The following is a 72,089-nucleotide window of genomic DNA, read 5'->3' on the forward strand; positions in this document are numbered from 1 at the left end:
CAAGGCAGGCTGTTCCTGTGCTTTAAACTGGGTGTAGACTTTAGCTTTCACTTACTTGGGATTTTCATATTTTTAAGAACAATAGTATGGAAATTCAGGACATGAAATCAGCCTTTGAGTTTGAAAAGGAAAAGCACGTCAAATTTTCCAGTGTGTTGTGGAAAAAAGTACTCAGAGTAACCTTTTGATATTAAGTCCACTGCTAGAAGTAATTAAGTAATAACATCTGATGACACAAGGACTGTCATCTGTTTAAACTCAAAAAACTGGAAAGCTCAAGGAGCCTAGATATCAGATAACAGGAGTGCCTGTTTTGTGGAGCTCCGTGGTGACTCCAGTCTTGGGGTGGATGAGAATTAACGATTGAAAATGCTAATTTTTAAAAAGGCATGCATTCAGGAAAAAAAAAAAAAAGACAAATGAATGGGAATGTTTCTCAGCAGCCTCAGAGCTTTTACTAGCATTGCTCCTCTCACGTCAGTGGACCATCTTTTTCTTTATATGTACATAAACTACAGGAGAGTCAGGCCCTGTGCATATTATCTGAACCCAGATGTATATACAGTCTTGGGACACACTAAAGAGATTGCAATTTATTTTCTAAAAGTAGTTAAATGACTATTAGCCTTTCCAGTGAGTTTGATAACATTATTTTGCATTTCATTAATACAACAGTCTCATGAGAGCAGCTGATACTTTCATTCTAATTAATTCATCTAATAGTTTAAAAACACATGCAGCAGCTGAAGGCCTCCTGCCCTTAGGATACAGTGAATGTTTGAGGTTGGTTTTTTTTCGTTTTACTACTTGATGTCAAAATACTTAGAATTATTTTCTCTTTATTGCTAATATTAATTTTTTCTCTTTTTAATACTATGCTCCTAATTGCAGAGAGTTATAAAGGAATGACAAAATATAGTGGAAAAAAAGATTCTGATCGGATTATAAAGGCTAACAACTAACCAGCAAAGTGGAACTTTTTTTTTAACACCATCCAATGATGTCACCAGTTTGAGGTTTCTCTGGGACTTTATTAAAATGTTTGTGACAGAGCCAATGTAAACCATCCTAAATCTAACACAGAGCTGAAAGGACTGATTTTAGGGAATGCAAAGATATGGATCATTGGGTCTGTCGAAGCGGCATCTTGAGCCAATTATTGGTGTCATCTTGAGCCAATTTAATCAATCCAAGGGGGACTCAAAGGGGGTGGGGGTGCAGGGTTGCAAGTGTTGGTCAAACATTCTGGCAAAAACGCATTTGTTGTAAGAGCAACCAGTCTCTAGTGTGTTGATTTACTTCCTATACATCTTGGTTTGTGCATACTGTAAATACCTGATCAATCATTTGAACTCGTTTTAGGTTTTTAATTGCTGGGGAAGTTTTTAGATAATGTGATTGTACGTACACATACGTGAGCTTTAATTTATTTAAGGCACTTCTAAAGTGGAGGTAATTTAGCGTAAAAGAACCTGAAATACCATACGGTGTTACTTTCAAAATAGTAAAAGTATACAAATATATTTCTGAAGAGTAACATCTACTGACATTATCTGAGCCTAATCTTGTACACAAGTAAGCTCAAGAGTTGTAAATCACATAATATAAACTACTCACACAGTGTAAAGGCTACTCAGTTGAATAAAGCTAACCTGCAACACAATTATTAGCAAAACAGAATTTAAGTGAAAAGAGTAGCTCTTAATGCTTAATAATGTAGTTTTGTTTTATCTTGGCAGATCCATAGCACCAATTTTCAGTCAGAAAATATGTGATTTACATTCTACTCAAAGCCTTTTTTAAAGAGTTTTGGGTTGCTTTTTTGCTTTAGGATAAAATAATATCTTGCTATGATTAGAAGACTTTTATATGAGTTAAAATCCTGCAAACTCCACCTCATTCAGTAACTTCCGAGAAAAAAAAAAAAAAGCTGGGAATCCTCTTCATCATTGGGATTTTTTAGCTGGATTAGCATTTGCAAGTCAGGGTACTACAAGTATGTTGTAACTACATATGCAGTTGTAATTTATAATGCATCAGTGCCTGGATATTACTGAAATTTTAGGTCATGAATGTTTCCTAATAGTTCTGCAATTTGCATCTTGCGTTATTTCAAAGGTAGAGATGAGGTTAAACTCTATACAGAGGTTATATACAGAACTGAGAGAATAAAATATAAATAAATATAGGTAACAATAAGGACAAACAGTAGAAACAGCATATAAATCCATGCATATTAGGTTTAAAAATACATTTCTTACATGTGATAAATGCAGTATGTGTATTTTAAGTGTGTCTCATAAAGATTATCTATGAATATTCAAACTAAATTAGTGAGAAGAGGATATTTGTTTTGGATAAGATGTCTTGGAAAAGCAATTTACATGTTTTGGAACTGTTAACACTGCAGCAAGTTATGTCACACTGCAGCACAGAAAAGACTGAATGCAATGAGATGGAATGTGAGATGATCCGATAAAATAAAAGCTAAAATTTAAAGAAGTACACACTCAACTTTACTATTGCCTCTTTGCTGTTAAAAAAATGGCTTTTTGCTGTAACGTATCGCAGCAGACAAGGAAAAGAACACTTAGGTAAGTGTCCAAAACCAACCTCTTCTACCTTACTGCATTCACTCAGTGGGCCTGTTCTATGCCTTCAAGTTGTCTGTCTGTCTTACTGCTAAATGCACGTTGTAAAAATAACAGTGAATACATTGAAGAATGATTGTAGTGTGTTTACTTAGCTCTACACCTATGCTATTTCTATGCATGCCCACTGTTGTCAGTGCATATTTGTCTCCAGAATAAAGAATGAAAATCTTCAGATGGGTAGACAAGCAACGGGTCAGTTATTCCTCTGGGTGTTGAGGGTATTTCAGACTAGATAAGCATATTTCTGCAGCAGGATCTGCTTCTCACAGTAGTGCAAGGAAAATGTGTGTCAGCAGAGCAATAACATTAAACAAAATAAGGTACTGCATAAATGCAGTACTTAAGTAGTTTGAAATTGGATCTTTCAAATAAACACCTTCTGCAGAAGTGTTGGTTTATTTGACAGTTGTATATTTCACCAGCAGAAAACTGTTGATTTTAAATTTAAGATGCAAGGTATGTCAGCTTACAAGAATCATATATAAATTCCTACTCTTCAATGCATTCACAGCTCAAAAAATATTAGTGTTTAATTTGTCAGTGAAATACAATTTTTGTTGTATTTATAAGTAGTAGTATACTTTTTATCACTCCTATCCAGTGTACCTTTTCATCTTAGATGTTGCAACATATTTATGATGGTTCAACTTCAGTTATAATCTGCTGACTCTAGGTCTGTAATTTATTATTTGCTCTAAAAGATCAGGTCCAGAGTTTAAACGTCCCTAGCTGAAAGTTTATACCAGTCAGGACAGAAAATTATTCTCTATGCCTAGGTTGAAGTACATTACTTCTTTATTGAATTAATTATGATAAGGATCATAACTTTAAACTAGGGGTGAGGTGCTGGCTTTCTACTAGGATTGCTTGAAGCAATTTTCATCTGAACATTTTTGTAGAGTTATTGAGTCTGGCAGGTCTGAACTTTATGAGAGAGTAACTTTCTCCACAACTTAAAAGAGGTTGGACATTGATCCAGGCAAAGGTTTACCATATCCCATGTCTGTAGCCAGAAAAATTTGCACTGCATACTGAACAAATAACTACAGAACCAAATTAAACACATCTTATGAGCTTTTAAAATAAAAGCAACGCTGGCCCTTTCCCTGAGGGATTGATCAGGGAGTTGAATTAATATGACAGCTTTATTTCTTTTTTGTTTGTTTGAAGTAGAAGTCTAAAATGATTTTTGGTCAAGAAGGAATTATTCTACTAAATATGTATACGCGAGTCTATTGAACCATATATATTTAGTGACAAATTTTATATCTCTATCGGATTGGAAAAAGTTGGATTTCAAAAGCAGGTAAAGATGTTAATCCTACTAAAACTGTTCCGTCCTGATTGGATTAAAAGGCCTATGAACAACGGAAGGAAATTACAGATCTTTGAAAAATTTTAAAAAACATTCAGTTTGAGAAAAGCAGGTTCCAATAGCTGTTCTGGTGTCTTGAGTAGAACACTCAGAGTTTGTGTGAGACCATAAACAAGAGGCCATCTGGGAAAACTATGGTTTAAGTGACATACCTAGAATTACATAAGAATTCTATGGCTCAGTTTGGATTAGGAATAATTTATTTGTGTGAGAGATGACTATTTTTTCATCCACTTTGTGTTGTATTACCTATTTTACACCTACTTTTTCCACAGTAAGAGAGGCAAGAGTCTCTTATCTAACAACCTCAGTCATACAACTTTGCAAAAAAGTAAATAGTAACTTGGTGTAACGTTTCAAAATTTCAGAGCTGTTTCTATTAAAAGAAGGCTGAAACTCAATTGAACTTTTTTTGTATGTTATTTTATAATATAAAAGATAAGTTTTTTAAATCTTCATAATTTTCAATTATTTGTTTCCCTCTCTTTTGCACCATTGAATCTAATAATAGGAATAATGTCCAAGATATTCCTTTCTTTCATTTTTCTTTTGCTGCTTTTCCTAATTTCTGTCCTGGAAAGTTTAGAGTAGCAAATGGAGAGACAGTAATCTGTAACAAAGCCCCTCTACCTTTTCAAAACTTTCTGGCCATGGAAAGGGGGTTTTCAGCCTTAATAGCATTACTTTCACATACATTTTTTCTTTCACTTCTGTAATTTGTTAGTTTGAAAAATTAAAAAAAACCAACACATTTTTCTATTACAACCAAACAACAAGAAAACGATGCTTAATTAGACATTATAAATTGTATAGGAATAATGTTGAGAGCTGGGGCACTGAAGCAGCAAATACAATTACCATTTTAACTTACGAACATCATTTAAAGCTTTGTCTAGCCATGAGAGCAGAGAGGAAGAAGGAGGATATGCTGATTTACTACAAAGAGATAGCAAACGCCTGTTATTACTCAATGGATTGGTATTTATGGGTGTATAAGACCATCTATAAAATGTTCTTGCCTCATTGAAATGCTGAAATTAGTAGCAAAACTCCCCTTGTCTTCCATGGGCTTACTGAGTCTTACATTGCATTATAGATGTAAGTCAATTTTATTTGATATGTTGATCTCTTACCTTGTCAAGTCAGTAATTATTTTAGTTCTGCCCCATTTCCCATTATTCATTTCCTGTTCGACATTGCGGCGATGCAAATGAAAAACCTGCATTCCACAGGGCAGTGTGGAATCCTATAAGCTACACTGGCCTTCGGCAGAGGATCTCCTCTCCCCTAACAAAGGAACTAAGAATATTAAATGCTTGCTGTGCACATTAGAGGAAAAAAGAAAGAGGAGAAGAACATTCATGCCATCCCCTTTTGGGGGGTCTTTCTGCCAATTCTTTAAATCCTTTAATCTAATGCAATACTTGGTGCTCAGTTGGAATAGAAAAAACTGCAATACCAAGCAAGGAATTGATGACAAAAAAGAGAAATTTTACCTTTGTGGTATAGTCCCTTCTTAAACTATGCATGCAGGTTTGGTCATCCCAACTCAAATATGTATTGTAGATCCAGAAAAGCTGTGGGATAGTGCAACAATGATAATCAAAGGCATAAAACATGTTCCCTCAAGGGAGGTAAACAAAGTAGGATTCTGTCTTGAAAGAGATAATTTGTGGGCAGACACAAAATATAACAGAGGTCCATATAAAATTTGTAATAATATTAAGTAAGTACTATGAAGGAGGGGAGTTAGAAATGTTTATTCACTGTTTTATTCACTGTTTTTCCCAAAATAAAACTTATAGGCTGTCCAGTGCATTTGTCAAACAATAGATTTAAAACAAAAAAAAACATGACTTTTTTCAAGAAGTTAGTAACTATACAATAAAATTTTTAGACATCAGATGTTTTGGGGGTAAAATAGGTTCCCAAAAAGAAACTACACATGTTTGAGGAAGGTAGTCATCAGTGACGTCTAAACAAAGTGCAAACTTTATCATCAACTGATTTCTAGATGATGGGAGGTTACACCAGAGAACAGACTGGTCTCAGTTTCTGGATTTCTTCAAGATCATACTATTGGCACCTGGAGGACTGTAGGCTGGGCAGCCTTGTCATGGATGTTCATAGTTGGTACCACTATTGGAGTGGCCATTGCCATTATCTTTCCTCTTATCCCAACTATACTTTTCATATGCTTTGTATGCTGAGAAGCATTTCCAAAGTGATGTAATCCACTGAATTTCTTCTTTTTACCTACTGCCAGGCGTTGCCTTAGTTTGAGATGGTTGCTACAATGTTGTTGACATGTTTGGGTTAGTTTTGGTGAACTCTGTCTGTATTCTGCCTTTTTTCTTACAGTATTTTGAATTCTGTTTAGGAGATACTGTATCAGAGCTGGCTGCTTTCATAAACTCCATTCTTGGACAGCGTGAATTTCTTTATTTGGCAAATGTTCACTTCTGGGGTTTCTTATATCTCTTTCCAAGAGTTTTGCCCTGAATTTCAATAATTATTAGATATTTTTTCAGGGATGCATCCCTTCCCCATAACTGGCTTCTTAGTTTGTAATTAGCAAAGTCTTTTATCACTACCTTTTGCTATTTTGCTTAACATGTTTTTATTTGTTTTTCTTTATATCCTTCAGCTCAGGTCTTCTCATGCTTTTTTAATGCAATTGGTTAATAGCTAGCTTGCTCCTCTTGATTAACACAAGCACCTTAAAGCACTTGCTATCAGAAATACAGATCAGTTCTGACTGTTCTCCCTATGGCTGTAGCCCAGGATTTGCAGATTCTGAGCACATCTCTGGAAACATTTGCAGGCTGATTGCACTGGCTGTGCTCCACGGTGGTCAGGAGCTGGGTCATTGTGGTAGCATGAAGCCAAACCTGAAGTAGCAAGTCCTGTTGAAACTGAACCATACTTTCAGTCCATGCTTCTGGGCCTTCCAAAACCAATCTTTTGTTTTAAGAGAGTGATTTTAAGAACAGTTGTGTCCCTTGTTCATTTGTCAAGATTTTCTTTTCTGTAAACTATTTAGACATGTAAGGCAACTTTTGAGAAACTGAGGAAGCAATGCATTTGATAAAAACATTGTGTTCAATAATAACAGTGATAATGATGGGTCCTGAAGCTATGGTAGCAAATATTTCCCATAAAAGAGGAGTCCGAATCTTCTATTCCTCCGTCTCAAACAGTGGTGCATCTAACAGACAGAGAAAGCTTAGTGCTCTGAACAGCCGCTGAAAAGTTCTGAACATCTGGCCTCCGTGCTTTGATGACAAAAATGGCTTTGAATTTTTTCAAAGATCTGGGCCTTAGTTGCCAATTCTGAGCATTACTGAAAACCAGGTCCTTTTGTTTCCACTTGCCTAAGACAGCCAAAGGTTTCCCCAACACCAACTTTTCCTCAAGTCATTTTGCTGAGGATTTCCCCTGACTTTATGCCAGAGCAGTTTGTCCAGGGCATGTGCATATGCTGAAGGGAGAGATTAAACCAAGGCACTGCCTCTTGCACTCCACTGATGCTTCTGCTTCTTCAGGCCTCTGAAAAAAAAGAGGAAAAAAATATCTCTCTCATGAATATTTCTTTAAGGTAATAAATGTAAGATGATAACTAGAGAAATGAAGAGGAGGAAGCTGGTCTCTGTTGTTTTTTCCCTCTATTTTAATTTCTATTGTTTTATCACTAATCCTTTCCATTGCACCAAAACAAAAGTTTTTTTCTATGGCAGTTGCAATGCTTTTCTCAGACAGATGAGAAGTTTAGTCCTGATGCACAAGGCACTTCAAAACCCCTGAATTTTGCAAATATTGTTATTGCATCCTATTTTCACATCAAATAGACAAAAAGCCATTTAAAAGGTCCCTTAGCACTTTATATGAAGAATTTCAGCAGAAGTGCTGCATATGCCTTTGGCTCTGACAACCAATCTGGTTTTATGCAAGCATTTAGCCTTTATTTTTTAATTTTTAAGGATTTTATCTTTTAATTCTGATGGTCCATATTTAACTTTGCCAATAGGGGTTTTTTCCTAGCACCACCATATGTTTTGTACAGAGTGCAGAAAGCCAAGTTCTTCTCTTAACACATTTGTTTAGGCTTCATAGTATACCAATAATACATTATTGATGTTTGTAAGACCGTCATGTTTGGATGCTATCACTGCATTTGATTTTAATTTTGCTCTGCTTTTTGCACTTTACTATAGATTAATGCAGTGTTTAAAAGGGACAGCAACCTACTTTAATGACATTCTTAAGTCTCAGGCCAGATTAATTATAGCATAGTAACATTTTTGCCTTAGTAACAGCTGAAGTGGGTTGTGTCAACAAGATGGAATTTGACTCACATAGGCTGTAGCACCCTTTTTAGGACTGCATGTAAATGATTACGGTTACAGAGAACATGTGGACAGTGAGTGTGTATTATTGTGAACTCTGCAGTGGATGAAAAACATCTGCCTTATTAAGCATCCTTTTAGAGACAACCATCCAAGATACGCCTTTTGAAATCAGCATTCTTGATTTTTTTTTGTATCAGCCAAGGTAAGCATGACCTTAATCTTCCCAAGAAACCCTTTCTAAGTGTGATGCTGACAGGGATTGTGAACCTTAAAGACTGGGTATTGTATTATCTGTTTATAGCACATGCATACAGTCGCTTCTCTAAATTAATGATTACCATGAAAACATGAGAGTGCTCTGGGCAGCCGTGTTTTTACATAACTGCTAGAAGCATGTGTTTTGGAACTAACTAGACCTTTGAGAAGGCACTCGGGCTATACGTGATGGTGTGCCCTGGGCCTGCTATGAGTAATGCATAGAATTTGTCCCTAACTGTATGCAAGCTGTGGGCTCAAAAGCACCTAAGACTGGCTAGAAAACCATCTGTAATGAAGCACCGCTCCATGAGAACTGAATGAGGAGAAAGCTAACCTGAATGGTTATGTTCAAAGATCTAATCTGAAGTCAGGGATTGCCACCTTTTCTCAAAGATGTACGTATTTTTTGGAGAGGTGTTTTCACATTTGTCATGTGTATTCTGTGACTCACGTTTGTTTTTTTAACGTGCTTCTTGCCTTGCTTGCCCACTTTTCAAATGCCAGTGCAGGTGAGCAAACAAGCTCTGTACTATGGGCTGAACATGAGCCCTGTAACTGCAGTTGTGTGGCATTTGGTTGCAACCAATAATTCCTGCCTCTCAGCAGGACTGAGGAACCTGAGGTTCAACAAACACCATCTGTGACAACCTGATTTCTACTTAGTGCAGAGCAGAGTCAGGAATGGCCTTGCATCTACGTGCAAAAGATGATGGGTACATATTCCACTTTTAACAGCAACATCTCAGTATCGTATCTTGGGTCTTCACTCCCAAGAAAGTAGTATTTGTTTAGCCAAATCACCAGTGATCAATCTTTAGCATATATATAAAGGGATTTTCACAAGTATTTGGAAGCTAATGGGAGAAACTGAAACACTTCCAAAAATTTCTTTGGGTATATGTCTGTACCTAGAAACCTGGAACTTGAAAGCATCTTCAAGCATTAAAGCAGTGTTACACTTGTTATCTTAATTGACTTTCTAAAACACGCCAGAATGTGAGAACTTCAATTCCTGGTGCTCCAGCATTGAACTGAAAGAAAGTCTCCCCTTCTTGGTTCTTTTCACCAGTTTTGGTATTAACAACTTTGTAGCTCTAAACTTAACACAGTCTAATCAATGCAAATGCCAATAGATCTGAGCCTTTGAATGCTTTTTTTTTAAGCTATTTTGTCATAGGTAAAACCAAGATTAAATGCCAATGCTGCTGAAATCCAATTTAGATCAGCTTTCATAATCAGTAATAGGTTTCACTGAAAATGACAAAGCCTGGTGAGAAAATTTTTGTGATTTACCAACAATGTAAATCCCTGGCACCCTATCATTGTTAACAAAAGATCCTGTTCGAGGACACTGCAAAACGATCCTACTTGTTTACATTTCTTCTTAAGAACAACTGATAGAATGAATTTGAAGTTTATCTTGCGTGTTAAGGACAAGCCTCAACAATGTCAGCATGTTCTCACATTTAAACTCTTGTGAAAAAATAGAAAAAATAATATGAACTTCTAATACAGAAAGTATTTTAGCTTACATATTCAGATCAAATCCTCTCTGATACAACTGTGAGACTGGAGTGCATACTTGGTGACAGTTATTCATACACAATTTACTTGATGTCAGTAAGGTTTGTGCACAGTGAAGAAGGCTTTAGTCCATCAGAACTCCTAGGAGCATGTTTAATTTAGCACTGAACTGACTGCTTAATGCTAAACGCAGGCTTAGTTGCTCTGCTGCAGTCAAGTACTGAGCAGAAACCTGCTTTGCTGTAGAACTCAGTAAATAATGGACTCCTGCTCCAGATTAATATACAGATTTTTCTCTTAAGGCCAAAGCCTATCCAGTGCTAGATAGACTGGATTTCCAGCTTTCAGACTTTGCTTTGCAAATAGATACTTCTACTGTGATGTTTCTAATGGCAAAGAATAACATTGGTGAGAATGCTAAAATATCTTTAGCTGCTTTCAAGGATAGATTTGTAATACTTTAATGGTGGATATTATCAAGAAACAGAAGCTGAAGTGGAAGGTCCAGGCTGAGGTTGTCCTATAAGAAAAGCTGATCTTATTTTTACTGATACGGTTCTGTGTCATGAGAACTGCACACACTTAAGTTTTAAGCTAATAAGGAAGTGATTATTCTTAAGATACGAGTGAAATCTATTCAGGGCTAGATATTTCTAGTAGTGTGAGGAGAAGCTTGTAGCACCAATTGCAGGGAATATGTCTGAGCCAGCTCTTTAAATCCATGTTTTCAGCAGAAGTTAATGGTGAATATTTCAAAGACTGGATAGGCTTTAATTGTGTCTGAAGAGTTTTTGTGCCACATGCTAAAGGCCAAACTCTGATGGTACAAACTGGCAAAGCTTTACTCAAGTCTCTCTAGCTCTAATTTAAAATTTGCTTCAGCAAGAGTGTTAGAACTGGCCTTTTTTTGCCTGAGTTAAGCCCAAGGAAAGAGCTCATGAATCAGAGAAAAATAACATTAATGTTTAAGGTGTCTGTTTCTTTTAAATAGAAAAAGCTCTTTGGGGAGATCCAGAAGTAAAGGCAGAATAAAAGACTCTCAGATTCAAAATCCAAAACCTTGCTCTCAGCCACAGAGAAGGAAAGCTGTCCCCATATTTTTATTTTCAGTATCAGTGTGTGAAATGTTTCAGTGGCTATTAGAGGCATAGCCAGAATAACATTGCTAGATACCTGAGAATAAAACAGGCCTGGCTTTTCTGCAGGAGTGCTACAAGTGAGTGACAGGAACACGTGGCTGTAACCCTAAACGATATTGTGAAGGCCTTTATCCAGAAGCCAAGTTTACAGATTTTGCAAAGACATTAAACAAACACTGTAACTTTTAACATAAACACAATTAACTAACATAAATATTTACGCAATTTTCTTTTCATTTCACTCAATGCATATACCGCACATGAATCAGAGTTTACCCTTAAACAGTTAGCTTTAGGATACTACTATCATTCTTATCAATAATTAAACATTTCTGAAGCAAATAACTTCCGTGCTTAGCACAAAGCCATCTCCTGAACTTAGTACCTGCTTCAAAGGATTTCAGGATTTGTTCAACTTCTTAGACTGATGAGCTGTTAGGTACAGACCTTTCAAGGTTCAAATAGACAAGAATATTTTTTTCCTTGCCATGCTGAATCTCTGAATATTCCAACAGGGCAATAGAAATTTTGCAATGTGAAAGTAAATAAGGACTGAGTAATGGATATAGAAATTTCTCTCTTGAACCAGCATACAGCATTACTACAATAACATTAATGTAGCATTACTGTAATCCCTGTTGTATTAGTAAGAGGTCTTGCTGTGAGAAACAGTTTAGCTGAACAGTCAGGTAGAGATACACAACCCTTGGAGAGTGTATAGTCTAAACACAACAGGTAACCAAAGTAACTACTACTGTCCCCACAACACGGAGTCCCACTGAATGAAGGCTTTCAAGTTGCATATCACTCCTACGTGTGACTTACCAAGGTTTCAGAGCTGGACCTCGGCCTGGATCTGAGTTTTATCTGAGGAAGATAAGCATCTCCTCCAGGAGATATTCCTTACTTGGTAAACCTTTTTGAATTTAGTCCAACAAAAACCAAAAATTTTTTACAGATGTAGAAACTAAGGCATAGACTTTATACAAGTTAATCAGTCCCATAAAAAACCACCAGTTAATAAGCACAGTGGCTTGTGTATATACCAGCATGATGAGGAGAAATCGAAAATTCAAGTATATCTGGAATTCCCCTCTTTATCCTACACCTATCAGAGGTGTCATTTCTTTGCTTTTCATGTTTTCCTTACCCTCCCATGCAAAGTGGATATTTCATTTAGTTGTATCATGAAGAGAGTTCTCTTCTTACATATTGCATGGTTATTGAGTGTCTCTGGATACTCTAGTGTATTATAGCTTTGACTTCATCAGAAAAAGCCTCGCTGCTGAAGAATGGCAGAGAAAGAATGGAAGTCACTGGCAAACCATAAAATACAAACAAGCATCCTAGCCAGTGTGCCTTTTCATGGATCCAATAGCCAATTTTTCTTAAATAGCACTATACATGGAGAGTTTCAAATGTTTTCCAGTCAATAGCTAAGTAGACCTGAAACTGATTCCATGGAGAATGTAGGATCTCTCCACAGCAGGTAAATATGACAATAGTCATTTCACAGGAGAGTTAAACCATATAACCTCAGGTTGTCTGGATTCAGATCGCTCCAGAATTGAGGGACAACGCTGACAAGGAGCTGACAGTCAGCTTTTGCAGCTGTTCACAAGCCCTCTCTCTTCAGTTGCGTTCTCCATCACCTGCTATCTAGGAACTGAAAATCCTTACTAAACTGAAAAAAGCAGAGTTACAAGAATGGGGTTTAGTCATTCTAGCATTCAAGAGTTAGGAAATGTCAGGATTAAGCTTCCCTCTATGGCTTTCAATCATCCCTCTCTATATATACATTCTTATACTCTTTTAAATTACCCGATTTCATACTATTTTTCCCACAGGACCTTTACATTGTTCAGGGGAAAGCCTGGAACTGTGTGGGATGACTCAGGCTGATGAATCATAAACAATGTTGTCTCTAGGTTCTCTCTGTTGCCTCAACTGGAGCATGTGTAGTGAATGATGCAGAGGTGAAAGAAATCAGATGACAGAAAATCTAGAACTGTTACGATATTTCATCATATTAACAGCCACAAGGGTCATCAACAGACAATAATATAAATTCAGCCAAGCCAAAAATTGCATTTTATGGAGATCAATATTTAAAGATAAAGTTTATCCCAGGTCATTTTTGTGATTGCATAAACAACAGTAAAACTGTTTTCAAACTATGGAAAACTAAAATATGTTCCAAACCCTGGAAACTTAAAACTGTTTGTATGACTCAACCTTATTCACACATGCACAAAAAAGAGCCTGGCCCCATATTAACCATATATCTTTTCAGGCTGATTAGTGGATTTGGGGGTGTTTCTTGGAAGATTTTGTGCTGGATATTAATTGATTCAGGCTAAGAAACTCTTTCATCTTAGGTATGTATATGGCGTACATTGTAAGGATAGCTGAGGCTTTGCTGTACACATCCTTGCAATCCTAAAGAAATTAGCATCACCCCAGTTAACAAAAAGCATCACAAGTCTAAATGACTCTTCCAAGTTCACCCTGGAAGTCAATGTCAGATCAGGATATGGAACCCAAGTCTTCCAGTTCATTGGCTAATGTCCCAGACAAGGAAATACTCATCTTCATTAATGACTAATGTCATTACAAAATTCCTAAGACATATTGTGGTTTCCTTACATAGATTACACTCTGAATGATTTAGTAATACCTTTTCCCCTATATCAACAATTAGTCAAGAATTATTAGAGGATCTCAGTAAAGGTGGCAGGATGTTAACCTGATACTGTCATTCTAACATTTGTATTCATATAATGAAGGTGACAACATTCAGACAACTTGACGCATCAGGTTGATGGAATTGCATGTCTTTTTAGAGTGTCTAGTAGGAGTAGCCTAGCTAAGGAAAAAAGTCTTCATTAGGTGCTGCTGCATAGTGTGGAGAAATAGAGTTCTGCTGTTGTCTAAGGGCTCAGAAAAAGCCGGGAATCGGAAACTCTTGAGCAGTTACACTGGCTCTATAATTACAAGTTGATGAAAACTTGCTGAATCCAAATTATGTTTTCTGTGCTGTTGTTTCTCCACTTTTCTAAGTTGGATGACTTGCTTATTAGCATAATATATTAAGTGATCTCTTCCCCAGTGTGCTGAAGAGAGGGAAAAGAGTAGATGTAGTGCTGAGAATCTACATAGGCTGTTTACTCAGAACATCATGGGGACCAAAGTTCCTGAAGAGGAAGAGTTTTCTACCTTCGTTCATGTCTAAACTGTTGGAGGTGTAGGTAAAAAGGAGTTATTTACCACAAAGAAGCAGGAAGGTAGCAATGCCACAAGACCCATTTTTCTAGGACTCTCATTATAGAAAACCTGTGAAAAGCGTCCCCACTCGCTTTGACTTTTACTAACAGCTTGTGCCGCCTCCTATGTGAGACGTAAGATCACCTGTATTGGGTGAGAGCAAAAGTCCAGTCAGGCCACTTTTCTGTCTTAAATACTAATAAATCCGTGGGAAAAGGATGAGAACACAGCAAGCATATATTTATCTTATATATCTTTATTTATGATTTGTGTCTTCTGCAAGATACTTTTTGGGCCAAAGGCATAGGATATCAAGGGGATTGCAGCTGATTCAACCTCTTCCCCCTGATCTGAGCAGATTTTGATTAAGCTGCCATATATGTCCTTGGTTCACCAATGGAATGAATCACTTGTGCATAAAATAGTGAGAGTTTATATTAATAATAAAAAAAGCCAAGCTCATTCCTTAACTTTGTTCCATTGGTAGTAGTATTGTACTGCATTTAACATTCATGTACATTATTTACAGTGATAATCTCCACAAGTTAAACTATGGTTCCATGAATCTGCTCGTGTGGTATCTCGTGTCTTATCAAAATTATCAAAATAAATTAAATACAGAAGCCTTATGATGCACTCAAATGAAGTCAAAAGTCTTATCTGGTCCCATAATTCTTAATACAGATGCAAGGACTGAGTAGGAAAAGGACTATCAATGTGGAAGTTGTTGTGGAAAAAAATAAGAAAATAAATGGAAACAACTTTTGTGGTTGTACTGATTCTCTTGTTTTCTGAGACACTGCCAAATCAAATTTGAAGATACTTAGAGCTTAAAAACAGTTTTTGGGAGCTTGAAGTCTACCATTTCTTTAGGTGACTAAGTATGGACATGAGTTCTTAAAAAGAGGATAAACATTCTCTTTTAATAAATATAATATTTATTCCTTCCAGTTAAGAGTGTGATGAAAGATATGAAGAAAACGTGTACTTCTTCTGTATTAATAATATCAAGCAGTGAGCTAGGAAAAAACAGCATACAAAGCCCATTTACGTAGTGGAAGTGTTTCTTTTGGTTTCAAATTATACTAGTTCAGGCATATATTGAAGTAATGAGGAATTATAATAGAAATAGAAATAAATCGGAATATGTATATTCTACATGATCTTGTTTACTCTCCATAAGGATGTTTAAAAAGAGTTCTAACATAGACACAATTAAATTAGCTTTATCTTTGCAATCTATTATGTTTGAACAGGTTATTTTTGTTGCAGAAGAATATTAGACTACTTTGTGCAGTGTGACTGGAAAAAAGATATTTAAGAAACATATTTGAAATGCTGGAAACATCAAAGATCTCTTAACCGTGGTTGGTTTCGAGTATCTTACTACAATTTTCAAGATAGCGTCTGACTGGATGCAAATCAAGAATTAAAACTTTGTGGCATCACTTTATGTTTGTGAGGCAAAACATAGACATGAATTTAATCTACCAATGTGACTGACTGTAAACTGCTATCTTCACACATCCTCCAGTTCATTAATCCATGGGTTATACTTAACCGGACTACACACCTGCTTTAAGAGCTGTATTTATAGTAATAATCCTTTGAAGCTATCTTCAACTCCTTGGGTAAATTCTGCCAAGCAATTTCAGGTTATTAAACTGCTGTACCCAGTTTATATAGATGAAAATAACATTTATATTTGTTTTCTGAACATCTTCAGATGTTGTGAAATACATATGTTTTAATTTACTTTTGCTGTATTTCCTTGTTCTTCCTGTATAGGCCAGAGTAAGCATATCCTATCTGTGAAGGCTGGATTTCTTATTATTACAGAAATATACCCGCAACATCACAAGGTTTTACAGTCGCCAGGCAGTATGTTTAGACTCAGAGAAATGACTGAGAAATAATATAGAGGATGATGACAAATATAAGGAATATCTATTTTTAGAAGCTAAAATATATTTGTATTTAATTACACTGTATTTCTATCTTGTGCAATACATATTCCCTCCAAACATGAGAAGAAACAAGCTGGAGTACATTTAAATGTGGTCATCTGGTGTGAATGTTTTAGGCAACTAACTTCTGCCATTATGATTACTTTCCATTGTCAGATGCCATTTAATATTGTAGGAAGCAAAATAGTTCTGTGTAGTTGTAGTCTGTCCAATATCAGTGTGTTACTGGGAAGTTAAAATCTCTTCTAAACCAGAAATGTAAATCTGTCAGACCTCCCAAGAATACTGAAAGCTTCTTTTTCTCTCTCTGTTCTTTAAAGGGTGGAAGAGATAACATCATTTCTTTTGTATTTGGGAAATCATTCTTTCTGCTTATTCCTAAAAAGTTGTCCCTCTCTCAGCTCCTTCTTCAAAGGAAGATTGCTTTTCTGAGCCCTCTTGGTTCCTTTTAATTTGTCCTTTCATAGCTAAATAAAAATTAAGGTGTGCAGACATAAGAAATTATGTAGGGTCCTGTCATTTTATCTGGAGCCTTTTAAACAACTGTTTTCAGCTAGTGACCTTTTAAATTCCATTTATTAGTGAGGAAATGAAAATGTCTGAAGGTTTGGGGCTTTGCATTATTTTTTTAGTAAATATCATACGTGCTTCACTTTATCCAGGTGATGTTATCCTCTTTGCCTTTATAGAGTTAAATTAGGAAAGGCTGGGAAGGAGAAAAAAAAAGCATGGCAACAAAAAGATCACATCATAAAGTATGCTTGGGGAACCGAGTCTAACCAAGCGAGCAAGGCTTGTGATGCTTAAACTGAAATCTATGAGCAAAGAAAATGCAAAAACATTAAAGATGCTGTCCTATGAAGGAAGAGAAATTAAGAACATCCCAAAGGAATGCCAGGAACATGCTACAGTAAAATAGTTTGCATCTTCACAGAAGCTTTAGCATAGGCACAGTATCTTAGCAAAGAATGCAAAGAAAGATTAAGGTCTAGTTTAGCACATTCTGCATGCATACTTGTGTTTTTTTAATCTTTTGCTATGTATCTTTGGGTGAATATACAAGGTGAATAAATAGGGAAGACTTTATTTCTCAGTCATTTTAATAGGCTTTCAATCACAGAGTCTGTGCCCAGCTTACAGCTGTGTGTGTCAGGTACATAGAGCCCCCACTGCAGAATAAATGAGCCTTTTGGTAAAGACTGCAGATGTTACCCTCCGAGGATGCACTTGACCAAGACTGGAGGAGATCTGAAGCTTACCATGGTGGCTGTGCTAATGTTATCTCTGCAAGGGCCAGCAAAAGATTTTTTTCTAAGAAAAATGATAAAAATTCCCAATGATATCTATTATTTCTTTGTAATTATTTAGAGAAAATTTAAAAGTTTGTATGGACAGCCACAGCATTCAGGTGCCTGAGTGAAGTCTTTGAAGAGAGCTCTTGAGATATTAGGAATAAAAAGACCAACTTGCTCCAAAGAACTTGTGGTCGAGTTTCTTAAGTATAATCTGATGTAAGGCATAAACTGGCTCTGAGCATGCAGTGATTCGTCACTGGTGTAATTTGGAAGAGCAGACTACACAGGCTGGGGGCTTGCCAGTGTAGTTGCTATGTTTAATGCTGTGGTTCTGTGAACCAGTGGGGCAAATTAGTGTCTTCTGTGATAATTCCATTAAAAGACTTATTATTTTGATAGATCACGAGAGGCAAAGGTCATAATCTCCTGGGAACTTTGATCTCAAGCTATTTTGCTCAGGATTTCTGTATTTAACTTTACTGCTGGGTTGCTACAGATGTTTGGATTGCATCTCTCTCAAGTTTTGTTCATCTGTTACCAATGATTCTCGAAAACATCTTGGTTACTTATTTTAAAATATTTAATCCAGAGAATTATCTTCTCTAATATGTTTTCACCTGATCAGTGTCTATTAGAGAGAAAATATGAACTAGAGTAAAAATTCTTTGAGCTCTTCTGGTATGTTTTACATACTAGGAATATTTAATATAAAGATACTACTGAGAAGTGAAGGGTTAGCTCAGTAAATGCCATTGGTGAAAACTTGGGGATCATGTCTAGTTAAATAAGTATCCGAGAAATCTATGTTGAAGGACTATCACCTAAAATTTGTCATTTGAGTAATTTATTCATTATGCACAAAACACAAGCAACTGATTTTCTTTTACAATGGTAATAGCTGATCCTCAGAATACAAGTACGAGTTATTTGCTGAGTTGAGGTAATTCTTGGGAGTTACTTCCACTTCTAGAAGTTGATCTTTTCCCAGGCAGCTGTTCCGCTATGACAGGACAAAGCCTGAGTGTGCCTGGAGGGCATGGGATTTAAGATGACATTTCCTTACACCTTGGTATATATTTGATGGTTAATCCGTTAGAAGAAAACATGCTTGATGGGAGAGTGCTAGGATTCTGTTATGAGGTGAACTTTCATTTGAGCGCGTAATCCTAGGAAAACATCCTACCACTGCTCAACAAAGCAGTGCTGACAAGAGGAGAAAAGCCAGTTTGTTGGTATAGGTTACTCTATTCACAGCATTTGAAAAGATTTATCAGCAAAATTTTCTATAATGGTGTAAGTTGCATCTCCCTTAAGGGTATGAACGTACTTTCATTGTGAGCTTCAGCTGTCCTATGTGTGCCGGCATCATGGAAGGCAAGGAGCTGGCTGGACCCTCTTCTTTTTCCTCTGACCTTGAGGGCAAGGACTCATGCATCTAAATCAGAGGAGGATGAGCATGGCCCCCTCTCAGGCAGCACAGCTCTTGCAGTGGGGCGACGGAAGCACAGCAGGAACACATTTGGCATTCTGGGATCTGCTTGTAGGAACAAAATGCCATTTTAACAGTTTAAAACTACATGAGACTGCATCCAACACAGCCCTGTCCCTGGGGACTGACCAGGACAGTTTTAGCCCTTTTAAGAACAAAGCAAGCAGAGACCTTGCTGCAAGAGCTCAGTGCCCTTTCACAGAGTTCCTAGCAAAGGAATGACTTTTTATTTATTTATTTTATGTCTTCAGCTAAGCTTTGATGAGAGGTTCCTTAACTCTTCTGTAAAGGCTAAGTTTCCTGTCTGAGATAATATTTAAGATGAAGACTGACTCCTTCTCCTGTTTCCTTCCTAGAGACCAAAAGGAGACCCTTTCAAAGTATACAGCCTTTAATGTGGAGGCAAATACACGTCCAGTTTGTAGCCCTCATCTCTTCCACAATGTGTGGCTGCTTGCAGGTAACAGTTTTTTATCTCATTTAATCCTTTATACTCCCTTCCTTCACTTGCACTTGCCACAGATGAATTAGACCCTTTTTATGCTGTGCTTCTGCTTGTGCATCATCATGCTGTTGCAGATAAGTAAATATACATTTAAGCCAATAAATTAGCATTACTTCGGCAATGCCTTTTTTTATTCAGCATGGCAGCAGTCTTGCAGCATGTTCAATTTTAAATGCAATTATGGTGTTTCATTACCAGTCTATAGATCAAATTTCGCACAAATATACTTTTATTTATTACTTTAATATTATATTATTTCTAATACTACTACTGATAATAATATTATTATAATTCATTCAATGTGAATTTCAAGGTGTAAGTCACTAGAGAATTCTTCCACTAAAAAGCCAATTTAATGGTTATTGCAAATAATGGAAAAAATACTTAAGATTTCAGAGGATGGTGGGCTAAGCCTTCATTGGTCATATTCTTTGTATTAACCAGCTGTGAAATGAGACGCATTCTCTAACAGCATCATATCCACGTGAGAGGCTTTATAGTCTGATGAATAATCATTATCATCCTGTTTATTGGCTAAATATTAGGTTGATAGCCTGTAATTAAATGAGGACAGAGAAAAAAACCCACTAATTTAATGTAGATGGATATCCCTTCCCCTCCTGCCAGCTGATTAACATGTTGTTCATTGGGCATTGATTAGAAGATACTTTTTTTCCCTCCCATGTGCCTTGTAATGTTTCTTTTCTGGTGATTTCTTTGTTTGTCTTGAAGTTGTGAAAACTGGAAGTTTATTTGTATGAGTTAGTATCAATGTGAATTATACATGTCAAATTATAACTTTGAAATTACTTGGTATATTATTTATACTTTTTAAAAATTGTGCTCCTTCACCTGGAAACTTAGTAAAATACACAGATGTTTTGGATAAGTGTATTTTACTGTCTCTTCTGCCCTCTTATGGAACTGCTCATACACATTAAGGACTGAATCCAACTCCCATTCAGTGGGACCTTTGCCACTGATTTCAGTAGCAGTTGGATCAGGCTCTCTGTTTGGAGGAAATGGATGATAAGTACCTTATAAAGAGGTGTTTTGAACAGGTGAGTAAGGTAGAAATAAATGAGTAGAATAGGAGTGGCCAGTTGTTCTTAACACCTGAATAAGAACAAGCAAGTACAATTTACATGTGCGTCATTACAGTTATATGCATTAGATGGCTGCAGGGCTGTGGTTATTTCTACGTATCCCTAATTATTGTTTTTGATGAGTTGTTGTAGGTTCCTCTGACTGTCTTCATTTATGGAAGCAGATGTTTCTCTGTGTCACTATTTTTGAGAGTTTGGTCATGGAGTTCAGGTCCTATGTAGCTGCCAGTTTCAGAAGTGCTAAAAGCAGCAGTATTGTTTCTCTTTGCTTGTTGTTCTACAAAATATGTTTCCCTTCCTCCTCAGTCCCAATTTACAGAGTGAAAATTGAGTAAATCTGTTGTTGTTTAAGCTGCTGCTTCTGTTCAGATTTACCTGCTTGTTGGTGATGGAAAATGGAGATTCCAAAGGTTCCATTACTTTCTAAAAATATGCAGGCTCCTGACGCTCACGCTCTCTCTTGCATGTTTTTCAGTTACTTTCCTCCCAGCTATTTTCTTCTACATTCTAGAGCTTACCTGTGGCAAATCTGTGGGGGGAAGTCTTTAGTCAGGCAGGGCGAAATTATCTGAGAAACTCCAGGGGAAAAATCATAGAATCATAGAATGGTGTGGGTTGGAAGGAACCTTAAAGATCATCTGGTTCCAACCTCCCTGCCATGGGCAGGGACACCTCCCACTAGACCAGGTTGCTCAAAGCCCCATCCAGCCTGGCCTTGAACACCTCCACGGATGGGGCCTCCACAGCCTCTCTGGGCAACCTGTTCCAGTGTCTCACCACCCTCACTGGAAAGAATTTCTTCCTGATATCTGGTCTAAATCTCCCCTCTTTCAGTTTAAAACCGTTATCCCCTCATCCTATCACTCCACTCCTTCATACAGAGTCCCTCCCCATCTCTCCTGTGGGCCCCCTTCAGATACTGGAAGGGGCTATAAGGTCGCCCTAGAGCCTTCTCTTCTCCAGGCTGAACAACCCCGACTCTCTCAGCCTGTCTTCATAGCAGAGGTGCTCCAGCCTCTGATCATCTTCATGGCCCTCTGCTGGAATCGCTTCAGCAGGTCCATGTCCTTCTTATCTTGGGAGCCCCAGAGCTAATGCAGTTTACCTAAGAAGCAACATTATCCATGGATGGAGAAAGCTTCTTCTTGGCATTTTCCTTCGTTAATCCTATTATATAAAAAATTGTTCCTGTGAAGTACATACATATTGTACAACTAAATCTTTATTTTGAAGGTTCCTTTTTTTGTTTCCTTGAAGGACTTGTCCAATTGGAGAGATTGATTTTTAAAAAGAAATCGTAATGAAATTTTGAGCAAAAATGTGTCTCTCCTTTTGTTTACCTATATTTGAAAGCTCGTTGAAACTTACAGCCTGGGTTGTATCACTGAAAAACAGTAATACATGTAAAATTGTGGCCTGTTGATAAGGAATAAAAAGAAAAATCTGGCAGAAATGTAGATCAGCATCCCTGCAAAATCCCAGAGAGGAGGGAGGACAGTCCAGTGTTAATCATGGGAAGAGAAAATGCTGTAGAATCTATAATAGATTAAACTAGGAAAATTGATAGATACCTACAGTTATGCCAAATATTTATAAAATATAATACAGTTGGTACTTTTCCAAAACATGTTTTCTTTTCAGTGTCTCTTAGAATACTGTTGCAGGGTTGGTATAAATTCTTAGTGCTACAGAATGCCTTAAAGTGGGTATTTTCGTGTTAAATTTCATAAGACTAACAGAAAACTGGTTGTTGGTACACAGTCATATTGTGTTGTCTAAAACAATGTAGAAGATCATCTTTTTTGGACAGAAATTATAGACTTAGAAATTTAGCTGCTCAACACTAGTCATGCAACTAGTTTGAGTTCAGCAGAACTGCTAATAATAAGTACTAAGTTAAGTACGTGCAAAAGTTTTTGCAAGATCAGCACCTAAGGTCTTTAAGACATCTGCATAGAGCCAGATAATCTTACACAGAGGTCAGTAAAATTAGTTCTGTGAATACAGCCATAAATCTGTGGTGGTGGTTTCCTATATATCATATCACAATAGCTTTGATTAACCACAAATCCCTGTAATAACATTTCTGTTCTCCCAAATCCTTGTTCCACCCAAACACATATGATCCATTTTACCAGAACAATTTCTGAACTGTATGTTTTTCTTTCGTGACAGATAGGGATACAGGGATGATAGATCCCTCTATCCATCTCCCTGGTTTGATGCACTAGGATATAGAGCCTATAGGAGTGACAGATGTGAAGATTTATTTAAAAGGAAGGTGTGTTCATTTCTTATACATTCAGAGAGGCAAGGATATTATTATTTCTTTAATAAAACTACATCAGAAAGACACCTGACTCCTATCACTGATTTCTCATGCTCATGGTAATGGCATCATGAGGCCTCCCATACCGGCTATTGATGCAAACCTGAGGGAAACTGGTGTAAATGGGCACAAGAAAAGTGAATTGTTTCTTCAATACAATGTACTGTTGGTCCTTCTAGAACATTTTCAGTTGTTTTCTCTGTGCATGTGATATAGAAAATGGAAGCATGAAATGAAAATACTCTGTTTGGAAAAGCTGAAGATTCTGTTTGATAAACAGGACTAAAGCATTTATAAGACTTTTTAACATTTCCTTTTTGGGTCAATGCCTTGTCATTTTCTTCCCATGGGCTAAAATCTCAACATATTCTCAGGCATTCAAACCATGGCCTGAACTCACATATGAAGAATGAGAGGATGAGTCTGATAGTGCAGTCATTCTGTTTCCTCTGTCTACTGGTCTTTTTACACAGGTGTGTCCTCCACTTGTGTATTGCTAATCCTTCCAGCAAAAGACCAACACACATCACGTGTTTTTCTCCCTTTCCGTCTTCTACAGCAGACTGAGGTTAGTTCCTCAAAAACCGTTGAGGTTCTGATGCCCACCCCAATTCCCATATTTGATAATGTTGCGGAAGCAAAAACAGTCAAACACAGATTGTCCCCATCCCACCCTCCATTCCACTACACTCCCTCTTCTTCATATTTGTTCAAACTTTTGGCAGTGGCCCTATCCAAATTTGGAGATCCAGAGAAGAAAGATGGAAAACTATGTCCGTTACTAAAGGCATTTTATCCCCTGCAGATCTTTGGCTGCAGAACAGAATGTGAAAAAGAGCCACAGCTTCAAATACAAAGAGTGGGTCAGAGAAAGGCAGTGTTGTGTCCCCTATCCTCTAGACTTCACGTGGCACAGTACTGTGGGCTCCTGCTCCCTTCTGTGATGAGGATAAACCCCACCACTCCTGCAAGAGCATGAGCTGAAGAAAGGCCCAGACATGTAGCAGCAATTTTGTTTCAGAACAGGATTTAATGTGGTAGCTGAAACTCATACCTATTATTCTATTCTTCTCATGAGATCCTAATTTACAATCACTTTTTCATAAAACCCACTATTCTGGGGCTGTTTTGAGGTACACATCATGGTCAACTGGCTGCCCAGACAGTCCAGTCTGAGACCTACCAAAGTCAGTGGGAACAATACTTTGGGCTCTTACTTCAGTTTCCACCATTTACCACCTATTAGTAGCTTCCACTGACAATGATCCTATTGTATTCTGGAGGCAATTAGTAAAATACCATCTTGTTTAGCATGACTAGAAAAGAGCTTCAATATTTGACCTCTAGGTAACTGGAAGGAAGCGGGGTGGAGAGAGAATGGGGAGAGAAGAACTACAAAGGACAGCTATTAATGGATTCAAAGTAACCATCTCTTTCTCTGAAGTCGTTCTATAGCATAAAAATAGCACTGAGACCCTCAGCTGGTGAGTATCGGCAGTAGGTGTTTAGAAGCTGAGGGAAGGTCTGTGCGCAGCGGGGCTGATTTGAATGATCTGAGTGCATAGCTGTGGTGTGATTCCAAGCTTTGCAATAAGCAGACTGCAGTAGGATGTCTTTATTACAGACATTTTATCTAGATGAAACTAAATTGCTACTTACTAAACATAAACAAACACATAATATGAACAGCACATAATTTATATAATTAAAGATTGGTACAGAATGCTACTTAGAAACCTGCCTTATTTTCATTGATGCTCCTACTGTAGTGAAATTGAACTGACCAGTCTCCCAAAATTTAGACACACACAAATTTGTTTTCGTTTATGGATATTAAATTATGCACATTATATTATAAACAAGTCATGCCTATGGGCTTCATTTTATTAGCTTCCCTTAGTTAGAAACCTTTTTACAGTCATATTATGCAGCAGATTAAGCCTTCATCCTTACTGCCTGCTTTCAAAGCAGTCTGTCAGTTGTGATCAGACATGCTGTAAGCTACAAAGCACAAAACTCGACCTGATGCCTTCTAACTGGGAAAGCAGTCAGCAGGAAGTTCCAGCTGAGGTTCACAGTTCCAAAGTCCGCAACCTTCTAATATTTTCAAGGTTTCATGTGTTTTACACAGGTCAACACATGGCCTACTTCTCCTAAAAGTTCACCAACAGTTTAGTTAACATCGTGAGCTCCAGGGTTAGGAGAGAGAGAAAGTACTTTTATGTAAAATACCTATTGTTATTGTAATTTTTATAGCCTAGACATTTCAGTAAACTCTCACAAGGGATCAGATTCTCAGCTGTGAGAAACAGACAGGGTTCCCTTCAAGTCAGTGAAACAGTTAATTTACGTCAGGTGAGGATCTGACCTAAATTTGTTTCAACTCTGATTTACCAGCGCATACGCTGCATTACTCTCACATATGGAATCCTATCGCTGCTGTATCAAAGATGTAATTAAAAACCTGCCATAACAAATGTGCACTATGCCCTACCAAGTTCTCGTGCTGACAAACTGCCAGAGGGGAAGAGTTTGATCTTTTACTCAATGTGGCTTGCCGCTGGTCCTAAAGGTTTTATCAAAGAACTTGAGAGAAGCAAGCCATGATGGAGTAGCAGGGAGAGGCAGCTTCAAGTAATCGGTTGCCAGGCTATCCAGCCTTCTTGAGTACAACTTGCACGCTGTTGTAGCACCAAGCAAAAGATAGGCAGAGCAAAACACTGAGCACAGTTTGTTTTATGGTGATAGCAGCTCCTTTCTACTAAGAACGCGAGTAGCAGAGTTCTGCACCAGCTGGTACTTCTGGGTGGTCTTCAAGGCTAACTTCAAATACAGGCCAGTGCAGTAAAAGAGCATGGAAGTGTCAAAGACATAAGTAACTCTGGTAGGGTCCTTATCAGCAGACAGGCCTCATTTTTTGACCAGCTACACCCTGAGAAGGAGCACAGCAAGCCACCATTCCTGCCTAAAAATCCGAAGGCAAGGATGCATGTAAAGAAATAGAGCATGCAGGGTGTTTCTTTGAATAAATGAGTTCTCAGACTGAGTCCCAAGAAGTAATGATCGAATGCTAATAAGTATCTTCATCTACTTCCCAAATTCATTAATTTGTCATGAAAACATAGCTGATAAAAACATGCTGGATTTGAGTGGTGGCAGGCTGGAGGATGGTCATAGAAACTGTTTACATACATGAAACATCCAATTCATTTCTTCAATTCTTTTTTGTTTGTATTCCTGTAAAAGTTTTCAGTATATCTCTTAATGCCTCCACTCAAAATAAATTCCTATATAACCATTATTCACATTATTTAATAAACAAAGCTGAAACCAAACCGAATCAGAGTAAGTATAAAAGAACCCTTGATGTTCACATGCAGGACATCATGATTCCCAAACGGCTACTTTAACAAAATCGTAAGAAACGATTTTGCCTAAGGACTATATCAAGAGTCCCCAGAAAAAAAAAAAAGGGAATATTTTTATGATTCCCTACGATTTACATCAGACCATAAATAAGCAGCATATTTTATAAACCATATCAGTTATTTACAGCAGGCAGAAACCCGTGCTCGCTTTGCATGGAACTAATATATTGTTTCAAAAGCACATGGAAGAAGATGGCTGCCTCTTTGTTTAAAAAAATTGTAAAGCTTTAAATCAGCGGTGAAGTTTTCTACTGATTTTTCTTGTGAGGAACTGGGCATATATAAGTAAAATCAGTAGAAAACTTCACCGCTGATTCAAATAGACACAAAATCAAATACTATATTAGGAATGGAGATCTGAAGTGATACTAAAGATAAAATGCTTCCATTTAAAGAAAGTATACAAAATCTGAAAATTTTATCATTTATTTTGCTGCCATTGCTTCATAATCATTCCATTTTAAAATAAATTCATTTTAAATAATATTGCATTAATTTTAATAACAATAATTTTTTTCATAATTGCAGAACCAGATTTCTTTCTGCACTAAAGGCTAACACCAAAAAAAAAAAAAAAAATCACCTGGGAACATTAAAATTCAAAGACCTAAATGTATCTATGACATATTCCAGCTGTATACAAAATGCACTTAATCCTATACTGAGAACTTGGCATTCAAACCAACAGCCCTAATAAACAGAACTACATGTTTGCATTTGCTATTAGTGCCCTTCACTTTTGTCTGCTGAGGGAGAGGTTAGTCTCGAGACAAAGCTTTTGTTGGGCAGAATAGCAGAGCACACTCTGTCAGTGTTATCAGTGTCTTTCAATGTGGAACATATTTAACTTGACACAGGAGTAAAAAGAAAAATAAAAATAGGACTTGTGAGCTGAAGTAAAAATATATTGAGCTATATTATATCTCTCGGGAGCAGAGAAGCAGAAGAGAGGCAGTGGCACCTTTAGCGTCCCACATCATGGAGGGAAAAATGCTTTTGTTAAAATACACTGGGAGAAAGCCTGGATTTTCAGAGGAGCCAGAGTTCATGTCCAGATCCTTTATGCAGCTGAAGACAGCAGAACCCAATAAAAATCTTTACCAGCACCAGAAATCCTACCAACTGGCAGGAGAGAGCAAGTCTCTAAACTCCAATTTTCTTCTGAAACCCACAGCATACTCTAATTCCTCAGTGGCGGTTGTACTTGTACAGTTGTACAGTGGCACCGCAGCAGTCTCCCAAATTTCTTTGATGTTTATAACACTTTTGGTGTTCAAACCTGTTCACCGAAGAAATAATGCCTTTTTTATTGTTTGCACACCAATAGCAAAAACAGCTTCTTCAGCTCAAAAATGAAGATTCCTGCAGTTTTCTGAAGATTATGAGGAAACAGCAAGAATGGGGCTACTCCATGAGGGGGGACAAGACAGGAGTCACAGACAGGAAACTGCAGGACAGGCAGTGTCCTCACTGACCACAGCGCAGGCCCACGGCATCCGAGCAGGGTGACAGCAGGCTGTCCATTGACAGCCCCAGGCAGGGGGACCTGTCAGGAGCAGCAGGGAATAGGGCCAGAAAAAACATGTGAAACCAGCTACAGTTTAGGTCTAAGGTCCTTCCAAAAGACAAGAGTAGAGACAAGGCTATGACACAGGTCCAAGGGCTGCACAGGAGTTCAGAGCAGAAACAAATCTGAACTTAGTACAACGGCAACACAGCTCAGAACGAGATCAAGCCTCCCAACCTGAGTTTAAAGGGAGTTTCTTGAGAAGTGGGTACCAGGTGAGGCTAGTAAGGGCAATTAAGGCCAATTAGAGTATTCACGGCCCTTAGCAAGGCTAATATATATGTGTGTGTCTCCTCTAAGGAGTAGTTTGAAGTTCTTAGTCTGGCTGGAAGCATAGAGGATCTCAGTTAATAGCCATTGTTTGGCTTGCAGTGGATTTGCTAAAGGTCTAGGATAAAATTTTATTTTTTGCAGTTAGTCATATTTCTGTTTCAGTATATTTATCCTTTGTTGAACTGAAGAAACTCTAACGTACAGCAATAGGATTTTTTTTCTCCTTCATAAGGCAGAAAAAGATGTTCAATATTTTGTTCCAGGTATGCAGTTATTTTATTATTGTGTCTATATTTCTGCCTTTAGTATGCTAGCAAAATTCTGTATGGTTGTAAAAGTTATTTTAAAAAATAAAAAACTTATTAGAACTCATGTTTTTGATTTAACTGATTATTTTTCAGGTAATATGAGAGATTTGCTTGTTTTGTTACACATATAGTGTAAGTTGAAGTCCTAGAGTTTGGAACAGCTGAGACAAAGCAGGTTGTCACATCATCGTACCTATCTAAAGCAGGCAATCGCTACCTAAGAGGATGTCAAAAAAACAAATTTCAGAAATGCCTAGTGCTAAACAAATGTGGAAATTAGTTTATAACAACTTACAAATGTTTATCATAGTATTTCTAGCAAAGAAGTCTATGCTTCAAATGGATACCAATGCTACTGTTCCTGCTACTACACAAAGTTGAAAGGTTAAGGAAACTTTTCAAACCAGTGATGAGAGTAAAATAGGATTAAATTCTAGCAGCGTAGCTTGTAATAGTTGCTCTTCCTTCTGATTCTTCCTTTATCATGTCATTGGAGCAGGAAGGGAACTGTTGATTGTAGGCCTAGTCAAGGGAGGAAAGGCAGAAAGAGCCGAAGAAATCTTTTTAAATGCTGAATTGAATGACTTTTATTCTAGTATGCCATAAAATTCATTACCTCAATTTGCAAGGTCTCAAAAGCCTGAGTACCTGTTTTTATAAATGCTTTTTACCCATTTTTAAGGCAGGAAGGTATTTGAATGAATCCCTGAGGCTGTTATATTATTGACACGGACTTCTATTTCTAGGAACCTTACGTGCTCACAAGACTAAACCACTTTCTCAAACAGTTCCTCCATGCAGTATTAATCTGTTGCTGCTTCTATAATGCTGAATTCCTGACACTGATGGTGCTGTATAGAGACAGACAGCAACACACAGACCAAAATGTGGTCTGAGAGTTGCTGAAACAACTTCACCAAACAGTATCTCAAGGTTCTGAGTGTTTGTCTCTAGTTTCTAAAGGAAGAAAAGTTGTCTAGGTTGGGTATCCCGCCAGCTAGGTCTGTGATTCTTTTCTTATAGCCCCTCGCTGTAACAGCTTAACAAGAGATTCTAATACAGCAGCATCAACTCCTGAATTTGTAGAAGTCTGTGATTATTTTTTTTTCTTTGAAGTGGAGCTTACTGGCACTATATTAACATAGAATTAGTAAGACAATCTTAGTAATAATAACTTCATAGCCTTCACAATGAAAAACAAAAGCTTCAAACAGTGGAAAATTGCATTTTCAGAAATAAGAAAAGCCAGTTCCTCATAAAGCTTTACTTTTTTTTTTTTACTTTAAGAAAATGCAGATTTTTGAGAGTGAAGGCTATTGAGGCTAGATTTGTTTCTTCAGTCCTGGGGATTAACAATGTTTGAGTCATATTTCAGAAGCTTGTTCTTCTGAAATCACATGGTACATTTTTATCTCTTTATGTAAGTCTGGCCTTATGAAATTCCTATTGAAAGCCCATGAATGATACTTAGATTGGTCTTTTGTTATTAAGAAAATGGGGGGGGTTTGTCTGAAATTATGTGCAGAATAAAGATTTCATGTCTGATTAGTGAACATCACACTTTTTAAGACTGCATTCTATTTCTGTTTTGATTACTAAAAGCACAAATATTATAACAATTAATGTATACATTCTGGAAACGCTTATTTCTATTTCTTATTTTGTATGACTGCTGTTTCCTATTTGGTCCTATACTAATATTTAGGGGGAAAGCTTACAAACTGTTACACATTAGGTTAATTTTAAATGCAAAATATTCTTCCTGAGGTCATGCTTGATTGAATTAATAAAAAATTAGGGACAGGGATGTGAGCCGGCTCAGAACCTATATTTCCTCAGCTTGATTAAAATACAGTATCCCCCACTGATATTTTAAAGCTTTTGGAGTAAAGAACAGTGTTTCATATTTCTGTGGGATAAGGCAGTCCCTCTCACAGGTGATAGAACTTGCAAATATTTTAAGCTTCTATAGTTTTGTTGCATTTAATGAATGAGGCTGTGTGTGAGGTTCAGGTTAATCAGGCATATCACGGTGCGAAGGGCTCTCCCTGGGATGCTGCTCCCCGGGATGGACTGCAGAGCTCGAGTCCCAGTCCCGGGGTCCCCTGCGAGTCAGTCTAGTTACATTCCTTTTACATGCTTTGAAAACTGCTTTGCAAGTCACCTTTTGACAAAACAAAATATTTGTTAACCTGTTGTGTTTGCAAGTAGCCCTTAAACATTTTTATCATGTAATCAAAAAGATGTAAGTAGTTTTTGGTAAAAAGGAAATCTTTGCAACTTGGGAGATCAGGAAATGAAAAGTGACAAAATTCAAATGAAATGTTTTAGTGTTTCTGAATCTGTTTCCTATCAGAGACTTAGCAATTATCATGGTTGAAAATGTAAAAACCAACCAAACAAACAAATCCCCCCCCAAAACTTGTTTTCACTTGATCATCAAATAAATGCTATTGTCATTTGAATGTTTTCAGAGGTGCTTGTGAGCAGCCTGGTTTGTGCATTGCTAAAATGCCGAGTGAGCAAACCATGTTATACTTCAGGTGCTGCTTTGCTGTGTGAAGGTGAAGTAATTTACAAACTGTGTTTTACTGTGCTGATGTCTGTAAGTGACATCAGTATAGAGTAACAATTAGCAGTGGCCAGGGAAGTGCTGACACCAATTCCTAGAGGAGACGATTTACTGCTGACCTGGCAGTAAACAATGATAAACTTCACTAAGAAACAACAAGTTTTTAGTGTGTAAGTGCTTTTGTTCGGGAATGCTGCTGAATTTTACTTTCCATCTGGTCCAGGTCCTGGGGGCTTTATGGTTATGCCTATTGATAAAGGCCAGGTGGTCAAGTTTTGGGAGCTGTCTGTCACTTCTTCAGGAATGGGATGTGGCTGTAGTGGAGGGAAAATAGAGAAACAAAAGGCAACGGCAGCTGGGGTGGGCAGGGGAACAGAATTCCTCTCATTCCCAGCCCCTTCTCCTGTTCAAGCTCAGCAACACCTGGATGTTCCTTCAGTAATGGCTGCTCTGGGGATTCAGCCCAGGCTGCTGTGAAAAGCAGTAGTCTTTTTTTATCAAGCAATATCTCGAGAGTGTTTGGTGAATACGTTGCGCTGTTTCCATCCCTCTGTGAGATTCTTGTGCTAATTGAGCTATTCTGCCTAGAAAGGGCTGTTCGCTGGTTTTTGTCTGAGAACCTTGCTCTAAAACAGTCTATTCTCCTTTTCAGGAAAGGATGTTCATATACTGTATGAACAGTTGCTATATACTATATACATATATAGAACTATATACAGTTGCTGCCTGTATGGTCTTGTTAGTCTGGTGTCCATAATAACTTCAAGACACATTTATTACAGCTTTCTAAAGGCATTAACTCGTTTGTGTACAATGTGGGTCCCTATCTTGTTGTTTCTACTTAATTGAGATGAATTGTGCAGTTCAGAAGGCGCCTTGTGCTCTTTGTCATACAACATGCACGTAAAACTTAAAAACCTCTAATGCTTCTTTACAAAGCGCAGACCTCTAGGCTTGTAGGAACTTTTGGCTGCCCTTCTTATAAGGCTTGACATTAGTGAAATGTATGTCCTCTTGGACAAAAAAAAAAAAAAAGCCCCCAAGCATTCTTAAATATAGTAGCAAGATGTACAAAGGCATTTACCAAAATGCAACCTTAGTGGTGATTAGGATATAAATTTTATTTGGGTCTTTGTGGTCAGTGAATCCATGTTGTAGCAAAGGGAGCTTTGCTGAAGCACATCAGGTCAAACTTATTTTACTGGTTTGAAGACAGTGTAAAGGTAAGTGAAGAAGGTTAGCTGGTGCTTAGCTTTCTCGGTGTCATTCCAATGAACAGGTGGCTGTTTACAACAGTGTTTGCTAAAGAGGTACTTAGGATAATATTTACTAAGAGAGCAGTGGCGAGAGAAAGCAACAAAATGTTTTGATTACTCTGGAATTCATCCCTTGTCAGCATGGGAGGGCAGTGGTCTCAGAGAGAGCAGTGAGGCTGCAGCTTGTTTTCTTTCCCTTACAAACTTTCCTTCATCAGCTCCTTCCAGAGAACAAGTGATATCTTTTACTCTGATTGTAATGAGTAATCCTTTGCTAATTAGCTGTAGTGGAAAGCAGATGATCATGTCTACTGGATAAAGTCTTACTGAGACTTCACTGGGGACTGAATTGAGCTTCATTGCACACTATTTACGTATTACAGTGATTCCTCAAAAGTGTATTGCTGCTAATTCTTCTTTTTATGTTGATTTCTATTAAAGAAAATAAATCCAATGTTGCAAAAGTATTGGAAGCAAAACTAGGATGTGTATACTTATCAATGCTGTGTGAAAAGCTTAGGGATCTGAATTTTCACAAGCAAGGGATTCTGATGTGATTTTTTTTTTTATGCTTATTAAGTGATCCAACAGAACTCATTTCTCTCTGCTTGTGAAAACAATTTTGAAACACTGGCTGAATTTTGGTCAGTGGGTGGAGAAGCGATTGATATATTGTATATCTTGCATAGTACCATATACTGACCGTTATCCTTAACTCTATCTAGTTTTGAAAGCACATCTGAACAGTTTCACTAGTTTGATGTTTCCATTATTTCCCTTCCTCAATAAATGGAAATCATAGATTTCTATTTAGTAATTTCTCATTTTCAATTTTGAGTGTTCTAAAAATTTATGTTCTTTTAATGTTGTAATAACTCTCTTACTCCACCCATTTCTAAAAACTTAAATGTTTCTGTACAGGGCTTGATAAATGCTGGTAAGTTTGCCTTTTCATCTTGAAAAGTTTTGGAGCTTGTTAGGCACCGTTCGACTCAGCAGACCTATTCCATTTCTTGCTTTAGGAATTGAATCAAGTCCATAGTCTGCGTTTTTACTTCCTCTGAACTTAAAGGACTTTCAAATCTTGATTACATACGGAGCTGAACTGAGAAAATCCTGATTGGGTGTCTAGTTAAAATCACAGACTGGAAATGCTTAATAGGTGTCAAGCTAGAAGAGCTGTGTATCAAGTGCTTGTGAAAAGCTTGATCTCAATCCTGACCTCTCTGAAATTCAGTCGTCTGAGTATTTGTTTCTTTCTTGCATTGAAATAGTTTGTAAACAAGCTTTGCTTTGCAGTAACTGTGGAATAGTCAAAGCATGAAGTCTTGGTAGTGATAATTGATAATATTTTTGAGTAATATATTCAGCTAGTCGGGGGGGGGGGACACAACACAGCAGTAACTGTTTTCATTGCTGCCTTTGTAAAATAGGAAGAGTAATTAAAAATGAGGAGCACTGCCCACCATTTGTAACTTTTCCTTTTTTTTTTTCCTGAACTCTTCTAGCTGTGGCTGTCCTATGCATTGTAGTTAAAACAAAAGTGTCATAGTTGCTTACATATGAGTTCGCTTATTTGAAAGTTTACAACTTATTTTAGGTTATTGTATTGTTTACAGTTGACTTTGTTCCCTTGATAAGAAATGTGAAAAATATAATAGGTATCTGCTGAATATACTTGTTAAAATTTTACATATAATTGGTTGTTCAACATGTAACTATGACCAATTAAAAGGGAAAATAATTTGATTAAAGCCTGTAGGTTAAGGTACTATACAGGCATGTACCCAGAATGGACCTCTGGAAACTATTGAAATGTTGGATAACACAAGAGCATCGTAGAAATGTTTTGCTCTCAATTAGTTCATGTAATTGGCTAGTGACAGAGGAATACTGTGAAACAGAATTGCAGCATGACACCTATGAAGGAATAGATCTACCTTCAGTCTTTGACACTAACTGAGGTCAAATAATATAACTGGAAAGCTTACTTTTGAGTTAAAGGCAGTGTAAAATAGATTTCCTAATGCGGATCCTACTTACCTTTTTATTGTAAAAAAAAAAAATATATATATATATATAATTTTACCTGTTACTGGCTAGATCCCAGTTTCCCTGGAAAAATAAAATGAGGAATAATTGCCTCTTTTTTTAAGACATTCACACATTGGTGAATATAAAAAGAAAAAAGTCTGATTTCCAAAACCTGTATGCAAACTGATAGTTACACAGTTATTCTTGGCATGAGCTTGATTTCAGTTTTGTATTTATAGAAAACAAAGGAATGAAAAGCACTGTGTGGTATGAAGATGTGCAGATTGAGGATGGCTGCATGTTGTCCAATGTACTTACGGAGAAATATGATTGTATTTTAAGATACTGCCTAAGTAATCAAGCATCGCACATAATGTGATCAGCGTTCTGCATCTAATTCAAATCTTTTCAGTACTCAGTAGAAAATGAGTGGGTTTATGCACATAGGAAGTTATAAAATAAACATGGAAAACTACCAATATACATAACCTTAGTAAAATCAAAAGTAAACGAAAAGACCGTTTATTTTACGTAGTCACCATGTCTTTAATTTCATATCTGTAATGGAATGGTGATAATATAAATGTCTGCAGCGCTTGCTGTAGGAACAGGATGCTTCCAAATAGTTCAAAAGCGGTGTTTCTTTCTGTTAAAATCTGGGCAAACCTACCATTGACATTAGGAGGGCAAAACTGATTTGGAAGCAAACTTCTCACAAGACTGGGATAAAAATGAGAGACTACTAGCAAATGTGAAACATGCTGTTAGATTTTGGATCTTTCAAAGAAGTGTATTTTGAGATAGATGTGCAATAAAGCCTGTGTTTAATCTAGGAAGAGGGGCAGTATTCTACTGGTAAAAGCAGAAGGAAAATAAATTGCATCATCTATAACCTTTGCAGTCATAGGCTCAGTGAACAGAACATCAAAACCAAATGTAAGGAAAACAAGCCTCTGTATTCAATTTACCTAGTGATATCCGGCCTTACAAGAAGCTTTAAGTATATTCATTCTTCTAGCTACAGTGTGAAAAAATCAGTACTGAGCTCAGTCTTCAATGGATTAATATATCCAGGGACAAAAATCTCTTAAAGCTAGATCCAAGGTCTGTCAAAGTGACTGGAAATAGTCCTACAGACTTCAAGGGGTGTAGATCAGGCTCTTAAACATGTAAATGAAAGTTTGATTGCTTTGGGTGAGCAATATTTCTGTTAATCATCCAGCAAAATATATCTGATTATTTGGAACAGCAAATAGCCATTTGGTTTCTGACAGAATACAATGCATGTTTAAGCATATCAAATGTGTTTGGAGTTAGTGAAGGAAGAATCTCAAGATGTTTGGGTTTGGTTTGGATACACATCCAAAACGTGCATGCTTAGCTAAAGCTCTTCAGTCTGCAGCAAGGGTTTGTTGAAAAATGGAAAAGCCTAGGAAAATTGCTCAGTGCCAGAGAGCCAAAAGCGCCAGAGCAGCCAAGCTGTTGGTAAGAGGAATGAGAAGTTGGTGGGCAGGGACAGAGGGTTTTTTGAACATGGAAGTGTCTTTAAAGAACAGTTCAGCTTTCCAAAGTGCTGGTGTAAAGACAAGTTTGATGCACATCTTCCTGCTTTCATGCTGGGGGGCTGTCTGGGGACATTGTCCACCTCTGAGATATTGTCCTCCGTTTCTCCTGCAGGCATAGCTCTCTTGTGCCCTGAGGTTCCTGTGGGTCTTAGGACTTTGATGGCAACACCGAAATTTCTGTTTTGGAGTAACCTATGAAAATCTTTACAAGTGTCTTTCTCCAGTTTCCTTTCAGATATGTGTGTGTGCCTGGGGGCATGGAAGGGGGATGGCAGGAAATGAAATATAGAATTTTCTTTACCTTTCAATCCTGTCCAGATTAGGGCTTCATAGCTCAGTTCGCTCTCCCTGCTGGGTGCTTGAGAAACTGAGAACTGCTAATGTCCTTCCCCTTTCTAAAGTTAGGAAGCTGCAGTTGTGCGTCCAGGAGAATCTGTCTATGGCTGGGCATGGTAAAAACCAGGAGGTATGAAAAACTGCTGGAGTGACAAAAACTTCCATGCTATGCCTGCTTTCTTTCTGTTGGATAAAATCATTTGTGTTACTGCTCCTTACTGCAGCGAGGAAGAATACTAAATAAGAAGAGTGATTCCTTCAATATATTGTGATCTCATAGTTCAAATTATGCTTTATACTGCTGCCAGTGTTATGCCACAAAGCTTAAGTATTGTGTGCATGCAAAATACTATTATTTTTCTGCTCAGGAGATAGCATAGCTCATGGGAGATGGTACCTCATGCAACTTATATTGACAAAACATCTGAATTCCTGTTTTTCACTGGGATAAATCTGACCAAATGCAGCCATTGACATACCTTAACTCATAGATTGTGGCTGAAATTGTGTTTGAGTCTGTGTGCTCTTACTAAATTGGTCACTTAGAGCTGAAATGATGAGTCTGACTATTCATGGAGTTCATATGTACCTGATTTAGAGAAATCTTGCTCTTCTAAGCATTCCTTTCTTAAACAGAAACCACCCAAATTAATTTTATTTGTTAGCTAATTAGAGTATAACTAGGTAAATACGTATCTAACTCATAGGGCCATGGATTAACCTGAGCAAATTAAATGAAGAATTAGTTTCTTGATCCCTTTTGAAAAGGACCATAAAAAGTATTGTTCTGAAGACAGATGTCATCTTTTATTGGCTTGGGGGTGTGTGTGTGTTTTTGTTTGTTTTTAAGGGGAGGAGTAGAAGTCATCTTGGCAAGGTTTCTGTGTCTAAGAATCTCTGATTATGAATGTTGTACTTCAGCTCTCCTCTGTGTCTGGTTCTGTGCCAGGTTCTATCAGGATGGAGGATGTTCTCAGTGGTGGTGCGCTTTTTGCCACTAGCAATGGTTTTTCCTAATAGGGCAAGTTTATAAGACTCATTACCAAGAAGGGAATAACGGGAAATGAAGTTTCAGTGCGTTTTTTTTTGTTTTCCTTTTTTAAAAAAGGGAGACAGAGACAAAGGATGGAGTTAATATAAAATCCTGCTCTCCAGTTAGCCTAAAAGATGACCTGCAGTTTTTGGAATTACGGTATGTTCAAAGATATGTCACTGAAATAATGTAATGCCACAGACATTAGGCCATAATGACCTAAAAAAGTATGTGTTTAGTAGTTTGCAGCTGGAGTCAAGGAAGGAGCAAAACCGCTTGAAGTGAGCCAGACCCACACATTCTGAAAACCATTATTACATTTAAAGCATTGGCGAGGAAAAATATTCATAGCTAACAGTTTGCCTTTGGTTTAGATTAAATGTCACGTGATTAGTGACTTGCAATGGTGCAAGAAGAGCTTTTACAGATGATTTCTGATTTTTTAGCTATCAACTGTGATCTGAACAATCACAACTGTGGTCCCAATCAACAGTGGTCTGGAATTTTAGGGGATAGGGATTTTGGTTGGGTTTTTGTTTTGTTTTTAGCAAAGAGAAGACTTATGAGAAATGGGAGTTGATATGGACCACCCAGAACATGTAAAGGATCTTCTGAGTTTCTTGAAACACTTTCTGATGATCAGAAGGTCCAAATAAGCAAGACGTCTAGGTATGGGCTCAATAGTTTACTAACTTATGGGACTTAGGGACTAACTTATGAATAGCTTAATTTTCAAGAGTCTAATAACGCCTTACTGTTTTATTGTTAATCTTGCCTGTGGACTTACCGGCCTAGAGTCTTCATGGTGCAAACAGCAACGTGATGAAGAGGTGAAGTCACTGTTGATACTGACATAATTTTCACACTGACTGATTAGTAGTGGGCAAAGGCATGGACTTCAGATGTCTTAATTGTTAGTCCTGTGCTCAACAGCCAGATAATTTTCCTGAGAGGGCACATACCTTTTTGGGTGTCTAATTCACCAGTGCTTGGCATGATATAGCCAGGATTTAACATCTGATCTTCCTTCTAGAGTTGTTTTTTTTTTTATCTCCATGTATTATCTTACTCTTCCTCAATAAGTTTGAATTGTGTACCTAACAGCTGAAAAACTCGTTTTTTTGAACTGCAGTAATCAATTTTTAGAATTACTGCCTAGTAAAAACAAGCTCTATCGACAAGAAAAAAAGATTGTAGACCTAATCAGAATCTGTATTAGCCACTACCAAATTTGTACATAACTGGTTTGGATTGGTTTTCCATATCCTAAATGACAAAAGATCATAGTTATTAATTTATCCTTATAAAGCATCCCATGGAACAGTATCAGAGGGTACTTGACAAAGCAAGCAATGATTTTATCAGCATGGCACAAGGAGTTAAATTCTACAACAGTTCTTTAAAAGGAATTTTAAAAGCCTATTCTAGCACATCAGACAGGCAAAATCTGTAGGTAGACTGTCTGGCTTCCCACATATGTGGTGTTACAAGTACAGCAAGTAAAATACCATAAATACTCAATGTAAAGATTCACTGAAGTGTAGAAACAAAACTGTACCAGCAGTGCCAACTCTTTCCCTATTTGTTTTTCTTAAACATTCAAATACAAATTTTGCTAACACACAAGCACATATTAGAAACTAATCTTATCAGTATGGACTCTTAGCCTGGACTATGCTGGATTTGTTATATAGTGGGTAAAATACTAGCTAATGTAAGTTGGAATGGTTGCCATCTCTCCTGGCAGAGTCCTGACCTAAGGTAATTAGACAGGCTTCGCTCTGATCTCATTTCACTATTGCAGTAAGGTCTACCACTTCACTCCCAAGAAAATGTTAAAATGTGCAAAGGATTTGGCTTTTCTGGTGGTGTTTTGTTTTCTGCTGTCAAGGTTTCTATTTTGATCCATGTCATCCTTGATTCAGAATTTAATGACTTTACCGTGCTTTTTGGTAAACTGTTCATACCAAATATTTCAGTGAAACTTGAGTTTTTATTAAAGCTTTAACTTCACAATCCTACCAAACTTGCTTTAGGAAACATTCTCAAAGTCCCGTAATGCAGTAAATGGATGAATTGCCTCTTGATTCATCTGATGGTGTCTTTCTGTACTTGTCTGTAAGCAAAACCAATAATCCAATGCTCTCGCCTTCCTCGGTGTGAGTTACTAATCACCTAATGACAAATTTGGGGTGTTTCGAAGCACCTACCATTGCTCTGCTCCACAAGCGAGTAAAAATTTTAGATTGAAGCTTTTCCTAAAGAGGAGTCTCTGTTTCACAGAACCTACCAATTTGTTCCAGGGCATTGGTTGAGGTAATAAGAGATCATCTATTCCTACGAATCTGGCCCTTTTTACTATATAAGATCAGACTCATTAGCAGTTACCTCAAAAGTGAAGGAGATATGAAGAACTAAGTAAAAAAAAAAAAAAAGTGGTTCTGATGTGGCTAAAAAATATCCATTTTGACCTTTTTTTTATTTATCTGGAATGTTGTTGCTGTGGTGCTTGGGTGTTCTTGAACAGAAAGTATTTTGTTTCTTCTACAGTTGTCTGGTCTCCGTATGTTAAGCAATTCCATGGATAGTCTGCTCCAGAACATCTTTGGTTAATAAGAAACTGAAAGATAAGCCTTGTGATAATTGATAAGTCATTAGCAGGACTCTAGTTCATCAGATAAGGCAATTAAGGGTTTCGCATTTCCTAAAAAGTGGCAGTGTTGGGCTGAGTCACTACAAGGTGTAGAATGAGGATTTCTTTCTCAACATCGTTTGAATGCAGTACGGATTATAACTGTGTGTGTTCTCTGCAGTACATACTTTAGCTTTTCCATAATACTTATTCATTTTGATTTCTCAACTGGAAGTAGATTGCTTGTGTTATGGAGAACTGATATTATATTCACTCAATTCTTGTATAGCAGGAGCTGTCATCGATTCTCCAATTTCTTTTACATGTGCTAATCAGTAGGCTTTACCATTGGAAAGTACTTTACTTTTTTATCTATAGGTGTTAGAAATGTTGACTATGATTTGAGCATCATGGAATCAAGCTATTCCATAACTGGATTACAAAGTAGGAAAAGTTCTTTCAGAATTCATTCCAAGTTTCTTGGGAATTTTTTTAAAATTTGAAATTGAAAATTTTTTGGCTGGTTGGAATCCCAATGGTCACTTCTTATCTGGTACGGTAGAAAAGATCACGAGATAGTAAAGACAGTGACATAGCATGACTTATACATTTAGAGCTTTTAATATTAGTACTGAGAACTTTCCTTAAGCACAGGCAGGCTGAAGTGTAGAATCTTTGGTGGTATTTGTTAAAAGAACTAGGTCTTTTTTATTTCAAAGCATGTATCCACTGAACTGAACAAATATGAAACGACAGTTTTGATGGAGAGTTTGTCTTGCAATATTATTTATAGGAAAGGTCACTATTAATGAAGTGATGAAATATGTCAGGGGTGATATCTTAAATAATGTGGTCAGTAGGTTTGTTGGTATTGACACTGCGTAGCTGAGATGCCACCACAGGCACTTAGGCTTTGCAGTACTGAGAAGGACGACAACAGTGCTGACTTCCACTAAGGGAAGCTGTGGTGGAACTGCAGCCTTAATTCTCCGCTTCTGAAGCGAGTGATGAGCAGCAAGTTTACTTTGGGAGTCTGCATTCTCGCTTTTCATGTTGCTTCAATTGCAGTTGGGATTTAAAAACACTAGCGGTGGCTGGAATTGAACCTGTCTCCCAAAGGACCATTCAGAGCCAGTGGTCTGCAACAGGTACTGTTACCTAAGGAGACGAATGCTCCTTGCTGTTCTCTCCATCCAGTCTTTCCATCTTCTCCGGAGAAATGTTCCTTAATGTTTTATACTAGTTTTGATTAATTAGCTTTTTATGTTGAAAAAAAAAAATCAATTGCAAAATTTCCTCCTGGTTCTTAGTCTAATTGATTTTGGAAAAGACTGCACAGCTGGTACACAAATTCCTTACTTAGAGTGAAGTGAAGATAAGAGAGGAGATAACATCCAGGCTAAACTAAGAGATGAATTCTGATGGTATTGCTGTTGAAAAGCAGGCATATTTTTAACCTCTTTCTCTTCATCCATAAGGGTAAGTTCTTGCTTGATCTAGCAGCCAGTCAGTAGCATTGAGATATGTGTCACTGAAGGTTTAATCTATACCTCAGTATCTCAATTAAAAACATTCATTTGGGAATTCTACAGACCAGCGTGCAAACAGTATTTTTAGTCAAATATTGAGTAAATTTTGCCTGAAAATTTTGTGGCTGCCTACCAATACTACGAGGAAATCCTCTGGGTATAAAATAATATACCATGCATTACTGTAGCCGCTTTAGATGCGTGTCTCAGGGTACAAAATTCCATCTGTTATGTTGTGTAGGTTGAGGACTAAGCACATGAAATGTGTCATTTGCAATGGGAGAGTCAATTCCAACTGCGCAAGCTGCTTCCCTGCCAGACTAAGGAAGCGTAACCTATGTCCAGATGGTAGATAAGGATTGTGCTCATATTAGGATACAATTTAAGGAGTTAATTGCAGTGCTTAAGTGAACTGATAGCATCTCAAACTACAGTCTTGAAAGTGGCAGAGGAAGAATAACATTAATATGACCGTATGATTTAAAGAGATGGTAACACATCCTCTACTGATGTAAACCGACATCACTGGTGTCGCTAGAGTTCAACTTGCTGTGCAAGGCCATCAGACGCTACTGGGAAGAGCTGTTTAAAGCCTATCATAGCGGAAGCCTACTAATATATATATGTCTAGACATGTGTTAAAGCTCCCTCATGGTTCGGTATTGAAGGTGCAGCTGTTACATAAATAATCACTTATTTCTATAAATGCTGTACTCCTGAGAGAATCCTTGCAAATTACTTGGAACGTCCTAGTGAAGTAGACAACTGAAAGGTGGCAGAAACTGTCCTGTACTTACTAACTTCGAAATGCTGTTCAAAAGGTAATATTCAATTTTGATATCACTTTATCTGTACAGTGTATTGTGCAGAATGTAATATAATACAGTTTCATTCACCTTAAATGATGCATATGAAGTCACTTGCACTATGTTGAGGGCACTAAGCTTCCTAGTACAGCGGATGGAAGAGAAGACAGAAGCACAGGGAGGAGCGAGATGTTGATGTTACTAAATATGTCTCAAGATCTGTCAGGTCCAGACAGGTCACTGGGAAATCTGGAGACAGTGCTTTTTTAACTGGTGATTAGGGCTAAATCAACTGACAGACAGAAGTATAAACACTGGTTCTTAACTCTTCGTGGAGTTGAAATGTATTTACTGTACTCACTGAGAACTTCATTGGAGAGAAAATAGTAAGAAAAAACAAAGTGCTACCATCCTATTTAAACTAATAATTTGTAGCAGCCATTCTCAGGCAATCCCAGTGTAAGGTCCTTGTGACAAAGCTTGGTGTTATCATTGTCCTGTTACATCAGTACAGAGTGACTTGTAGTAAATGGCTGCTTCATCTTACTTTCCCTGAAAAAAAGGCAGGCGGTACCCGAGTCGCAGCTCTTTCCCAAGGCTCCTTCTGGGGCTGCGCAGCTGTGAACCACCTCTTACACAAGGCTGAGCCAAAAACGCTCAGTCTCGCCCTACGGCAGAAGAGCTATAGCTTTGAACCTTTATAATCTTCATTAAGGTAACTCCTCCTGTTTTAATCAAGTGCCTTACAAGAGTTTTGTTTAGCCTGTGAATATGTAAAAATGGGAAAAGCTTTCTGAAGTACACACATTTCTAATTAACAATGGGATAACCTGAAAATTCATTTTTATTACTGAGTGCTTTAGGCAGTGTCTATTCACGGTAACTAGTGCTGTTTTCTTTCCATCTCCCAGATCATTTGATACGGATGGTTCATAGGAGCACTGTTGTCACTGTTTAATCCGCAGTATATACTTGTAGGAAGGTAGCAGAAAAGTACACAAGCCAACTTCAAAAGACTGTCACTTGAAGAAAAAAAGCAGCAGTCTTTATAGCAATTAGTGACAATAGAGGCACGCACCTGTGGTGAGGAACTTTGACTCAAAGAAGCTGTTCTAAAAAACATTTAAGCACTGTGGATTCCTAGTCTTAGATTTGAAGAACTGACAGAAATGACCTGTTCACCTCTGAACTGGTGACCTACAGGTGGGAAGAGGTATTGTTAGAGGCATGTAAGCAGAATGTAAGGCTGTGTTGTTTTGATGTTTAAGCTATCCATTTCATCTTGGTGCAAAGAATAACAAAGAAGCGATCTGGTTGATGAAAGGTAAAGCTGCAGTTGAGCTAATTCAGCTAGAAAGCTAACTTTTGCAAATATTTTTACAGTCTATGTGGTGGAGATGTGTTAATTCAATTGTACTTAAAACCAAAGTCAAGGATTTTAAGACTCTTACTGTCTCTAACTATACACACATTCTGTAGTTTTTAAGACTTTTTAAACTTACTAAGTAACACACTTTTGTTTTAAAAATTGATGCAGAGCTCTTTGCCATTGACTTCAATGACAGGAGTTTCAAGACCTAATTTTGTTCAAGAGCCTTGAATCTTGTGATTCCTCACTTCCTTCACCAGGGCAGAAGCAAATACTTTGTGGATTGTGTCATTAGGGGACAAAGCAAGGTGGTGCCAAGGAAACCACGTGGCAGGGAAGCACACTGCAAAAGAGTTGATTTAGGAGCTGTGCTGCTCATTAGGGAACTAATGACAGCCAAAAGCCAGTGAAGTCATAAGCCACCTTCTGATAGGAGCTGGGAGCGGTCAGCTGCTTCAATATCGTATGTTCATGCTGGATGTGACTATTATTAATATTCCAGGAGGCATAAAAGAAGTACTGGCTTGCCAAAGGCAAAGGTAAGCACCATCACTGGTTTCTTCAAGTGCTTGAGATTGGTGGAAATCTCCTAAGTGGTCCCGGTTGCAGGATTTTAAATTGGGTAGGAGGAAGGGGGAGAAGGAGATGTATTATTAAGGGGAATTTGGCTAGTGAAATGTTTTAGGATGGCATAAAAATTATAAAACACTCAGGTAAATAATATGAAGAGTCATTCTGTATAATCTATTTTACATGCAGTAGCTGCTATTCAAATGTTTGTTTATCCTAGAGAAATCAATGGGAATGTGCTCTCATGTTTTTAATATTAATCCTTCAAAAAGAAGGAGCAGAGGTATCCTTTTCCAATAATCTCCCCCTTCTCTACAGCCTGCTCCAAATAAAACATGCATTTCTATAAGATATCTTTTCTGATACAAGTAGAGAAGGTATGTACACTTAAATAAGTCTCAGTCAAAGCAAAATTCTCATTTAAAAAAAAAAATCAAACTAGCAAGTAAAATGTTTCAAGCATGACAGAAGACTATTTATCCAATAATAAAGAAAAGAAATCTTGTCTAGAATATACTTTCAGTGTCCAGTATCTTTTAGAGTTGTAAGCCCACAGCAGCTTGCACAAAATATTCAGTATTTTTCAGTGAGGAAGCCTGTATGTTGTCAAGTGACAACTCATTGGAAGGGATAAAAGGCCCACAAATGGTTATGTGTATTAGTGAGTAAAAATCAATCTTGTTTAAGCGTTAACTATCAGTTGCTGCTTGGAAATCAAGTCCCAAACTGAATTAAAATGGCAAAAGTGTACAGCACCTGTCTTCCCAAAGACTTACCAAGTTTTATAGGGTACACAAAAAAGTCACATGAAACTGGAGTAGCTCATTTCAAAATCATTTTAATAATGACTGATCCATTTGAATTTAAGCAGATGAAGGATAAGCTGAAGCAGGGATAAACTGAAAAGGCCATGTACTGAGTCCCTTCATTATCTACGTGACTAGAAACTACTGCACTTTATCATCTGCTGTCTCTTTTTGCTATCTCCCTCTTTAATTTTCCTAAATGGCTGGTGCACTGTGGTTGAGATAAGGTATTTAATAAGGGAAAGGATTTAGATGTTCCTACAAGACCAGTCTAGGCTCCTTTTTTTTTAAATGTCATCTTGATTTGTGCTTTTTCCTTCTCTCTAAGTAATAGGCATAGGGATTATGAAATGGATCTGGAAGCTAAATTCCACTAACAAAATCCTTGTATCCACTGGTAACATAAATAACAATTGGTTCATAGTGCAATAATCCCAGATAGTAACCACTATGAGAAGACACATAAACTGAAATTCATCTTAGGTGGATTAATTTTAAAATAAAAATTTCAGAAGCCATAGGGCTACATATATTTCAATGAAATAAAGTTGTGTGATTTAACTTATCACATTTTTTTTAAAAAAGCAAAGGAAAACAGTATTTAATAGAAAGAATTACCTGTAACAGATACCTGCTACTTCCATGTCTTAAAACTCATCCTGTAGCCATCCCGTTGACTTACTCTATCAAGTACTGATGTTCTGTTTCTAGCCCAGGAGTATATTTTAAGGAAGCAGTCCTAATAGTCAGCCATACTCTGGCATCTTTACAAATGTTGAGTAGGAACTTCTTCCAGATGTCTTCTGCACATGGCTAGGGAACACCCCTGCAGTGAGGTGGTCTGCAGTGCGCATAAGGATGTGTCCACACTCACATTTTAGCATAAATCAGAAATGCATTTCTGAAGTGAGTCTCCCGCTTGCCCCTGATTACTGTGCATTGATTCAGTTCACAGGCCAGTCCTGGAGCTCACAAACAAACATGGAAAATGTGCTTCAGAAGCACAGTTGAAATACTGCAGTCATGATTGGTTGCTCAGTCATGGGGACCAGGTTAGAGCCAGTGTGAAATAACACCCTCAGACTGAGTGTAGTGAGGACATTGTGCATCAGCTTCATCCTGCAGATCTGTTCCTATTGCACAGCAAAACCTGCAAATGTAGATATAGCTTAAGGGTGACAGTAAATACAAAGGCATTACAGCAAAGTGTTTCAATTCAAAATAGCTCCTATAAATTCAACTCTGGCCCCTATATTTGCGTGTCATGTTAGTCTTCAATGTCATGATCACATATTGAGATGGTCTGCAAGATTTCATGCCTCATCCGGTGCATTGCATTGACTTTTTCATGGAGAAGGAGACACTAATTCATTATTTCTTTATCCATTTCAGGAAATTTTTAAAATTCAGATAAGTTTGTTGCTGTAGAATATGATTTCCTATAACTTCTTGCTTTACTAATGGTGAGGAACATTCTGGCATTATCAGTCCAAGTCTGTGGGATGTGCCAAAGCACCCAGGCCAGCTCAAGAGCTATAGGAGACTGGGGTTGGCTATGGTCAGCTAATTTCTATGTGGATTCTCACATCTGCACTGTGTAGTGCTAAGGCTATGAATAAAGGAGCCCAGAGCAAGCTTCCGCTGAACTTCCCTGGGCTGCACTGTGCAGGATAAAAGGCTGCCTTTAGAGGGTGCTGAGCTGGAGCGTGGCATTTTCCAGTTGCCACCTGAGCTAAAGTGTCTCTGCTGCTCTGTTGGATCTGACTTAACTCTCTCTGTTGTGACCCACTGTGTACTTATAACCCTACAACTGGAGGACTGCACTGAAAGCTTGCTCAGATGACCAGAAGCACTGAGTGACTGGTCCCCTGTACATACATTAAGAATGTTTAACTAGTCACGCCTACACTTGAAACTCCAGAGGCTGAATCTTGTAATAGATACTTTTACCTTTCTTCTTTAAAGTATAAGCTGGAAGGGCCCCTAAGAGAAATACTTATTGCATTCATGTGGCAGATGGTACTGGACAGTGAAGGATTTTAATAAAGTCTGGAAGCCTGAGAGGAGAAGCCGGCTGTTGGTAGACAGAGAATTATTTTCCAAGGCACTAGAATGAGCTCAAATAACGTAATACAACAGCAGCACAGTGGCTATTTGATTTTCCAGAATACTAGGCCAATGGGTGGAGAGTTCACCCCCAAAAAAGGGGGGTTTTCATTCCTGATATCTTTGTCAACAGCTGTCTCAGAAATTTAAATTAAGATCTTATTCTACTGTTTTACTATAGAAGCAGCTCTTCTAGTGAGTGAAAGAAGCATAAGCTTGCAGTAGCCTGTTCTGGAAATTCTCTGGTACCTTTCTGTAGCTAGAGGGAGGAAATTAACGGATGCATCTGCTGATTCTTTAATATTATAATGGAAAGTTTATTTTTATTTAAACTCAGCTTTTATGGGCCTCCTGTTTGTGGATAATACTCGGTAGGAAAATTACCCAACTTGCTGAAGTGCGAACAGGGAGCTAATTTCAGACACTTCTACCTGGAGGGAGGAAACGGGGAAAGAAAAGTCCAGAACTGGAAACTTGGAGGTTGACTGTTACAAGCAGGACTACCAATAATGCTTTTATGCGGTTTCAGGAGAGTCATGTTGGAAAGCAAAATGTTTTTCTCACTATAGTATGTCAAGGATTTTTGTTGCAATGTCCTGAATCAAGGTCCTTTGCATCATGCGTGATCAATCCCTAAGACAGCCATACAGAGTGCAACCTCTGCTCCAGGGAGCACAGTTTCCGTCCTTCGTTTAAAATGATAGTTATTCCCTTTTCTATAAAATTACACTGCTCTTTTTTATCCTGTAGGCTAAGTCTCATCAATGTGAACATAATTATCGTCAAGGTGTTTTCTGTATTTAGTGTATGGAGACTCCAACTTGTTTCCACTGCAGAAGCTGATACGCAATGCAACCCATTATCAGGAATTGTATGTACCCCTCTAAAATGGTAGAATGGTGGGAGGAACGGAAATGTCATTTCCATCTTCTAAATGGAAAACTGACCATTTTGTGGTAAGGGACAAAATTCAGCATGTAGCTTTGTGTTTCATGAAGAGGACTGCCAGTACCCTACTTGGTTAAATGAAAGAAAAATGCAGAAATAAAAATCAATGAGCACGGATCTAAAGATTATTTTTTTTTCTGCCTGGGCTGAAACTCCTTTACTTCCTCTTGATGAGTGCATTGGTGTTGGAAGTCAGCTAGCTTAGCTTCTGTTGTGTTGAGAGTTGCAGTCAGCTTTTGTACATCTGACTCGCATCCTATATGCTGGTGAACTAAACACAACTTAATGCTGAAAACAGTTGGTCTACAGAGCGGTGTATTGAGGGTGGTTTAAAACTGGTCAGCAGATCTTTAAGAAAAGATCTAGTCTAAGGATGTGAGTTGTTCCTGCAGAAAAACTCAGTGCCAACAAACTTGTACAAAATGCTGCACAAGCTTATCCTAATTCAAGGAGGAGGACAGTAGGACTTAACTGTTACTATTTGTAGGTGTTGTAATAGAACTCTCAGTCTCTATACAACTTCAGAGTGCCATTGGTATTATCTAGATCTACATCTGCTGTTGTAACCTATCTCCTGGGAAGCAAGAGGTTTGCAGCCTGAGTGACATTACAGGCAAAGCTGAGAAGGGAGATGGACACAAAGAGGTAAAGGTGTCCCCCAGCAGATCGAGCACAGAGCTGGGAATGCAATCCAGGTCCCATCCCTGTTCATTGGAGTGTGCTTCTGCTTCCATGCTGATTTCAGCTCTGTACAATGCAAAAGGATTTAATGTTACCTGTGCACCTGAAGAATATTGGGTTTATGGTGCAGTTCAGGCTATGTTGATGGAAATAAAACATTTGAATCTTACAGAATGAAGGCCTCTAGCTAAGGTTGATTGTGATGATAAGGTAAAATGCTAGGAAGCAGAATTTTTTTGAAAAGTTTATAATAATCAGAACTCAGTATTTAGAATATTAGATATTTATAGGCAGCTCAGCTAACTATTGTTTCTACAAGAAGAACAGATGTAAATAAAGGGGCTTTTTTTAAAGGTGCAGTCTACTATTCCCAAAAAAGTTCTATTGAAAGGTGTTCAGGAGAGGTGGATCAAGTTATGAAGTGGAATTGCTATTTACTGGTTTTGTTTGTGAGAAGTTATCACAGGCAATCAGCCATCTCTTTAGCTTTAAGATGAGGGTGTTTTGAGGCAAGTATCAAAAGATAACTCTGGAGACAAGCACAGACATAGATCTCACTTATACTTGCCTTGGAGCTGAAAGATGCATGTGCTCTAAGGAAAGTAAACAAATGAAAGGAAAAGAAAGTGGAAGGTAAAACATGAGGTTGTTGGGGAGAATTAAAGAAGTATGAAAGATCACCTAGATCTTGTGGTTCTAATATAATACCGCAAATACAATGCTCTGAGCATTTTGAAGCCTTCTTCATTATAATTCTATATCATATGCTGAATTTTCACTTCTGTGGTTGAGATTCCTTGAAGTCATCATGCCTTGATCTATTTTACTTCTTTACCTTCGATGTATTATGCAGGGGTATGGGGTCTTTTTCACTTTTATCCTCCTGTGATGGTAAAGATAACATTGGCAGAATAAACGAAAGTTAAAACAAGGTGTGCTCTCAATCTTTATGGAGATTCTGATTATTTTCTGCTTTTACTGCAAACTAGTGATAGAATTGTTCAAAAACCAGCACACGGGACTGAAGGTCTTTAAAACAGCTTTGCCTTCTGTTGAATTAATAAACAAAGAAAAAGTAAGTATGCTTTCAATTTTTCTCATTGCTGCTAATTCTAGGACAATGTTGCATTGTATAAGAATAAGAATAAATTTTCAGGGAAAGGATAGAAAAGTATCTGTAACATTAGAAGCTTGTAGGTCTCAAACTTGTTTTGAAAGTCTGTATCTTTGTTTAAGAGAGAAAACAGTAATGCATCAGGATTCTAGTAGGAGATTTGTACTAGATTCTCTGAGGATGTAGCTGTCTTCATGCTATTGAAATTGATGAAGCTCAGACAATTTATACTAGCAGTGCCTTAGCTGTTCTTCTGAAGTTTTAAGTATTCCCTTGTAATTATCAAGAAAAGTAAAGCTTTGGAATGCTGCTGAGATGTTCTCGTATGGTATCTTTGGAAAGTGCATCTCAAAAGAAAGAAGTTAATACTTGTAATGGGATAGCATCAGAGCTTCCAAAATGAATACTGTAGTTTGCTTGTGTTGGTGAACTCAAATGCAGAAGAATCTGCCTCTCTGACCTCTTCTAGCCACAGTAAGTAGTGTAAAGACTAAGTAGGAAATAAAAAGAGGACACGAGCAGTCTTGTTTACTCAATTAACCAAAAGTTGAGGATCACACAAAAAGTGGTAGTTAATGCCAGTATGATTAAAACTGGCGGGGAGGCTTGGCATATAGTTACTTGTTTAAATCTTCTGCTATTGAGAGTCTTATAAAAGTACATTAAGTCCTAAAACCTGGTAACTTAGCCTAAAAGTAGCACAGAATAACAGTTCCTTTTTCCTGTCAAGTAATTCACTACACTAATAGAGCAGACAGGGGTTAAGATTAAGGTTAGTGATCTGAGTGAATCCTGGATGTGTTCAATTTTGTTTCACTGATGAAACTACAGGCTATATCATATCCTTCACTTTTTAATCTCTATTTGGTGACTATTCTTGAAAATCATGTTATTAATCTTTGTCTAAACTACTTACCTGTAAATTTAGAATAAATTCATCAAGAGGGGCTACTGAGCACAAATTAAGGTTTGTAAACCACTGGTTCCCAGTATTACCAGTATTTTCAGAAAGCTGTTCCCAGGCGGATTTGGCTGCAAAATGCTGCTTGTTCTGGGAGCTTATTTGGTCTTACATTTTGCTTGGCGTTTGTTAGCATGTGAGTTTTCAGAATCCAGCACTAAGTCAGACAGGGGTAATTGTTCTTCAGCTGTTGCTATTATCTTACCTGAGACTTCCCATTATAAAATGCTCTTAAATCAGTGTCTGTTGAAGAATCAGATCAGTGCCTGATTAGATCTGTCAAGCTCCATCTTCCCATGTGATTTGGATTTGAGAATGAATACTTGGAGTATTAGAAGTTAATATATGATACCATTGAAAGCTCTGTTGGGTAATTACATTTTTCATTTTGAGTTTGTTACCCTAACAAGTACAGTAGGGTACGAATGAAAGGTTCTAATATCAGAAGATTTACTACATGATGTCATGCGCTGCATCCTTCCCAGAAGAATTCATGTTAATTGTCACACAGTCTTGCCAAAATCGTGAGCAGTGCGCAGTAATGAAATCCTAATAGCAGACAGCTGGTTTTAAAGGCGCATACCCAATGGCTTAAAATTTTGTAAGGAAGATCTTTCTCCTGCAAGAGCTTGCTCTGAACTCATGCCTGACCCACACGAGGGAGAGGAGGGATGCACCAGCAGCCCTGCAGAGCCCTGCAGTCTCTGCACCTTCTGCATGTGGCAGAAAAGGGACAGCGTATGCATTTCTCTCCTAATTGGCTCAGGCAAGCAGTTGAGAGAAGAGCCAAATGTCTGCCTCGATCTTAAGTTGAACTGTGTCATGGATTTTTAATTATCCCTTACCTTTAGTGCCCTTGCAGATTTTCTGTTTTCCCAGGCTCCAGCCCTGGGAAGGCTATTCTTTGATGCATGTATGTATGTTTGTTTGTTTAATTGTAATTGGGTTATTTCTGAGTGGCTTTGACCTCTCCAGTTGGATTAAAAACCTGTGCTGTGTGTGGAGGAGTCAATTTTCTACCTCATGGCAGATATATTCACTTCCTCTGTTTCTTGGGGCAGGGAACATATCCCAGCAAGTATCTTCTTCTTGAGCTTGACTTGTGGATCGTAGTGAAATTTATGAGTTCAGCTTTCTACTAGTCAGTTTGTTCAGCTTGACAGTCGATAGCTCTGGACAGAGAAGAGGGAAGCTGTGACCATTATTCTGGCATTAATTCTCAAAGAAAAAAAAAACACAAACCCCAAAACCAACCAAAAAGACAGCTTCTGGGGTATCTCCATCAGGCTGAAAGAGTTTAATGTTGGCTCGCAGGTTGTTATCCTGACTTTCCATTGCATTGTTCAAAAAATTCCAATATATCAGTTCATCTGCTGGTGTGTGGCAGAGTAAACTGCAGGCAGATGTATTCAGCTGTCAGAGCATTGGTTCATAGACCAATTCCTTCCCTGCATGTGGGATTTGATTTCTCACCACCTGTTTATCTATCACCTGATAGGGTGACAATCTTTATTAGTGTCTACATGCAACAGCCCTGAGTAGACTTTTGGAAAGCCCATGTTTGTTTTCTGTTGCCAGTACTTACCTATTGATCTGTTGATCACACGTTGTAGGAGACCAAAACCTTCTGGTGTCAAAAACTGATGTGAGCTGTTCACCCAAGAAGTGACAGCTGTCACTGGAGGGTGAGGATAAGTGGAAAGGGTTCTCGGTGCATTTATTGTCACTATTAGAGGGAGTTCCATATTTCCCCTGGGATTGCTATGGTACTATCTTTTATGTAGGAGTGACAGGTGAATAAGTACACAGCGTGAAGCAACACCTCTGAGGTATCACATAAGGACATACAGGTGTATCTTCAGATTTCACTGAGTTTTTAGAGTTGGAAGGGACCATAAAGATCATCTAGTCCAACTTCCCATTGATGAACCATTTGTGGAGGTGGTGGCAACCCAAGATAGACCTTGTTCTTGAGCAGGGAAAAACCCAGCTGTTTACTGCCCCAGAAACAAAATAGCCCCTGGAGAAAAAGACTCTTCTGTTATAGTAGGCCAAATGAGTCTTCTGTCTAAACACTAGTAAATAAAATGCATAAAGAGAGCCTGTTAGTATGATGGTGAAGATCCAAGCAAGGGCTGCTGATTGCATGCTTTGCCATGAGGAACATTATGCTGCTGAAATCAGTGGATGGGAGATGTTAGAAGATGCTCCCTGGGAATAAATAGTTTTCTCTAGGTCTATTAAAATATTTGGGGATATATACATATATATATATGCAAGAATACCTGAGAATCCTTTTTTAAATTTCTAAAAAGGGAGCATACTGCACTGCTTGCTTTGGGCAAATAGAGCCCCTCTTACACTGCACATTCTGTGGAACATAGAGTTTATCTAAGCTTTATACATTTATATCTAGAACCTCTTGGGTGTCTTTTATTTTTACATAAGCCTAAGCCTGCACTAGAAGTTGGGAGGTATGTCAGCTTAGAGTGATACAGTGCTAGGAGATTGCTTCCAGCCAGTGATATCTTCAGGCTCTTATGCTCTTTAACAAGAACAGCCATCACAGCTCTATACGTTGCATTTGTCAAGACAGTACACACTCAAGGTAGTACAATATGAAATCGGCTTGGTCAGAACTTTCTGCTGCTACTTCTTTCTCTCTCTAACAAATAACAGTCTAAACTTGCCATGTTGTACACATCTTAGCTATGCATACTGTCATTTCACATTCTTCCTTTTTCATCTTGATGAATGCTCAAGTAAAACAATATTAGAGCAGGGAATGCAAGAATTGTTTTTAAAGAGATATCCCAGAATATCCCAATAAATATCCCAATAAAACAGCCACTCCATTGTCAGAGGTTTAGCTATATAAACAGAAGTTAGTATTAGATCATCTCTAAATTCTGTGGGGGAAGAGAGTGGAAAGATCCTGCTGATTGTTTTTTCTTTTAAACACCACCAGTGTAGTAATTAAGAGCAGTAGCGTGCACATGAATAAAGGGATTGATTTTCAGGGAAGTGAATGATAAAAGGCAGAGCAGAAATGAAGGATGAAGTCTATTCAGCAATGGAGGTTGGCTCCCAGCAAGTGGATAGAGGGAGCAGATAGGTGGCTGCCTAATGGAATTAAACTCCTCTTTACATTGTTTTTATGTAAATAGATATATATAAATACATATAAAAGTAGATGTGGAAAGTATGGAACTTATTTCCTTTGACAGCTCAAAACAAATGTGGAAGTTGGACATGGAGGGGTGGGATCGGCTCCTTGTGCTCCTACAGTTTTCATTGTGTACCGCCAGTGCTGCTTTCCTGCTGTGCCTCAGTGTTCTAAGTTCATGTGCACGTGCACCGCCTGGGCATGTGGCTCTGTTTGGTTCTAGTATTTGTACCAAAAATGCTCAGCGTACACTTTGAGGTAAAAGGTCTGTGTCTATTTGCTGAGACCTGGGGTGCCTGCTGGCTGGCAGACTAGCAATCATATAGCTGATTAATTTTTTTTTTCTTACCAGCAGAGAAAGACTACAGCATCCAGTTCATGGTACTTACCAAAAGGAGATGGCCTAAATTCCCTAAATTTCATTTTTGTAATGAGACTATAGCAGTACTTTTGCCTCTATTTAATGTGACGGATATCTTCTGCTTCCGTAGTTGCCCTTTTGTATCTTTGTATCAGAATAATTAGTGGTATTTTGGTAAATGGGAGGTGGGGTGCATATACTTTCCAAATGTACAATGATTGTCTTTATCTGATTTCTGTGGGTTTCCTTACAAACCAGAGTAAGGTCTGGAAAAATAAGAAAGAATTTCTTGGAGATGAGAACAGTAGTGAAAAGTCTTAGCTTTTCATGAAACCTTACAGTGCAATATCCAGCTAAATCTGTCCACCTTGAACCATTAGATGATGCCGTATGCAGGAACAGAGTTCTGTGTGGTGGTGTGCTAACGGCACCCTGTCTGTACTAGCAATGAAATTTAAAGTCCACCTCACTTTTAAGGCCTTCAAAATAAATGAATGTGGGCAAGTTCAAAACGTGTGCACTTCCCACTTAGGTGACCATGTTTTCAGTCATAGTGTGTACCTATCAGAGTGGTTTCATGACTTTTCCTGTGATCGTGTAGAGCAGTTGTTCTTGCTGAAATATCTTGTGTCACAGAACAACTTTGACACATGAGTTCAGGCGTTAGTCTCAATCTCCTCTTCAGTGTGGGCTGCAGTACATTAGTTTTCCTTAATAAGCCAAATATCACCATCTAGAATTGAAAGAGTGTTTCTAATCTCACCACTGTTAATAGCTGGTATAATGAGAGGGAACAGAAATGACCTCTGGAGTTCTGTGCAGCCTGATGAGCTTTCACGAGGCTTTCAAATGCCTTGAGTTCCACACAAATGACTATAAATAATTGCCTAGGTTGGCCTGACCTCGGGTTGTGTGAGAAGATGATCTGATAATGGCACGAGTGACTCTGATTCTGTCCTGAAGCTGAGATCCCGTTTAGGATTATACTTATTTGAACTCTCTGTAATTTAAGAAGAAAGCTTTCTGCATGCACCAGTACTGGAAACACATTCTGAACACAAAGGTCACTGATGTGGCAGTTGAAATCATCATGAAATAAGTCACTTGGGAAATGAGTTTAAGCAAAACTGAAAACTTACCTCCTGTTTGACCACGCAGTTTTCTTTCCCTGGTCTCTCAGCCCTGGACAGAGTTGCCAAGTTTCATATTAACTCCTCATTCCTGAAGACCATATATCAGGCAGCTACCTCTTTGCAGGACCTTCAATATGGAGCTTTGCACATTTCGGAGTACACATCAATCTGAGAGCAACCTGCAGAAGGGCAAGTTGAGTACCACCTCTTTGCCTTGAGGCATCCTTCCCTACTTTCCTGTTCAGTGACAAGTTGTGAGCATTAGTTTCCAAGAATTGCTATTCCATTTCATAAAATGTGGTCCAAGAAAGGGAAAAAAAAAAAATTAACAAAAGCAGCCTTTATTATAATCTTGTTTAGTAACTCCTTTAATTTTTTCCAGGCAAATTATAAAGAACAAAGCTAACCAACTCAAAGATCTTAAAGGTCTCTTCCAACCTAAATGATTCTATGATTTTTTTTTTTTCTTAAACTGCTGTTTTGCAGAATGCATAGTACTAGGAGTAGTTCCATTACTTGCTGTCAATCCACCCCAAAGTGCTCAGAACTCACGGCATTTCATCAGACATGATCTGGATATTTAATAAAGCAAAATTAAAAGAATTCTTCTGGGTTTGACCTGTTACAGTGCCTCTAGTTCCAACCAGAAAGATGTGAAACTTGTTTTTTAACAAAGTTGTCAAAATTTCCTAGTCAACATATCCTAAGGAAAAAAAATCTTCAAGGGCAATGAAGAATAGCATTAGAACACTAGAGTTGGTAGCAGTTTCTCAAATCAGCCGGGCTTGTGACTTAAGTGTGCTATTGCTGCAAATTTTTCAGGTTTTACAGCAAATAGTGGTTTTTAGATTGCTGTAGAAAGCAACAGCTTAGATAATGTGATGGATGTACTACTGGCAGGGGCAGGAACCACTTCAGAAAGGCACACAGACTGGCAAGCAACTGGGAACTGATGTTGCCAGTGAAGGCTTTTGCTGTTGCTGATGGTTGTACATGCAGCAGAAAAAGGTTGGGAACTCCCTGGCTTGGAATAAAGAACTCCCTGAAGGTAGATGGTCTACACAGATTAACTGCAGCATTATTAGGCCAGGCTGTTACTGAATTGTTTTGTTACTAGTACCATCTGAAAATCTTTAAACCTCCTACAAGACTAGAAGAAAGCTCCAGAGAGATCTAGGTGTTATTTACATATTTCATTTCTTCCCAAATAGTTGTAAAAATAACTTAATATTACTATTTTGAGGACTCTCCTAAGAAGCTCATGAAAATTTTGATTTTTTCAATGCTAAAATGCCTTTTCTGAAAGACAGAGCTCTGCTTATCCTTTGTTTCCTTAGCCAAGAGCAATCCATTCAGAGACATAGCTCTGTATTTGGGGAAGCCTTGAGGCTGATTTCATGTTGGCTGTAGTAATAATAGTGCAAGCTGATTTATTTGATTCATATCATAAACAGAACCATTCTGGGGGAGTGCAGATCTAATTATGAAGGCTACGTAGGGACAAAAGAGGTTTCATAGGTGTGAGAAGAGTGACAGACAGGAAAAGGGCATTCCACCAGCCAAATTTCAGCTCTTCATACACTATGTTGCTAGCAATAATTTGTAACCTATTAGCTGAGATTTTCAAAATACCTGTAGGATTTAGTCACGTCTTCCATTGAAGTGTAATGGGCGATAAGTTTAAATACCATGTATTTAGAAAAAAGAAGACTGAAAACATTTTCAGTCATTACTGAAGCGTACTATAGGACATTTGTGTGAGGATAAAGAAAAGACAGGTGAGATCTACTGTATGGGTAGGCAAGCTTCCAAGAGCATTAACTTTTTATTTTAAGGGATGAATAAAAGCCTCAAAATTGCTCTAGACTTGGCAGGTAAGGATTGTTATGCTTCATCTTGCCTCTTGGCCAGAAAGCTTAGTGTAAGTGGGAGTTTGCCAGATACGGCAGTCTTCCCCACTACCTGAATTTAATTTAAACCATTCTGTGCAGCCCTGATTTTAATCCTTTCATTTTGGTTTTGAGTTACCGCATATATGGCACAATGGAAATATTTTTTTCGAACTTAAATTAGAAACATATTTTAGAAGACAAAAAAAAGCGCCTGTCTTCGGTGCAGAATGAAACATCCTTAACTGTTAGATGAAGTATAACCACTGGAACATTGTACTTGAAATGTTTGATTATCACTAGAGAAATGTGGATTTTCTGCTGAGTGCTTTTTGTTACCCCCGCCCCCTTGCAGTTAGTACACATTGCACAAACTGTTTCCTCAGGATGGCCAAACTTTATGTTAGCTCACAACAAATGTGTTTTTAAAATAACTCAAGACACAAGTGTGATGTGTCAAAGCTAAAAAATCAATGTGTTCATCTTACTTTATTTTGACAGTTAATCATAAATGCTACTCCTCTGGCCAAGAGGAAACGTTATAATGCGAACACCTATATTTTTTACACTCTGCATCTAAAATAATGGTGGTTTGGGTTTTTTTTAATATTCTACTGAGATTTTCTTATTTGCCATAAATGATGGTGATATTGTTTTCACCTGCAAGAGTATATGGTTCTAGGATGTGTCATCAACGTTTTCTCTAAATACAGTGCTGAACAGGAAGTTTAAATGCTGTAAACACCTGAACCCAAGTAAAAGTCGTGAAAGAGTATGAGTTGCACCTTGATCTTGAACTTTCCTGCTCAGGGTGGCCTTGTTTCTTCCACAAGGAAAAGTAACAGGCCTAGTTGATAGAGACGAAAGATTATTTTATTTTTTTATTTTTAATGTACTCATGGTGTTTTCACAAGCAGGCTAGAAAATTCAGATCTTCATGGAACTACTGCATCGTGTGTGTGAAAAGTATAGCAGAAACCTATATTAAAGATGGACATATTGGGTGGGATTTCAAAGATCCTGGGTATGGTGCTATTCAATACACCATCAAACCATGGTTGAAAGATTAGAAAGTCTGGGTTAAATCTGCAGATGACAGTTATGAACTGAACAAAACCAGGATTCTAGTCAAGAAGGATGAGTGTGAGGTACCACCCCAGACAGGAGTAACCTATTGCATAAACAAGCAATGGCCAGTGACTTACCTAGTATCAGTTACTGCAACCCCTTTATCCCTAAGTCACACTGAACGTACCTTGACACTATCATGCTGCTGAGAAGAAAGGCCTATGCTACACTGGAGTTTTGGAGTGTTATTGATGAGACCTATGGAATAATAATTTTATTCTAGTAGTGTTGGAAAGCATCAAGCACAGTGTGTCCTATCCTGGACTGTGCGTTTCAGAATGGATGAGTACCAATGGGGGCAATTCAGTGCTGAGCACCAAGAATGTTTTGAGGTCTAGAAATGCCACTCAGTGTCTATCTCACTGTGATAATGCTCATTGACTTGTTATAAATAATTCCTAGAATTTGATAAAAGCAAGATTATTTTTAATGGGCTTTTTTCTAGCATTTAGATTTGCATGCAGATTTGTCAGTAAATTAGGTATGTCTCAATATAATTTGTGCAATTTTTTCTGCTTGCATATTGGCAGGAGAACATGAAAATAGAAAGGAGTAGTTGCCGTGCAGCTGCAGTTAAAGGAGTGTGAATGCTTAGTTATTTCAAGGATAATTTAGGACCTACATCAGAAAAAATGTGCCTACGTGTCACATCTGTATGGACATAGCATGATAGCATATTGTGTCTGGGACTACGGGAACTTAATCCATAGTACCAGCTAGTTAGTTGTCTAGATGCCAAACTGTCTATGGGATTGTCTTACTAGGCTGTTCTTGGAAATGTACTCATTTCAGGAAAAAAGTAGATACAACATTTGATATAGTTTTAAAAAGATCACTTTGAGAAGTGTTTCTTTTGATAAATTCAGACTAAAGTCTGTCAATGAAATATGTGTCATATATTGACTGAGTCTAATGAAATAGTGACTTACTCTGGTCTTACTAGTGCTGGCTTGGTTTTTAATGATGTATTTGAGGCCACTGGAAAAATGGCTTATTTCTATTTGTGCGTGGGAAATGGTGGAATGACCAGGTTTAAATGCAGCTTCCCCGAGTGCTGGTATGCGAAGAAGGTCATTAAGTCACCCTTGGGCGTTGGCCAGGATCATGTCTGACACGATCATGTTTAAAGGCAAGGCAGAATGAAAGAGAGGAAGGGACCAACGGGGTATCAGTAGTGAGGAAAGCTTATCTCCGACACCCTGGCTACCCCGGCAAAGTGTAAAAAGGCCAATTAGCTCTGCTTGTCCTTCCCTTCCTGTTGTTCCCAGCCTGGGCGGGAGCCACTCACAACTTCTTCTGGAGTCTTTGAGCAATGAGTTGCTTTTTCTAAGGACTGGCAGGAAATCATTTAATAAGCTGGGGGGAGGGAGAAGTTTCCTGTTCTAGTTACTCGCTATATGATTCCTAAACTAAAAAGAGAAGACAGTTCAGCGGGCCAGACCACCAGCCCCAGTGTCCTTATGAGCGTTCTTCCGACAGCGAAGGTCTAACCAAGCTGATCATGTCCCCACGGATTTTGCCTTCATCTCAGTAGGACCCCTAAAAGCTCTCAATGCATTTTAAAAAAGGAATAGTTTGAATGTTTTCTTTAAGTTGCATGTTAATATAATGGAAGTGCTTTCAAGGCCATGAATGTGGGATTAACTCTGTGCAGATGGGCTGGACTGTGACCTCGGGACCCTTGCTGGAACTTCACAAACATCTAATGATGAATCAGTTTAAGTGAAGCCTGTTTTGCAATGCATATAAAAAGTGTAACTGGGATTGATATATCTGTCTTGTCTTACACCATATAGCATTAATGCTTAACTTTACTACTTTGGTCTGTGAGTAAATGAGCTTTATTACTTTTAATCTTCAAGACACCAAGACAAATGTAAAGAAATTTGCTCTGTGTGTGAGTGCCAGTGACTGCACGGTGTGTGCCCCAGTTAAGCTGAAGGCAGTGAAATCTACATAACCTCTCTCTGCTGACTGCACGGCAGCCGAGCAGCCACCCTTCACCTCCCAGCTCTGTACTTCGCTTTGCCACTGGACAACTGTGGCAAAGTTTCTCCATCCAGACACACTGCAGTAGTGGGAGCGAATGCAGAGAGTCCACATTCTGCTCTAAAGATCTAACACTATCAGATGGCTAAAATGCATAAGGCAGTAATATAAATCTTACTAATGCTTTTGATGTGTTTATCTCCTGAATTTTTCTTTTCTTATTCTCAAACCCAGTAAACTTGAAATACAGTGATGCATTCACTAAAGAATGTGTGTACTTGGTCAGTTGTGTAAAAATATTCTATTCATTTGAGTGTATGAATGGTAAGCATAAATTTTGTCAAAAGCCCATAGTAAATGTAAAAATGTAATACTCCAATGATCCTACTTGAGTTGTACAGAAAGTGTAGTATATTTAAAAAAAAGGCAAACAAACCAAAACCAAAAAACCTATAAAACATGTTACAGCAGTTCTGTAACATATCTGCTAAATTCTGTCAGCTTCAGTAAGGAATACTTTCTAGATAGTGTTCCATATTAAAAGTGGTACTGACTAAATCTGTGCTATTAATGGAAAAAGATACGAACTCTGCTGTTCTTCCAAGTGCATAAACAGTGTTAGAGATTACCTGAAGACAAATCATTTACTAAAGACAGCATTTGTTTTCTGAAAGAAGTGTGTATTTGTTTCTTGAGCAGACATCCTCGGCACAGCTGAGAAACCTCTCGGAAAGCACACCACTTCGGAAGGGTCCTGAGGAAGGATATGACAAGGTTCTGCAAGATGTGACATCTGGTGGATGGTCTGCTTCCAGTGACCCAGGGACCCTGTCAGGTACAGTGACAAGTTCAGTTTTATTGAAGTCTGTAGCAAATTTCAGGTGACTTGATTACAACCGTGGATGTGCAGCTTTGTCCCTACTGGGAGTTAACTTTTCTGTGCTGCAGTGGGCAGCACAGAAAATTTAAGTTTTATTTTAATTTTGCTAATTGTCACTTGACAATGCTGAAGGATTACAGATTTGTTTTCTTCAAAAAGAGAAATTTAGTAGGCCGGAGATGTAGTATATATATCCTTAAATTATGCTTTCTGCGTTCCACGATAGGTATCATCAACAGTCTCATGCTTTCTAGCTGTAAATTTGAGTGCATTTAGTGTTGTAGTCTTATATACTTGCATTGCTATTCTGAAGTTAGCCACGAGTTTTTTTACAATTCCCGAAATTGTGAGATTCACCTAAAATGTATCTCAAGGCAACATATTTTACTGCATTTATTTTTTATCATTTTCTACTTCAAATTTTTATCTGCAGCCACAAGAGCTAAAAACCCTCACCTTTTAAGTGAAATAGTTGATGGTTTGTAACACAGAAGTTGCAGTGTTCTGTGGATGCAAGAGCTGAGGCTTTCTCAAAAGTACTAGAAATTGCAAAAACAAAGCAAAATTGAGTTTAGTAGAGTTCAAACTGGTATTCTTTAGTAAGACTGGAAACTGTTAGGCAATCCTTGCAGTGTTCTTAAGCTGTCAGTAGGAGTGTTCAGTTAGAAAAGAGGGTATAGGGTACAGAATGTGTACGACGGGACAGGAATGCTCCTTGGTCATCAGTGCATTGAAAACCAATTCCAGTTTCACTGTTCTGACTGTGTCCTCAGGAGAGACAAGTGAAAGATTCTCTCTTTCAAAACAAATATCTGCAACCTGACATTGAGACTACAGCTGGTTACAAATGCTGGACAGTTTTGTTTGGTATTTTGTTTTCCTTATGATTGTTTTGAAAGTGAGTTAAAGGAAAGCCTTATTCTTTTGTTGTTTCTGGTATTTTTATCACTGATCATAAGTTCTGCTTATCTTCAGCTGCTTCTCTCTGGGACCCCCATAGATATGCCTATAGTCACCTCTCATCTCAATCAGAGAGGCTGAAATCAATCTGAAAATAAAATCTGTAAGTTGAGGGGGAAAGGAGCTGAAAAATCAATGTCTTCAATTAAATTAAATCTTACCTAGCCTGTTTCTGTTATTGTGCTTTTATATACTACTGTGAATATTCTGTTCTGAAGTTACAGGCTGTGTATCCGTTGTGATATGTCCTGAGTCATTCCACTAAATTTTCTCCCGCTGTTATTTGTTGTGGCTGAGCTACTCCAGCAGGGGAAGGCTTGTTTGCTTGTTTTTATTTTTTCTTCCTGAGGTGCTCTGCCTGGAATGTCAAAGCAAAGGAAAACTTCTGTATATGTGTAAAGGGGAGAAACTTCTGGCAAGGGTTTGAGTAGATATTTCAAATAGCTGTGATAATAATTATGTCTCTGCTAGAATTAATAATCATGAAGATCTGTCAATCTGCCAGTAGTTTGACTGGGACGCAAATATGCATGTATGTGCATTGACTGAAATGTCTGACCTCAGCTTTTGTATCCAGAAATAAATGGTTGATTCTCTCCCATAACACTGTCAAAATACTTCCACAGCGAATATGTATAACCTGTGTTTTTTCACCACACTTTCCTTATTTTTTCCTGAACTAAATTCTTGTAAGTTGTTCTGTTCTCTATATAAACGCACTTGGTCTGTCTTCCCCCTTAGCCTCCAAGGATTCTATGAGCGGGAAGTGTTTAAAAATAATTCCAGTTATGGTAGAACAGCCTGTATCCTTTCTATAGAGTAACTGACATCAGACTTCTGAGTTCACAAAATGGTCAACAAAAGATCAGTAAAAACATCTAAGGATTCTGAAGGACAAACATATTTTTTTCTTCTTTCCTTTAAAGGAAAAATGTGACTTCTCTAAGCAGGAGTAGATTTTCAGACTGTAGAAGCCTGAATGACCTACACCTCTAATTAAAATTAGTACATTTATATATCTTGAAGAACTATCCAACTTGTAAAATTCCCCCTCTGAGGATACACATAGCTCTTCTGTAATACCAAGTTAAAATATACATTAAATATTAAAGGGTCCTTTAATGCACACCTAAAGGGTGCATGAGCAGAGCTAAAGGGGGAAAAAAGCAGAATATTTCCTATTATTAATTTTTTTCTGACTTGGTGAGAGACACGCGCCCCTATGCTGGCTCCTGGGATGGGGTGGGGGGTGTATTTTGTGCATGTTAAAGCCAGGGGAGGTGAGGAGGGGCAACAAGAGGCTGCAGGTGGAAAATTTCTTTAGAGTAGGGAGTATGCCTCCAGGGAAGACCCCGTGACTGACTGTGGCTATTGTATGGCTTTTCAATGTGGGAGGGCATAAAACAGAGGCCAAATTAGGAGATGCAAGACAAAAGTTGAAGAGGAGGTGGGGGATGTAGGCAGGAATTGGCTAAAATAGAGAGGGAGCGAAGCAACAGCTCTGTGGTTTGTGGTTTGCTCCTATCTGAGCTATTGGATCTGAGTGTGCCGAGGCATCGTTGCAACCCAGCCAGGAGACAGCAGGAGCCTGGGTGTAATGTGGTGCTGTCCCGCTCAGAGTTACCTTGCACAATTTTCTCGTTGAAGCTAAAGGGGTTTTGAAGCAAGCACCTGAAGTGTGTGGTGAGGAGAGGGCAAATGGCAGAGCAGAATATTTTCTTAGACCCTGATCTGGTGGAATTTGAAATTTCAAGACAGAAATCCTGCAAGGGATTTTGAAAAGCATGGGCAAGGAATATACTCTCAGCATTTCATGGCCAGGTTGTGGTCCTCAGCGGTACCTGAGGCAAGGATGACAACAAATGTTTGCAAACCCATGTATTTTAAAACATTCCCTTACGACTGTCGTCCATACTGAGAGTGGTTTCGGAGTCTTTGTAATAACTCATTTGAAAGCATCATTGGATTGTTTATAATGGTGGTATTTTTAGAACATGCACATGCAATTGGAAACCCATCAGTTATGTTTTCTCACTCTCTCCTATCTAACAAAGCCAGAACTACTTGTGAATTGATATCTGCTATGAACAGTATTTTACACTTGCCAAATGTCTTGGCTTACTTTTGAAAGACTAAATCTTGAAAGAATAATTTCCTTTTAAATAGAAATTTAAACTTCTTTTTTCCTGGTGTATAAGATTAGACAGGGAAAGTAATACACACTTTTCCCCTAATCATTGGCTATGCTCAGACAGGCACGCGAAATCTTTCTAGACATTACGAGTGCATTATTTCCTTTTGTTGCACGTTAATAGATTTTTCTAGCTGTAAAGATCCTTTTCCTGTTCAGAAGAGAAACTGCCATATCTGTGTTGGGCATTTTCTTAGTGCTTTCACTATGTTTATAGAGAGTAAATTCCTTGGGAAGGTGCAGGGAAAGCTCAGGCTTCTACAGAAATGTCTCACCTCGCCCTGTTGCTCGGCTGCAGTTACCTCCTGCCTCTTCCTTGCTCACTGTTTCACTGATGCCCCCTTCTGCCCTCCTTGCCTCATATCAGGAAAAAATCTTGGTTCAAGCCTACCCAGAAACCACATAGCAGAGGGGACGTGGAATCTGGGTTTGAGTACTGCTGGGTATGCTCCGGGGACAGGTCTATCCTGATTGCTTTTGTGTTGGTGTGTCCTTCGTTAGCCATTTGCATTTTCTGGAAGTAGGAACCCTCTGAATGCATGAGAAATACACTGGAGGAAGGAGGTGTGAATGATTCATCTATAAGAAATCTTTGTGTGTAAATGTGTGACCCCAAAGTGCTAAAAAGCACATTTGGCTACACTCAGTTTTTAATTGCATGTTCACCTGTGCATTTTTAGCTGCAGTATCACATCTGAAATAAGCTGCTCCTTACAAAAAAAAAAAAAAAAATTAAGAGGGTATCTTTGCAAAATTAAGACCAATCTCTTTGGCTGCTCTTGCTCACATAGTCCTTCCCACTCTAACAAACCCTCTAATGTGATACAAGAGTGCAAATACCCTTTTCACTCTGGCAGCTTCTCTTTGCTGACCGGTCTCTGCGCTACACTTCTGCAGCAGACAGCAAAAGGAAAAGTGTCCCAGCTCCAGGATGGATTTCTCTGTTCTTACCGGAGAGATCCAGTTACAGAGATGCGAAAATGACCCAGATCCATGTTCTTTGCTGGTGCTGCCCCTGAGGGTTCAGTTCCAGTCGGTTGCATTTATGCAGCCCGCACTTTGCTAGGAACGAGAGTGAAGCCATCTGTTTTCACAAGGTTTTTTCAATTGTTTTTGGGATGTGACCTTGGCACTGAACAACTTCAAATCTGAAGGTCTGCCTGCCCTTAGAAACCTGTTCAGGAATGGCTCTTCTGCTGGGAGTCCTTTTGTGGATGCTAATTGCAGGTGGCACACCAGGCACTCTTCTGGAAGTGCTGGGGAACAGCCATTCTGGGAAACTTTCTCATACAGACAAATCCTTATTCTGTGAGGCCTGTCCTCCCCAGGGAATTCCATAGACCACCTCCTGTATAGAAAATTGAGTGTTCCCGTGAAGGTGGATACTTCTGTAATACGGGCTACAAGTCCAAAGAGTGCAGGTGCTTGGGTAATCAAAATAAACAACCCTCAGAAACTCTGTTTGAGGGAGACTTTGTCAATTCAAAATTGGGGTGAGAGGATAAAGGCTGCTTTGATTCAGCATGAAAAAGGTGGGGAGAGGATACAAAACACTTCCCCAGTTTAAGGAATTTTTAGGAAAAAGGATACTGTAGAAATGTTTCTGGATTTTTCATATGTGATGCAAAGATTGTAACACAGTTTCCCGACACCAGTTGCAGTGATACAGCACTACTGGGGAGGGAGGTTTCAGTCCTGACACTGTTCTCACTGTATTAAGTGCAGTTACCACTTAGCATGAATGATCTCTCTTCTAGGTCAAAGTCTTCTGTTTGTATTGCAATGACAGCTTGACATAAAATGACTTAATGACTACAACGAAAAATGGTACAATATTTCAATCCTCCTATCATGAACAATCTAGGAATTAAAAAGCGTAACATAGAATTAATGGATTTTTCAAAAATTCATTAAAATAACCCTCTTAGGGATCTGTTAACACTGACATGTCAAATTAAACTTTAGTTTTAACAAAACACATGTGTGCTTTCTAAGGGAAAAAAAAAAAACCACCACACCACAACCAAACTTAAAGCCTTTCTATCTTCGGTTTTCTCCTATCTCCCGATAGAGCTGTCCCTCAGAATAAAACTCCTGCTTCTCACTATAAACAGCCAACAACATGAACTGACAGAGCGAGCGCCTTCCCACCACCTTCTGCTCAAGAGATGTTGACATATAGGAGTGGCAAAGAGGAAGGTGCAAACAGATGAAAATCCCAGCTGAATGAGTGGGTTTTTAATCTTCTTGCACCTGTTTCCAGGAGGGAGTGTGACAGTGACAGGGTGCAGAAAGGAATGTTACAACCTGGGCAGCAGGATGTGGGTGGAGGCATAAGTCCCAACGGGGGGGAGAGGGATGGGGGAGGGAGGAGCGGGAGCTTGCATTGTATTTCAGACCTTGAATTTGGAAGGGCTGTGGTATTGAGGACAAATATTTTAAAAAGTCAAATTATTTTAGAGCAGTGTTTTGGCATGGAGTTTACCAGGGGAAGAGAAGTATTTACCAGCACAATGTGAATGCAGCAACTTTTGAAATAGCTTAATTCCCAAAAAGCAATTGCTCTGAGACTATAGTAATGACTCTGCTGCGTGGATTTCGTGCACAGTAGAATGTGATCTTATCTCCTGAGCTAATTGCCTGAGCACGAAGTGGGGCTCTAAATGGTTTGAAGTAGCAGCTTGAAAATAAAAATTATCCCAAGTAGGATTTGGTGTTAGATTGGAGGATAGTGCAGCCCGTGCAGTGGGGTTTGCCCCCCCTGCCCCGAGATGCTGATACCCTCTTGGAGACAGGGGAGTGTGCATGGGAGGAGTTGCTAGAAGCCTTTTCAACACCACTTTATTCATTTGCAATAGTACATCCCTGACGCCCTCATGGTTAGGGAGCCTGAATCCGTGCTTTAAGAAGAGCCTGGTTGGAGGCCAGGAAGGCACCCTGAATTTCCAGCTGTTTGTTACTCAGTGTTCTTTTTCATTACAGTGATAGAGTTGTAAAAATTGGCTAAAATCTTCTGCTTTGCAATGTTTCTGGAAATTTCCAGGGCTGCCTCTTTCCAGCATGTAGCTGGATCCTGTACCAGCTCTATTGCTAGTGATGGTGGCCCTAAGGCAGTGCAGGTACTGCTTCGTTCTAGTCCAGTTGCATTCACAGTCCTTTGAAGTGATGCAGAGCAGTGGTGTTTAAAATCCTATGTTATTGCTATAAATCCTTGGGTTTTTTCCCTTTTGCTCTCTTTTGGGTGGACTCCTAGCAAGTTTGACAGGAGCACGGGACGTTTTTGATATATGGCATCAGGTCCGTTAGTTCAGAAACCCCACACAGAAGCTTGTTTTTAGAAAGAGAGAAAATAAGATTAAACAGGACAGGGAATGCTGTTATGAAGGAATGAAAATATTTTCATTACCAGAGTATTTGTATGTCAACAGCTGATAGGGAATGATGTGAGACATTCCCAGAAGGACTCCCAAAGATTTTTCCTTGTGCAATAGACCAATTAGCAGAGCCCAGATTAAATGAGCAATGTCACATTGCTTCTTGCATTAAAAAAGTGTGACATTCAGTCTCTTTATCTAGTAAATATTTGCTCTTTTTTATCCTTGTGACTTCTGTTATACAACTTTCATTCCCAGGAAATACAGTGGAAAATGTTAGCTTGTCCAACACAACTTTAAGACATACAGCTAGATTTCTTTTGTGTAGTATATACTTTTAAATATTTATTAAAAAGAAATTCTGTACACTCACAGAACATGCACACGTGTGAAAAGGAGGGGGAGATTAAACTCTGCTAACCCAGAACTTGTAATACTTTTGAGCTGACTTCATGAGTTAATAAAGGAGGAAATGAGCAAATTCGGTTTCAGCCTCTGCCACCCAGCTCTGCCGAGGCAGCCCTTGAAGCAGCCCAAAAGAAATTATTTGACTTACAGTTGTTTCCTGATCTTAATGTCTTTTGCCAAAATTTTAATCTTTTCCTAGAGAAGACAACTGAATGATTAGATTAAGGATAGTTTTAAAAAGTAGCAATATTTTTAAAAAAAATATATTGGTTTGCAGTGTTGCTTTGTTTTTCCTAGCAACTTTTGGATTCCACTGCAGAAGTGGTTGTGTTTCAGTGACAGGACTCTTTCCAGCTTCTGCTTGCCTCTGATTTTATGAATTAATGTTGGTTTCAAGTGGGTAGAAGAAATATTGCTATAGACTTAAAGAACATGAACACTTCATTGAGTTTAGTTTTAGGGTATCTTTTTCATTTCCACGTGTCTGAACGTTTGCACAACTTAAGTCTTAGTTAATGGTTCTGATCTTTTTTAGATCACCTACTACAGTTATTTATGTTATAACTCGGAATCAGATGGCTTCTTTGGAAGTGGTGTGAGCTGCATGACATGTCAGTTGTGTTTGTTCATTGAGAAAAGGTAGAAATAGTGGAATTTTATTCTATTTTATATCAGCATTTAAAGGACTTGCACTCCACAAAGCAGTCTTATCCATATAATTCTTTACTATGCGTTCTTACTATGTGTTCATCCACTGATGTTTTCACCTCATCTTTGTCTTTTCCCTCAAAGATTTTTTTTTTTTGCTAATTGCTATTTCTAAATACGAAGCATGAGACTTCTGTTTCTCAGTCAGAGGACCATTCGAGAGATGAACAGTTAATTCCACTAGCGATATTTATTAATAATACTGCAATAAGCTCCCGAACAGACTCAAGATCCTACTGTCCAAGTCACTATATGCACTTATTGACATACTTCCTCCAAAAAAGCTTACCATAACGCCTGAGCTGGAAATTTCAAAAGGGCCTAGGTAATTTTGCATTTTCTGTCTTCACACAGGCTCCAGGGGACCTTCTTTTGGAGATATCAAAGACTGGGTTTAGAACTAAATGTAACTCCTTCTCATAATGCTTTTTCATGTTTTCTTCCAAGATTCATGGATTTCTTCTTTTTTGCTAGTCCTGAGTTTAAGGATTCTAGCTGACACTATTTCTGGAAGCAGAATCCTGTTTTCCTGTACCACCAGCTAGGAGATCAGGGGGATGATGGCAACTTGTCTTCTGTGGAAAAAAGTCATAAAATGTGTATGCTAAAAGGGAAGGTTGAATGTGTCAGAAAACACCAGTTTCCTCCATTGTCAGCTCCTCTGTTCATACCTTAGGTTTTTACAGCATTTGTTGCTTCTTAGCACCTATTTGGTAGTGGAAATTGCATCCGTGTGTTTCTCCTGCAGTTCCTCTCTGTTTTTGGTGTGTGCGTGTATATAAATGAGTTCAGGAGAAAACATTTTTCTTTGACTGTTCTTAATTTTTTTTTTTATTTGCTGTTTATGGAGAGCACCTCTCTAGAGCAAAGCTGAAATACTACAAAGAAGTGTTATTCCTCTCCCTTCCCTTTCCCACTCAAAAGATCCCAGAACATAAGGGTACTTCCCTTGAAATTGATAAAGCCCCCTGGATATTGCTTTCTGTAGGGGAAAAGGAGCAGGCCTATTGCAGGTGTCAAATTAATGGGCTGCTGCTTTCCATAAAGAGGGATGAGTGTGAAAATAAAGATGTTAAATCGGTATCTAATGTTGATTATCTAATAGTCGAGTTTGAAATGGTCTATTCCCGTTCCTAAGCATTGCTGGGGTCACTTGGAAGAGGAGCGACTGCAGGGATTACACTAAGGGTGGGGATCCACAAAAAAGAATGCAATGAATAACTTGACAAAATTGTGCAGTGAGTGCTGTACCCGTTGCAAAGAAGCCTTCACCTCTTGCTGGAGTTTTTTTGGCATCTAGAAGAACTTATCTTCAAGTAACATGTAGAGTGTAAGGTGAATTGCAAAAGAGGAATGCAGACAGCTTCTCCTATCAGCACATTGTTTTGGTTAAGACTCTACTGCAGTTTTGTGAAAATGCAATTGGAGGAGGGGAAACAAGACAAAATCAGCCTGTCCTCCGGGTTCCCTTCGTTAATCAAACAAGCTTATTAAGAAATTAACACTTCTAGGGTTAGAAAAGAATTGTCGCGCTGTTTTAGTTTTCACATAGCTTCAGACACTGTGTATCCGGCTGTCTGAAAAACAACCAAACAGAAAAATAAGCTCTTGCAGTTCTGACTGTAAAGACAAAGATGCGGGAAGAGGCGCCTGCGTCGTCAGCAGTGGTGTGGCAGGTTTATTTTGAGAAAGGAATATTCCTAAGTCTGACTTCTTGTGGGCAGCTGTGGATGTTGCAGTGTTCTGGGTGTTGGCAAGAGCAAAACTCTCAGCAAATCACCTTTTTCGTTATTTTTTCTGCTTTGTTTTGGGGTTATCTGATAATTTCCACAAATATTAATTGTTCTTTCATGACTTGCAGGGCTGGGTATCTTATACTTCCTTCTCCTGACTAGATCAGTGTGACTCTTACAGGATCCCTGGTGCAAAGAGCCTCTTGGAAAATTCAGATGCGTTTTTCAATATTGGACTAATTTGTGCTTTTGCATTTTCTAGCTCATTTTTGTAGAGCGCCAACAACAAAAAAAAAATCATGAATCTGCTTGCTGTGTTGACTTAAAAGGAACTGTTTCACAGTTCCAGCACTGAGAATCACTATTAGCCTTGTGGACTTTATCCTGTGCATTGGAGACACTGTACCCTTTTTTCCGGCAGGATGGTGGTGTTCTCTGCTCAGAATAGTTCTTGAGTAGTCACCTTAAAATTTCTTTTACCATGGTCGCCACCATACTATCTAGTTTTCTTTTTCCTTTGCTCCTGTCACTTCTCTCTTTCCTGTGATGTTTCTTAACCAGCTTTTGACCCACAGGAGGTTTTGTGGCCACTGACTGTTTCCTCAATTGTTTTTATACACTTTGTGGCCTTTACATTTGGTGGTTTTGCAGTTTATTCTATTAGAAGCAGGACCATATTGCACTTCTCGGATAACTGAAGCGTGCAAAGTAAAGCCTCTAATTTCAAAATAATTTAAAGATGAGTTAAAATATAGGGTATTGTTTAGGTGATAAAACTCATCCATGCTTTGTGGGCTTCAGAGTCCCATACAGTCAGCTGGAGAGCTCACAGTGTTCTTACCTGCCTTCTCAGAGGGGGTGAATTGGGGGAGGTATATGCAGTTTCCTTTTTTTCTTAAAAGATTGAAATGTTAAATAAGCAAAATGGCAAATGTCTACATTGCTGGGGAGGAGGGGGTTGTAGATATTTGCATTAGTTCTGTGATGTAGAAATAAATGAACACTTGTAATCGCTTGAATA

This window comes from Numenius arquata, chromosome 9 (genome assembly GCF_964106895.1).
Source record: "Numenius arquata chromosome 9, bNumArq3.hap1.1, whole genome shotgun sequence".
Classification (NCBI taxonomy): Eukaryota; Metazoa; Chordata; class Aves; order Charadriiformes; family Scolopacidae; genus Numenius; species Numenius arquata.